This window comes from Saccostrea cucullata, unplaced genomic scaffold (assembly GCF_032062105.1).
Source record: "Saccostrea cucullata isolate Sc308-1 unplaced genomic scaffold, CSIRO_AGI_Scuc_v1 ctg1421, whole genome shotgun sequence".
NCBI lineage: Eukaryota > Metazoa > Mollusca > Bivalvia > Ostreida > Ostreidae > Saccostrea > Saccostrea cuccullata.
In genome coordinates, this window is record NW_026919436.1 from 1 (window position 1) to 51,539 (window position 51,539).

Sequence of the window (51,539 nt, forward strand, 5' to 3'; positions counted from 1 at the left end):
TAATAAATCCCCCGTTGTACTTTCTTAATGCCTTATCGGATTTTTTATGCATATTGTCAAGAAGGAAGTTAATCTGTCCAATTGAATTTTTTTTAAATATAACAGACAGTGATTGATTTAAAAAATATGTGAAAAAACATCAAAACTTATTGATCATTTTAAGATCAAAGAGACAAAATAAAGCCAAACACAAATTCTCAAATGGAAAATGTAAAGGCTTGGATCAAATTTTTGTATTTTGTATTAATAGCTGTTATATTTTCTTTTCAAAACTGTTCACCAAAACATGCTTACCACCATAAAAGTTTTCTCAATGAATGAATGGAAACAGCATTTGACTTTCACAATGTTTGTATAAGAAACAAACTGTAAATATCTATTCTAAGATGTGAAACAATCAATTCATACAGGATACAGTCTGTTCATAAGTTAAAGTATAAAGAATGCATAATTTATGTAGCAAATGTTATTACTTTTTGTCTCACGTTTCTTAAGAAAAGGATATGGATATAACGAACAATATACAATCTCAAAGTCCATAAAACAATACAAAATAAGAGCAGGGTAAACACTGACCCTTGAAACATCAGAGGTGGGATTAGGCGCCATGTAGGAGTGAGCATCCCCTGCCGACCGATCACACCCGCCGTGTGCTCCTTGTCATGATCAGGAAATAACGGAAAAAATCCGTCGTCAATTCAGTGTATAAATAATGGACTAACAATTGGTATGAAAAAGATCAGTCAGCATTTGACTCAATGAGAAATTGTATTTGGCTATTTGCTGATAAGGTCATTGTATCGACCATTGAACTTACGAAATGATGACTTTCAACGAGACTGCTGATATTCTTATTTCGTCAACGTGCTTGTCAATAATTTACCTCGCTTTAGACAATGTTCATACGTAGAGCATGCTCATGTGTATCGAAAACAACTGAGATATATACTCCGTATGCAAGTGATGTAGGTATATTAATTGCTGCATAAGTAAGGGAAGTTGACGATAGAAAAGTTAAAGTCATCACGTTTATCATATAGCTTGGTTACTAGATGTTAAACAATGAAACATTTGGAGATAACGAACAGTATTCTAGGACTCTCCATTACATTGTATCTAACTATTAACTGTTAAATGCAATGTAACCGAGAGAAAACCCGTGGTTCCGACGATGACTAAGAATAAGTATGAAAAAAGTCAGTCAGCATCTGACTCAAAGATAAATTGTATTTGCTGACAAGGTCATTGTACCGACCAAAGAACTTACGAAATAATGACTTCAGATAAATCGAGAATCAGGAGATAACGAACAATATTCAATATGAAAGTCCATTTAACAAAACAAAATATGAGCAGAGCAAAACAGGCCTCTAAAACATCAGAAGTGGGATCATGTGCCATGGAGGGGTGAGCATCCCCTGCTGACCGGTCACATCCACCTTGTTAATCCCTTAACTTCTTGCTACTGACGTGATCCTGCTATCTACTCCATATAATTAATTTAAAAAATTGATAGCCTTGCATTTTAACACGCCTCTGTCGACATTTTTGATACTATGTATGAGTTATAAGAAAAATTAATGAAGACATTTAGGAGTTATTTTAATTCTACGAGAGCAACATATGGTGCATGGAGCGATTACTTTTACTCTACTTTTATCATTGCGGTCAGTTTAACCACAGAAAATTGTGGAGATATCTTAATTAACCCAAACCCCGATGGCTCGCTGTCTTTACGGACGCCAAAGTCCGATGGTCCCGCTGAAGTCCAATGGCTCGTTTCCTATGAGACACGTTGTGCTAAAATGAAATGGTCTGACACGCCAAAGTCCGATGGTGCGGATGAACAATCAACGTATATGACGTAACTATAATCCGACTCGTTCTCGAATACAACTTTATTGATTTGCTTATTGCTTGAATTTTCCATGGATATTAGGGTTAGTCTAAGCAAAACACTCGATTGATTAAGTTTAGTCTTTGTATTGCACAACTGGAGAGATTTAGGGTTAGTCCTCGCACAATAGTTGAGTGATAAGGGTTAGTTTTGCACCCACCCAAGATGTCTTGGTTAGTGTTAATACACACTATTTGCGCGTTTAGGTTTAATCTCGCACCTATCTGCATTAGAGATATGGGCTAGTTTTTGCATTTATTTATTTATACTTATTTTTAAAACCTTGGCATGGCGCGGTATTCAGGTTTGGCACATCGGTGCTATGACGTCATGTTTTCCGCACCATCGGATTTTGGCGTGTCGAACCATCGGACTTTGGCGTGACCATCGGACTTCGGAGTCCCATCGCACTTTGGAGTCCTACATATCAGTGACCTTTATTACAGGTCTTTTGTAAAATATTGATTTGATTGATGATAATTCAACTTTGCATGTCTTTATGACATATTACATAATAATATGTCATGTATTGAATCTGCTCTAAATTTTTATTTAGTAAATGCTAATATGGGAAGCTTAAACAATAAAATGCTTCTAAAGGGTCCTCCACACCATGTGACTTGTGATATAGAGAAAAAATACTTTTACTTCCGGTTTTATCAAGTTTCTGCATGAACGATTTGGCATACCACCGTTTGTAAAAAAAAGTCTTACAAACGAAAAGTTTGCAGTACACCAAGCGCGATACCTAATCATAAACAATGAACACATGGCATGATCACGGAGTGACCGATGGAAAAATATGTGCGGATTTTTTTTTAAATAAAAGAACAACAGACATCTGGGAATATGTTACAAAATAATTCGTAAACAACAGGTACCGGTATGACGAGAAACGTTTAGGTTATTTCTATTTTCAGTTTCAGGCTAATCAACTGAGTCTGTTTTGATAGTTGAAATTTTGGCACACTAATTCGTGCGTTTCAATAATTTTACATTATCTCATTGTGCGTTTATAAATATTGATTTATAAAATAGTGTGCGTTTCTAGTTTTCCCCTTTTATATCTGTCCAGTTCAGTGGCCAGTAATTACTAAATATAGTATGGTGACGTATGCGGAGGCTTGCCAAAGTTTTTGAGTCCCGGGCAACAGGAAAGATAACTCCAAAAAGGAACTTTGATACCAAAGATTTCGAAAATATTTTTTCTACATCAGTGCATTTAATTTTAATTCAATTTTTTTGATGTAATCTGATTCATAAATGTTTCTTCTATACGAAAGGAGTCCTAGTTGATTTTCCTCGAGATGTTTTATAGAAAAAATGAGTTTTTTGTACTTTTTATAAATAAAATTAATTTCTGTAAAAAATATGCTGATTGATAAAATTAAGTTTTTATGGTTATTCTGTGAGCTTAAAAATATACGAAAGGATAAGACAAAATATGTTGTGCTAGATATGAAAACGCCTTGGGAAAAAAAATCTTGAAACTTGTGAAATAATTATTTAAAAAAATCAGTATAAAGTACATTTTAATCCCTGGCCAGATTTTAAAGGTTGATATGCTTGGTAAAAGTAATGCTCAATAAAATGAGAACATAAGCTGTAGGTGTGTGGACGACCCTTAAGGGTTGACATTTTGACATTTTTGATACTATGTATGAGTTATAATTAAAAATTAATGAAGACATTTAAGAGATATTTTAATTCTACGAGAGTAACATATGGTGCATGGAGCGATAACTTTTACTCTACTTTAAATTGAGAATACAAAAGGTCTATGCAGTATAGGTCAGTCATTGAGGTCAGTTCAACCACAGAAAATTGTGGAGAAATCTTCATTAATTTGCCTCAAATTCTAATTATTAAACTTCTACACAAATCCTTTATAATAACTCAGAAAGAAACAATTTGCAAGAAATTTCCGATATTTTTAATGAGCAGGTCACATGAATTCCAATCAAACTTTTACATAAGCAACAAAACTGCATACTTGACTCAGTCTGTTGAAGGGGATAGATGTAAATAAATCGGCAGGTATTAACATTATTCGACCGTGTCTCCTAAAACTTTTAGTTTCATTGATTAATCAGTTACTCATTCTTCTTTAATTCTAGTGTCAGTGACGGTATTTTCCCTTTGAAATCGAAAAGGCACTAGTCTTCCCGGTAGAGGATTACGAAGCAGATCCAGTCCTTACCGTCCCATTTCTATACTGCCAACATAATTCAAAGTAATTGAAAATCACATAGCAAACCAAATGTAAGGTTTTTCCTAAATACAAAGTCTCTATCTTGGCTTAGAGGATTTTTCTCTTGTCAAATGGCACTTATTAAACAAACAGATGCGTGACTGTGTGCTGTGAATCAAGATTATCACCTAGGAATAATAGTTTTGATTTTTTAAAAATTATTTTATGAGTCATGGCATTCCTGAGATAAATATAAGAATGGTATATTTGATTATTAAACAGTTTCATCTGTATTTCAAATAAAGGGACAACTTGAGAACAAATTGCACTTTTCTCTGATGCCATTCCTATTGAAGCAAATATACCAAAGTAATCAAGATAAAGCCAATTATTTTTTCCAGAGTGCGATGGTGACGCCAAAGTCCGATGGTCACGCCGAAGTCCGATGGCTCGTTTCCTATGAGACAACGAGCCAAATGAAGCGGAGGTAACTCAGAAATGAGATTTCAGGTAAAATATGGAACTATTAAAGGCAGTTAAAATTGATTGGAAATGGTATTCAAGGAATCTTTACATGCATACGGTAGTCATTTATGAACAGTACGTGCATATAAACAATTTAAAATAATACTTATTGAAGGAAGAGGGCTTCCACAACCACATGTATGAATTACACTGAACACGAATATTTTATCACAATTATTTGGTCTATTAATAATTCAATTACTTTATTGTCTTTGATTGATAAGTGTTCCCTTATTTATTTTTATACAGAAAACTAAACTTGAATTGATTACATTTTTTGACAGAATTAGCTTTATATATACTTGTCAAAAGTCAAAAAGTCAAAAAGTTTTAAACCTTAACATTAATTTACTGGTTGCATACACATCTGCCTTTAATTTTCAAAGCTAACATGTTAAGGCCCAAAAATTGTCATTAATTTTGTTATTTCTCAACCGTGACCGTTTTTTGTTAAAAAGCATGAAGTTTGAGTTTCATATATTTTTCGGTTGTAATTTTTATATTTTCTAACTTCCATGTGTTTTCCATGATAATTGATAGCGATAACGAAATACAGAAAAAGGCTTGATCAAAATGCCGTGTATGTCGACACAACAATGTGCAAGTGAAGCTGGTCGTAGTTAACGAGAGCTTTGTTTCCTTTCACTGTAAGTCTTTATTCTACTTTAAACTTTTATAATTACCAACAGAAAGACCTACGGAGCATACTTGAATTCCTTACTATCATTAGAAATCGATAGATTTTTAACAAACAACAAAAATCATCCTGAGTCTATCCGAAAAAAAAACACAATGGAACCGGAACCGGAAGTGCCCTCCCTTCAAAGTCAAACTGGAGGAGTGGAGAATACATGTAAGGAGACGTTATGTAACTATTGTTGGCAAGGCACAGACAATTTCGGTAAGCCCCTTTGTCATGCGCATCTCAACCCTTATTAGCATGTTTAGGAGAATCTAGCAGAACTAGAGGTCGACCTAGTCAATACAATCACAAGAATTACAAGAAAATCATCCAATAAATGAATTGTTCTTAAATAGTGTGAACTCTTTGAGGAGCGTCTGTCTTGCCGTGAATTCGTTTGAATAAAGGATAATGCAGTATTCAACGTCACGAAGTTTTAATTCTCGGGTGCCTAACTTTTCTGCACTTTGTGTTTAATCGCTTCAATAAATTAAATAAAGTAAAAAAAATGTTTTGCTACTTGTTTATCCTGTATACTTATTAAATTATACTGTCAAAATATTTCAATATGTAGCGGTTTAAAGCAAAAACTTGTCTGACTTAGCAATTCTGATTAGCATATATCATGACAGACCTTGGTCGATTTCAATTCAATCGGATACTCTAAAGACATTTTCTTAAGTAGTGGGGATTTGAGAAAAAAATGTTACTTTTGCCAAGTATTTTGTAGTCATGATTATTTTTACTGACATGTCAATTTAATAACTGTTAATTTCTCTAGCTTTATAACACTCAGTTTTAAGTGTTTCATTTGTAAATTTTCGTTTGTACATGTGTAAATCACCAGAATGAGGCCCTTAGATTACGTTCAAAATCTATTAATCCTTAAAGAAATTGATACACAAATTATATATCAAATATTTTTGCATTACATATATTGAAATTAGGATCATTCTTGACCAACATGTTCAATTATGTGTAACACATTTACGTGTACCAAATATCGGCCCAAAGGCGATTGAAACCGCGGGTGTTGATACCATTTAATACACATTAATCAGCCAGGTAAAAAAAACAAGCAAAACAAAAAAGAAAAAAATCACAATTCCCGGTATTCAATTTTATTCTTTTCTTTAATAAATATACTCTTTTAATACAATGTTTATAAATTAAAACTTAATTCATTAATAAATTCCCCCAAAATTGTTCACATTGCTTATGATACAAAAGAAATATTTCATTCATAGTCATTAAGTAAATTAATAGAGTTATTTTATCTATTGCAATGAATACTCTTTTTAGCCTGGAACATGTACATGTACTTGTAGAACATAGTTCGTCCTTGACCATGGCCATGTTGAAATTAACGACAACTCTCAAAGTTGCGGACCGATGTCGCCTTCGATTTGCACTCGTTTGTTCAAAGATTGAGGAACAATATAGAAAGTAAATATTAATTAAATGCGAATAAGGCAAAACTTTGAGGCAAATTTCTTTCCCCTGTCACAACGAGCTGATTTGCTTTGTATAATGAACGTCGAGAAGAATATGACATCAGCGATTTTAAAAATTCACAACCGTGATCTGACAGTGACATAAACATTTTCATAGCGTCTGTCAACCGGTCAGTTCTGTTTGTCTCCAGTTTTGTTTTATTTAATCAAATTAATTCATTTGAAGTTTCTTGTATCCATAATTTAGCTAAAACAAACCAGAAATACTGTAGACGTACTTTTTACACGGGGTCATAATTCCGCGGAATCTCAATTTCTGTTGAATCCGCGTGTAAAAAATTACGCGGGTTTTCTAAATTGTCATTATATGCCTAAACATTTATATAAATTAAGTACGTTTGAACATTTTTCCGAAAATTTGCGACCGCGTACATAGCGTAAATTAATACCACGCGGAAAAAAAGTACTTCTACAGTAGCTGCTTTCATTGTTTTAAGGATAGCTCAGAAGCTTGGTCAAGAAAGTAGCTCTGATTGAAAATTCTATCGATGTGTAAACTTTTTCTAAAACGTTCTCTCGTCCAATCAGAACACGGGGAATCAATAAATAAAATGAAAATTGGAATTATTAACTGAACTCTGTTTGAATTTCACAAAACATTGATTGATTTGAACATATTTTATTGTGATATAATTACAATGGGATTGAGCACAAGTACTGAATACTTATAACGCCCTCTCCCTAAACATATAAATTACATATTGATATTGTCACAGTTAAACATGCTAAATAAAACATTCAGAATTTGCAAAAGTAAACAAATTGATGTATTTTGCATATATGTATAAATATATAAAAGTAGAAAAAATTCATATATTAATATTGGTACAGTAATTAACAAGGAAATCTACCAGAATGCTTAATAAATGTTTGAACAAAAGAAAAGAGACGTTCATTCTCTGCAGCACTCAGTGATTCAACCCCCCATAATAAAACATATGTATCTAGTATGTGGATTTTATCAAATTGTAAAAAATTATTTAAAAATTCATTTCTGGTGTTCGCATACTTTGGACATACAAAAAAATAATGATATGTGTCCTCAACTTTACCGCACGTGAACAAGGGACTTGATATTAAATTGCATCTATAAAGGTCGTTATTTAATACACAATTATGTCGTAGTCTGTTTTGAAGAACATTTAGTCTTCTGTTACCGTAATCAAAATAAGAAGGTGGGGCAGATCTAGAATTTTTATTGCTAATTTTAGATTTAAATTACGACATTGACTGTAAATTTCGAGTTTCAAGTGGAATGGAGTTCCATTCTTTGACTACAGTAGGAATAAACGTAGACTTATAAGTTTTTAATCGACACTTTGGAATATCATAATTTTGAGAATTTCTTGTCGAGTAGATAGATGTGTTGCAGCGCATATTTGGAAGGATGTCCATTAAGTATTCTGGCACTAAATTATTATGAAGTTTGAACATTGTTTTTAATCTAGCTTCTTGTCTTCTACAACTAAGCGGTTCCCATCCCGTTTCAAAATAAAGTGAATCTTTGGAAGCTATAGTTGTTAAGCCTGTTACAATTCTAGCTGCATAAAGTTGAAGTTTTTCTAACTTATTACCATCACCCTGTTTACAGCACCCCCACACCACTGAAGCGTATTCAAGTTGCGGTCTTATGAATGATGTATACATGAGTGAGAGTGTTTTTCGATTTACTTTAAATTTTAATTTTTTCAAAAGAGACAATATTTTGTAAGCAATAGACAGTATATTATCAATATGTGGTGACCAGCTGGCATCATGTGAAAATAGTACTCCGAGGTGTTTGTGTTAGTAACGAAGTCTAATTCACATTGTTGAAAAAGAAGCTTAGGATGTTAAAACACAAAACACAAACACAAAACATTCACAACATATGCTTTTAAACTCCCTTTTACGTATCTTTGTACATGTAGATGCCGTCTTAGTCAATTTCTCTTTACACGACATGCTTAATTCCATAGTTACTTGATGTACACATATGTACACATCATTTTTGTTAATGTGAACACGTTTCTATTCATTTCCTAGAGTTGAATTACATCTCTAAATACCAATATTAAACAAAACTCGTGTTCTAGAATTGACATCATCTTGCCTACTATGATGTCATAACGTTAGCACTGATTTAGTCAAGGTAGAATATTTTGTATGCTTCCTTATTCCCCCTGCTAAGTGCCGATGCAAATTTAGTACATAATGTTGCATTAAATAATAATATAGACCTACTTGTAGATATTCTTTTCTCTCATAAGTCTAAAGTTTATTTTTAGGGATAAAAATCTGATCCTGAATTCCTCATTAAACAACTTTATCTTTTTTATTTATTCTAAACTACATTTATCTAAATATACAGTCCTGAAAATATTAATTAACTATAATGATCTCTACTTATTAAAAGATTGTAAGAAATCCTTGCATTTTTAGCTCACCTGAGCCGAAGGCTCAAGTGAGCTTTTCTGATCAAAATCTGTCCGTTGTCTGTCGTTGTTGTCGTAGTCGTAGTCGTCGTTGTAAACTTTTCACATTTTCCTCTTCTTCTCAAGAACCACTGGGCCAATTTCAACAAAACTTGCCAAAAAGTATCCTTGGGTAAAGGGGATTCAGGTTTGTTCAAATGAAGGGCCATGCCTTTTTCCAAGGGGAGATAGTTATGAATTGAGAAAAATTAATGGCATTTTAAAAAAAATCTTCTTCGGGAAAGATCAGGAAAGGCGTAGACGGATCAGTATCTTAATATTGGCCTTACAATTAGCACGAAAAAGTGAAGTAGAATTTGACTTAATTATAAATTGTTTAAGGTCCTTGTATCAACCATAGAACTGCTGATAGTTTTGGATCACCAACTTGTCAATAACTTACCTAGTTTCAGAAATTGTTCGTACGTAAAATACGGATTTCTCCCCATCAAATCATATGAGATATATAAAATTCGCATGCAGGTCACAAAGGTATATTGCTGCATAAGTGAGGAAAATTAAGATTGAAAAGTGAATTTCATCGTGTTTATCATAACGCTTTGTTGTTAATAATTATTTATTATTCATGTCTTTCTAGTAAAACATCGAAAAATGAAGCAGATGTGTCCGATTCTGTGGTATCTTTTATTTCAAAATCACCGTGATATATCGTATCGACATTAGATTGGATATCACTACCGTATAAGTCGAAATTTTAGCTAGACGCAAATTTAGCGATTTAACCTTAAAAATTGGTATTTTATTTTTAGCGAGATGTAATTTTAGCCATTTTAAAAACCTTACTAAAAAGCTATAACAAATAAAGCGCGACTAATATTTAACGATATTTAATTTAGCGATCTTGGCACTCTCGCTAATAATGCCAAAATTAAATCCTCGCTAAAAATTCTGCTTATACGGTATTTTGATTGACAAAATGTTGTCGATATAATTTGAACAGATTCTTTTGCATATGTAGACAAGTGCAAATTTGATATTTTTACATCATTTTCTTATTGTATCAGAACGCGATTTTTAGTATTTTCGGAGCCGAGGCTGACGTCATATCCAGCAGAGACATCACATGTGAATCACGGACTAGCTATACAGTGTCCAGGTGTGTATTATGTATTTTTGCTACTTGTCACAAAGTGTGTATTTATGTAAATCATTATAATTATGCATGTTTTAGAATTTCATGATTTGTACATGAGTTGTGTTGTCGGTGAACTTATTTCCCGCCAGACGTAACATGTGCGTTGGTTTAGGAGATCATGCAGATCGATAGAATTGATAGAATTATTAAGTAGGTAATAATGTCATATGATCTTGATCAAACTTGATCAAAATTAAACATAATAATGAAGTTGTTGCATCTTTATTTCTAGTTTCAGTGTAGTAAACACGCCCTTATAAAATTTATAAGTAGTATTTCGGAATTATTCCTGAGATCAGAACAAGGTCGAAGTTTTTATTTTAGTAGGCGATGTATGTTTACTGTTTGTTTGTTTACCAATAAGTTGTTATCATTGGTATGCATAAAATAGTGATTCAAGGTTAATTGAACAAGTAGAATAGATTGTTTGAATAAAATTTTATGATTTAGCAAATGTTCAATAATTTCTATACATTTTAATGTCATTTTTGTTCATAATGATAAGGGAATAACTTTTCTTTGTAAACTTTGACTTGTTACCCTGATATATGATATATCAGTTTGATGGTATAAATGTTGATGGATAAGACTGTTACTTTTTTGACTGAATACATGTAGAAGTCTGTTATTTGGTAGTGACTATGTATACTCAACAAAAAAAGAAACGCATATAAGTTTTCAGTTAAAATCTTATTTTTTAGAATGGAATTTAGAGTGTGTTGTGATAAAAATTAAATAAGTCCTATGTTCCAAATTGACAAGTTAAGTTGATGTCATTGTCGTCGCCTCTTAATTCTAGAGGCATACATCTTTACCAATCCATATGTCCTTTGCAACCTCTCAGCGCTAGTGGATTTCCAGTGTACAGACACCGTGCGCAAATACCAGCTCCTATCAGTCTTTTGTGAACAATTTGTGCATTTTATGCTGATTTCAGCAGTTTGTACAGCAGTTCCGAGTTGACTGCGCAGGTGCTGATGGAGGATCAGACGGTCCATCTGGGTGTGGTAACACGCGAACAGCGAGTTCTAGGTCTGTGTCTGTGTTCCTAGCTCGTGGGAACATGCATTTAACTGCCGCAAAGCCGATTGATGTACACCAAATGCAGTTGCAACTTGCAGTTGCGTATTTCCGGTTAGAATCATTGTTTGAACCTTATTGCGTTCATCTTTCTTTAGGCGTGGCATTGCAGCATCAACATTGCAATCAAGGCAAAAATATGGGTTTAATAGGAGTGATTTTTTCTTTGATTCCAAAATTTTATTGAAAATAGACCCCCGATTTACAAGAAATCATGCAAAACACAATTTTCATAAACATTATCAATCAAGGGAAATAATTCATTAATTGGGATTTAAAAGCCCATGGTGTACTTTAAATAGATCACAGGTATTCAATGATAAAAAAGATAATTGTTTTATGTACTTTTTAAAAATCTCTTGGATGAGTTAAAATTATGCGTTTCTTTTTTTTGTTGAGTATATATTATTCTTTAATATGAGTCAAGCTAGATATTCGGACAGTTGTATAAAAGTCAGTATCTGCGTCATGTTAAGTTGACCGGTTTAATCAAATTAGTGTTTACACTTTATCGTGAGTACATAATAGTGCCATGTGTTATTATTAGTGTAGGTCCCACTTGATATACTTGTATATGACTTTAGTGTTTTTAGAAGTTTTATCAAGAGTTGTGCACACGCAGGTTATGTAGATGAACTACTAGGATTATTTAGGATTAAAACATCATGAACCATCATTCAGTATATACACTTTTCACATACTAACTTTATAACTGCTGTTTATTATTTTGCTTTGTCCTTTGCAGATATCACTGCTGCCTTTTTGGTTTTATCAATAAAGTGGTGAACCTTCAAAAGTCTTGTCACTTGGCTACACATATAAATAGAAAAATAGTTCTGCTAAAACGGGACGTAATTGAATTCCAATAGATTGCTGGAAGACCTAGTTACCAAAAACCTCATAGATATTGTCAATCAGAAACTCAAACATTTTTAAATAAATTTTTTAGAGTATTTGTTTGTACAATTAAAATTTTATTTAAAGAACATAATTTTGCAAATGAACAATGACGAGGTAAGTCAATTAAGGTTTTCAATTTTTGTTAAAAAAGCAGACGTCATTGAAATAGAAAAGCTTGGTCTTAATTTATCTTTGGGGAATGGTTGCAAAAAAAATGAAAGGTCGTAAGTTTTAAGTTGTTATCAAAATTGAATTTTATTATGTTCTGTAAAGAAAAACTATTAAGAAGTGTTCATCAATAATAGTATTTGTCTGAAAACAATATTGTCTCGAATCACTCTTTCAATTTGGAAGAGGTAAGAACAGATGCTGGAAATGTTACAAACTTAGACAGTTGACAAATAAAGACAACCAAAACAGATATCATTCTCAGAGTACGTGTGTCTACAATCAGAATTTTTAGATGGGGATTATTTTTTCTTTTTACTTCTTCTGTTTTATAATTACTTAATATTTTAGCCTAGTACATTCATATAAATTATAGGAAGATGCAAAATATGGAACAAATTTTTTTTCACTTCAACTCATAAAATTTTGAGAAATGCTTCAATTCAGAAAACAAAAAAGTCCCTTAAAACAGAATGATTATGATCTTTTTATGGGCTATTTGTAGGGGGTAAGATCCTGACAATCAATTATTTGATAGCAAATATACTCAACATATAGATATAAATTTATCAAATTATGACAGAGACATCCATATCGACAGAATATATCAAAAGAACAAACACACTGATATCCTTAAAGTCACAACTGATGCCTTATTAGCTTTTCTTTGAACTTGCGTCAAGGAAACAAGCAAACGGAAGAAAAAAATAAAAAATGCAAATCATTTTATCCATATTGATTATCTAAAGTAGGGTATATATCGATCAACAATTTTTCGTTGAGAAACAGTTGTAAATCTTACGTGACAAATGATGCATTTCTTATCAAGGGTTGGGGATAGGGTTGCTTAGACTAAAAATAGTTGTTTTTATGTGACTTTGATATTGAATACTGTTCGTTGTATCCATATCTTTCACGGAACGTTTTAAGTACAAAAAATCCAAATAATCAGTTTTTTTAATCATATCGAACACTTTTTCATAAACCAATTTATAAAATTCTCCACAAAAGAATGGTTTAATTTTTATTAAGTCTTCATTTCGTAAGTTCTATGGTTGATACAATGACCTTGTCAGCAAATAGTATTTACAATTAAGTCATAAGCTGACTGACTTTTTTCATACTAATTGTTAGTCTATTATTTATATACTGAATTGACGACCGATTTTCCTGTTATTTACCGATTATGACATGGAACACACGGCGGGTGTGACCGGTTGGCAGGGGATACTCACTATTCCATGGCACCTGGTCAAAACTCTGATGTTTTGGAGTTCCATGTTGCTCTGTTGCTATTTTGTATTGTTTAATGTACTTTTAAACTTGAAAACTGATTGTTTTCTCCATATGATAAATTGTTTAAGAAACTTGAGGCACAAAGAAATAAAGTTTGCTATGTATGAGATCTTTATATTTTAACAAATAAGCAGTGTTTATCCTGTTTTAATTGATTGTTTTACATTTTAAAATAATAGATAGTTACAATTTTTTTAAACAATTAGTGTGAAAATCAAATGAATCCTCTTTCCATTCAATTATTTAATAATTATGGAATTTTTATAATAGTAAGCATTTTTCGCTTAATAGTTTTTAAAATTTATAATAGACCAACGTTCTACTTAAAGTCTTATATAATTGTATATCTTTAGACTGTATTATTAATGAAATGATGCATGTATTATTGTATGTTGTGTCATATACATGTATAACATTGTTGAATGTAATATTTATCATTGTGTATTATATATGTTTTTATAGAGGGCCTCAAGAAAGAATAGTGCTTGCACTAATTGAGTCACCCTCTTTAAATAAAGTATAATAATTGTTATTATTATTATTATTAAAAAGAAAAGATAACATCTATTAATGCAAAAATATTAAATTTGATCAAAGTCTTTTTCAATAAAAATAATCAGATTTCGATGAGCATTTGGTGTTTGGCTTTATTTTGTGACTTCATAATTTCTTAATTTTATAATAAAAGATAGCCTAAGCTATGATCTCAAATAATTGATGCATCAAAGACTTGCAAAAAGTTGTAAACCCCCCCCCCCCCTAAATTATCGTGTCTTTATCAAGATATAAGCGTACTTTATTTTTTTTTTGGATACACCGATCAGGAAGTTTTATGAAAAGACAACTAATATCTTTATCAGAAATTTTTTTCTCGATCAATCACTGTTTGTTATTTTTACATTTTTTTCAATTTGCACAGGTTGATTTACTTCCTGACTATATGCATAAAAAATCCGATAAGGCAATAAGAAAATACAACGGAGGATTTATTACTTGTTTGAAGAAACAATGATGACCTTAAATCAGTATTAATTATATTTTTACCATGAATGTTTCCACTTAAGTTCTGTGGCCCTTTTTTGAAACCTCTAATTTCAACTACTTAAATCAAATCTTCATTATTTTAAACCTAACCCACATCTTGTTTTTTTATAACACAATGAAAACGGTGCCTTAAGTCTCTAGTAAATGTTAATTCCTGGAATTTGCGCTTATCCGAGTTGGGTTTTAAGTATGTCTTTTCAATATTAGGAGTATGCATGGCATTTCATCAATCGATTGAAAACATGTTATTTAGCCACTGATAAAGGGCTCTGGGATATAATACAAAATATACAGAAAAGTAAAAAAAAAAAAAGAGCATTTCAAGGATTACGCTAGTGCGTTATGGAAATAGGGCTGCTGGGAAAAATCTTGGAGATAAGCATGTACTCACTACCTAAATCAATTTCCCCCTAATTTTGGGTAGTTTTTCGTAAGTTATCACTTAAATAAAGGAAGCATACTTGTATATGAAAACGGAAAAAATCTAATTAAAATAACCACTTCTTCTGTATTTTCGAGAATATAAGCGCCGTCACGATTTCCTAAAATATCACACACACACACACACACCCTCTCTCACCCTCACACACACACACACTCTCTCTCACAAATAAACACACCCTCACACACAAACACACACACTCTCTCTCTCTCCGAACTTTAAAAAAGTACAATAAAGACTTAGTACATAAAATAGTGTATTGAATAAACAAAAAAAAATTTGCGATGGTGCAAGTGGTGGTATTTTTTTTTTAACTAAAACAATTTTATAAATTGTATGTGTGATTGTTTTTTTGTCCCAATAAGCATTACAGTGTTAAACCATCTACGTACCTTTACTCTATGTGCCTATATTTTTTTTACAGCCAAGAACACTTTGAGTAATGATCGATGTCATCGCGAAAATTGAGACTCTTTGAAACTTTTCGAGCCCCACAACCTTTCCCCTATAAAGTGGCGTGAATCAGGTGTGGATACTCAAAATTTCCGAAGAAGTTTTGGACAATTTGAAATCACAAGAATTTACTAAAATCAACAGTTTTATAACTTATGACTTTTCAACTTAATTCACAACCTTACCCCACGATAAATTAAAGCTCATGCTTTTTGATATCATTGACAGCTGCTTTTTCAATAAAAGTGGAACTTGTAAATTTACTTACCTGGTCATTGGTCATTTGAAAAATTATTTTGTTAAAAGTACTCTAAAGTTGACATCAAAGGTGTGATTGAGATTTTGATTAACAATATCTATGTGGTTTTTGGAGACAAGGTATTCAAACAACCTGTAGGAATTCCAATGGGTACCAATTGTGCTCCCTTATTAGCAGACCTATTTTTATATTCATATGAAGCAGAATTGGTGGCACCTCATCCCACCTCTGATGTTTTTAGGTCCGTGTTTACTCTGCACCTATTTTGAATTGTGTTATGGACTTTGATACTGAATACTGTTCGTTATCTCCATATCTTTCCTAGAACTATAAATAATATATCATTACAATTTCTCCAATTTGAACTTCCATTACCCTATTTAAAAACTTCGCAGAAAAAAATTCGATGTTGATTAATTGAAAGTGTAACGGTTTAAGGTGGACGCTTTCGACGGAATGTTTATAGGAGCTACTACCTCTTGATTGATTGATTTTTTTCAATTCACAAAGTTACTTATCTGGAATATTAGATAGGACACAATGAGGTCAATAACATGTAAATACCCGTAAATAGTGAAGAAAACGGTCCGCGGTTTGTACTTTTTATGTTCCCGTAAACGAAGTTCGGGGGTATACAGTTTTTGTTGTGCCCATCAGTCTGTCTGCCTCTCTGTCTGACTGTCTGTTTGTCTGTTTGTCCGCAAAAACTTTAACCATGCCCATTACTTTTGATTTAGTAGACCCATGACTTTCAAATTTTACATGTGTGTTTTTTGTGATAAGAGCTTTTTTGGGTACCATCAAATTTGGCCTTTTGACCTTGACCTTGGAGTTTGATCAACTTTTACATTAAAATTTTAAACTTTTACTTTGGCCATATCCTTTGAACAGTAGATACCAGGACTTTTATACTTCAAATATGTATTTTTTTAAAGACGTTTCATTGGATACCAACAATCTTGACCCTTTGACCTTGTAGATTTCCGTACTTGTGAAAAACTTTAACCTTTGCCTTAACTTTTGAATGGTAAGGGATAGGGCTTTCATAATTCATATGTATTATACTTGTGAGAAGAGCCTTCATTGGATACCAAGCACTTTGACCCTTTAACTTGACCTTTGAATTTGACCTACTATGAAAACATTTTAACTTTGGCCATAACTTCTGAACGGTTAAGACTAGGACTATTACCTTGACCGTTTGATCTTGGAGATCTTTGAGTTTTTTGAAAAAACTTTAACATTGGTCTACTTTGAAATTTCACAATTGTTTTATCAGTGAGAGTACCCAAATTTTGGTACCATTAATTAAATTTGCATTTAAGAAAACTTTAATCTTTGCTATATTGCCATACGGGAGCATCCATGTTTCAGAAACACATCTTGTTTCTAAAGTTTTGCCCCAAGCGCAGGCTTGCCCACACTTTCCCTTAAATATGTTGAATTTCTAAAAGTTCTGACCTTTTGTCCTTTTGAAACATTTGGGCAAAAATGCACTCACCATGCATTCCAGTCATAAAAAGTCGAATAACTTTGAATATACTTTGGGGATTTGTGAATTGCAGTGACCTCTCTTACAAAACACAGCGTCGTTCTTTATTTTTTTTTTCAATAACTTTAAATTCCTGTAATTTTGCAAAGTTTGGATTTAGACTTAGAAGAATTGATTCATAAATCTTATGAGGCTATTTCTATACCTTATTTTTGTGCAATGTACAGAAGGCCGTGTTGTGTACATTAAGGTAATGGATTCTTTTTGAAAAAGAAAAGCTAAAATGTGCCTTATTTTTCATAGTTCAAATTTTATGCGAATTTTCTATGTTAGTATTCAATTTAATCTAGTAAATCAATACATGTATTATGTATTTCAATTCACTTTTGAATTGAACTTTTTTATCAGAGTTTGCTTTCCACTTAGTTAGATTAAAATTTATTAAAAGAAATATTAAGTAAGCGTAATTAATATGAACATGACATTATTTTTATATTTAATCAAAGAGGTTTGTTTATAAACCATAAAGTTTAACAGTTTTTCTTATCTCAATCAAAGAATTTCAATTTATGAAAAATACTTAAATTCTTTTTCCCCATTTGATAAGAGAAGTAAATATCTAATAATAAAGAACAGCTTTGCTGTATTTACCGTCATTGAGTGGTATTGCTGTGATGATTTATAAGTGATAAAACAGAGAATAACAGACTTTTAGAGGAGATAAACAAATAAAGTGTATTTATTCTAGACAGAATCGGTATTAGATACTAAAATTTTTTACCTGATTCAGAAATTTAAAAAACTCTAATCATACACAAGTTCTGAAATTGAAATGAAATGAAAATGAAATTTATATCTTATGGTTTGTTTCATGTCTCTATTACTCATGATTTAGATTTTTTAAATTATTAGTAAAATTTAAAAACTTAAAGACAAGTTAGGATGTCGACATAATCTGACCCCCTATTTGATGTAAAATACAAAACGCTGGTACGGTAGTGATATTTTATATTTAAAAACTTAAAATAGAATGATGCTTCCTTTAAAACCGGCAAAGCTTACATGGACGCCACATGAGGTTGCAGAAGTAGGACATTTTCCCCACATTTTCTCATTTCAGGTGAATTTAAATCATATTTGAATTGCGTCTGATACTTGTTTATTCAATATATGAATTTGGTAGATAGGCAAGCCCTATGTTTTCCACACCAAAATGTATTACATGTAAGAAATCGACAAAATTTGCATAAAAATGAGAAAATTTTAATTTTGACACATTTTCTAACCTATTTGAGACCTCCAATTATTCCAAAACTTAGAACTAATACCCTTTTTGTGGAAGAGTTGACAACATGTTTTTATTATTCTAAAAGACACCAAAATTGGGGCAATACAAGTCTTAACCTATGTTGTCCTTTCATGGGCAATTACTTACTGAAGATTCGATAAAAACTTTCACATTGAATAGACTGAAAAGTTCACTAAATTACTCGAAGACATTGGTAAAGGTTCTATATCGCTATGGTTTACGGTTTCATAGGAGAAGCGATAACAAGCTTTACTGCGAAAGGGGCAATACACCTTTGACCCCGCTAGCCCCCTTTTTAGAAAACAGTTTATTACTGTAAATATTATTTTAAAGGTATTCACAAATTTTGTACCATATTTATAACAAAATACTTACAGGTAAAAATATATGTATATTGTAGAAAAAAAACGTAGAAATTGGTAAGTTTTTCGGACCATAGAGAGCGACGACGTAAGTCAGTTCCAATATAAATGAAATGCATTTCGCCTATCTATAGAGGCAGGCCATAGTTTATAATTAAAGCTGTTTATGAGAAAATCTTTACACATTAGTACCTTTGAAAATCATTAAATAGACAATAAATACGGAGGTGGCGTCAATAAAATAAAAACCATAAATTTCATTTATATTGAACAAGTCCCTTATTTATGTTTTATGAAAATCAAACCAGCTGTTTTCAGTAGCATTACTGTAGATCACTAAATATTTGCGACACCTTATTTTCGCGAGATAGTCATTGACTCTTTTTAAGCGAGACATAATTTTCATGAATTGTTTATATTTCTCTATATAATCTTTAGGAATACTATTATACGCGAGAATGAAATTTTCGCGTGATCACTGTCTCGCATAATTACGCGAAAATAAGTGATTTACAGTATCTCACATTTGTAGGATTTCATAAAATATCAGTATTTATATTAAAAGTATAACTCAGAATATGAAATTTATCCTGGGTACTGATTGTCTCTTTCAAATTTCATGAATGTTTTTCTATATTTTTTATGTTTGTCAGCGTTCATAGATTTAGTGTACATCTGGTATTTAAAGCCAATTTGTTAAAAAAAAAAAAAAAACATAAGAGTGAATTTAAAACGAAAATATGTTTAGCGTCTTATTCCTCAAACGTCAATATGAGATCCTGAGAATAATAAAATATAAGCATTAGAAATTTACAAAACCAATCTTTCAGCTAGACAGGGCTCTTATTGTAAAATGCTGTGTACAAAAATATACATTTATGCCAAATTACCTGTATAAAAAAAGATAAACAGTCAAATAGTTTAAATAATGCCATTGATGGAGCATCAGGAGCACAATAAGTATTCGACTAGTTCTAAATGCCCGTTTTAGGAATAATGAATTAAATGTCCAGTGCACTACCCGAATTAGACAATAATTCACAGGAGACAGGTTAAAGGTATTTTCAAATGGTTGTTTGGTTTTCATAGTGAAAAAATTCTTCATTTCTCGCAAGGTAGTCAGAAAAACTTATATGTTAATAGTTTTGAACACTGTATCTGCAATGTTATTGGTTTGTCTATTTCATATCTGAGTAGTCTTTCCACCTCAACCCTTAAGCTTTCCTTGTTTTTGTATTAGGGGGTATGTTCTATAAGCATACATTTTTTATCAAAATTTATAAGCATTTTATTGTTTAAGCAAAATCAATAAAGTTGTATTCGAGAACGAGTCGGATTATTGTTACGTCATATACGTTGATTGTTCATCCGCACCATTGGACTTTGGCGTTTCAGACCATTGCATTTTAGCGCAACGTGTCTCATAGGAAACGAGCCATCGGACTTCGGCGTGACCATCGGACTTTGGCGTCACCATCGCACTCTGGAAAAAATAATTGGCTTTATCTTGATTACTTTGGTATATTTGCTTCAATAGGAATGGCATCAGAGAAAAGTGCAATTTGTTCTCAAGTTGTCCCTTTATTTGAAATACAGATGAAACTGTTTAATAATCAAATATACCATTCTTATATTTATCTCAGGAATGCCATGACTCATAAAATAATTTTTAAAAAATCAAAACTATTATTCCTAGGTGATAATCTTGATTCACAGCACACAGTCACGCATCTGTTTGTTTAATAAGTGCCATTTGACAAGAGAAAAATCCTCTAAGCCAAGATAGAGACTTTGTATTTAGGAAAAACCTTACATTTGGTTTGCTAATTTTACTTGAATTTTACTTGCTCTATAAAAACAGGATTTGTAGAATATATTTTAAAAATGCCGTTTATATATCATACATTTCCGAAAGAAAATTTCCAATTGATTAAATGACAATATATTATCAGACAGAATATTACGAGATTTTGATCCAACAGACAAGGATAAAGCGCGTTTCACAATATGCCAAGCCTTTTCCCGCCACAGCTCTCACCAAAGAGGAGAAATATAGTGATGGATCTAGAGGGAGTTGGGAGGGGGGTTAAGATCCTCTGAGAGCGAGCGAAGAGCCCCACATATTTGTTGCGTTTTTATGAAAGTAAAACTATATGTCTCTGTGATTAAGTTTAAACTTTAGTTTCAATCTTTAAATGTAAAAACTATTTTAAAAACATCAAACTTCCGATCTTCAAACATCAGATTTGCTTTGTATCAAACTGCACCGAGACGCAGAGGAGTAGGAGTTATACATGTATATTGTAGTAATGTACATGTATTATGTATTGAAGAAAATCCTGCAATGTCGCATGCAAATGTTCAATGTCACAGGATAAATGTAAGATAATTTATTTACAGATCAAGCATTCCAGTTTCTAATTGCTTCATTGAAAGGACCAGTTAGTTTGTTGCCGATATTTGACGCTTGCGTCAATATATGTATGTTTCTTGTTGTTTCTTCAAACAAGTAATAAATCCCCCGTTGTACTTTCTTAATGCCTTATCGGATTTTTTATGCATATTGTCAAGAAGGAAGTTAATCTGTCCAATTGAATTTTTTTTTTAAATATAACAGACAGTGATTGATTTAAAAAATATGTGAAAAAACATCAAAACTTATTGATCATTTTAAGATCAAAGAGACAAAATAAAGCCAAACACAAATTCTCAAATGGAAAATGTAAAGGCTTGGATCAAATTTTTGTATTTTGTATTAATAGCTGTTATATTTTCTTTTCAAAACTGTTCACCAAAACATGCTTACCACCATAAAAGTTTTCTCAATGAATGAATGGAAACAGCATTTGACTTTCACAATGTTTGTATAAGAAACAAACTGTAAATATCTATTCTAAGATGTGAAACAATCAATTCATACAGGATACAGTCTGTTCATAAGTTAAAGTATAAAGAATGCATAATTTATGTAGCAAATGTTATTACTTTTTGTCTCACGTTTCTTAAGAAAAGGATATGGATATAACGAACAATATACAATCTCAAAGTCCATAAAACAATACAAAATAAGAGCAGGGTAAACACTGACCCTTGAAACATCAGAGGTGGGATTAGGCGCCATGTAGGAGTGAGCATCCCCTGCCGACCGGTCACACCCGCCGTGTGCTCCTTGTCATGATCAGGAAATAACGGAAAAAATCCGTCGTCAATTCAGTGTATAAATAATGGACTAACAATTGGTATGAAAAAGATCAGTCAGCATTTGACTCAATGAGAAACTGTCTTTGCTGATAAGGTCATTGTATCGACCATGGAACTTACGAAATGATGACTTTCAACGAGACTGCTGATATTCTTATTTCGTCAACGTGCTTGTCAATAATTTACCTCGCTTTAGACAATGTTCATACGTAGAGCATGCTCATGTGTATCGAAAACAACTGAGATATATACTCCGTATGCAAGTGATGTAGGTATATTAATTGCTGCATAAGTAAGGGAAGTTGACGATAGAAAAGTTAAAGTCATCACGTTTATCATATAGCTTGGTTACTAGATGTTAAACAATGAAACATTTGGAGATAACGAACAGTATTCTAGGACTCTCCATTACATTGTATCTAACTATTAACTGTTAAATGCAGTGTCACGGAGAGAAAACCCGTGGATCCGACGATGACTAAGAATAAGTATGAAAAAAGTCAGTCAGCATCTGACTCAAAGATAAATTGTATTTGCTGACAAGGTCATTGTACCGACCAAAGAACTTACGAAATAATGACTTCAGATAAATCGAGAATCAGGAGATAACGAACAATATTCAATATGAAAGTCTATTTAACAAAACAAAATATGAGCAGAGCAAAACAGGCCTCTAAAACATCAGAAGTGGGATCATGTGCCATGGAGGGGTGAGCATCCCCTGCTGACCGGTCACATCCACCTTGTTAATCCCTTAACTTCTTGCTACTGACGTGATCCTGCTATCTACTCCATATAATTAATTTAAAAAATTGATAGCCTTGCATTTTAACACGCCTCTGTCGACATTTTTGATACTATGTATGAGTTATAAGAAAAATTAATGAAGACATTTAGGAGTTATTTTAATTCTACGAGAGCAACATATGGTGCATGGAGCGATTACTTTTACTCTACTTTTATCATTGCGGTCAGTTTAACCACAGAAAATTGTGGAGATATCTTAATTAACCCAAACCCCGATGGCTCGCTGTCTTTACGGACGCCAAAGTCCGATGGTCCCGCTGAAGTCCAATGGCTCGTTTCCTATGAGACACGTTGTGCTAAAATGCAATGGTCTGACACGCCAAAGTCCGATGGTGCGGATGAACAATCAACGTATATGACGTAACTATAATCCGACTCGTTCTCGAATACAACTTTATTGATTTGTTTATTGCTTGAATTTTCCATGGATATTAGGGTTAGTCTAAGCAAAACACTCGATTGATTAAGTTTAGTCTTTGTATTGCACAACTGGAGAGATTTAGGGTTAGTCCTCGCACAATAGTTGAGTGATAAGGGTTAGTTTTGCACCCACCCAAGATGTCTTGGTTAGTGTTAATACACACTATTTGCGCGTTTAGGTTTAATCTCGCACCTATCTGCATTAGAGATATGGGCTAGTTTTTGCATTTATTTATTTATACTTATTTTTAAAACCTTGGCATGGCGCGGTATTCAGGTTTGGCACATCGGTGCTATGACGTCATGTTTTCCGCACCATCGGATTTTGGCGTGTCGAACCATCGGACTTTGGCGTGACCATCGGACTTCGGAGTCCCATCGCACTTTGGAGTCCTACATATCAGTGACCTTTATTACAGGTCTTTTGTAAAATATTGATTTGATTGATGATAATTCAACTTTGCATGTCTTTATGACATATTACATAATAATATGTCATGTATTGAATCTGCTCTAAATTTTTATTTAGTAAATGCTAATATGGGAAGCTTAAACAATAAAATGCTTCTAAAGGGTCCTCCACACCATGTGACTTGTGATATAGAGAAAAAATACTTTTACTTCCGGTTTTATCAAGTTTCTGCATGAACGATTTGGCATACCACCGTTTGTAAAAAAAAGTCTTACAAACGAAAAGTTTGCAGTACACCGAGCGCGATACCTAATCATAAACAATGAACACATGGCATGATCACGGAGTGACCGATGGAAAAATATGTGCGGATTTTTTTTTAAATAAAAGAACAACAGACATCTGGGAATATGTTACAAAATAATTCGTAAACAACAGGTACCGGTATGACGAGAAACGTTTAGGTTATTTCTATTTTCAGTTTCAGGCTAATCAACTGAGTCTGTTTTGATAGTTGAAATTTTGGCACACTAATTCGTGCGTTTCAATAATTTTACATTATCTCATTGTGCGTTTATAAATATTGATTTATAAAATAGTGTGCGTTTCTAGTTTTCCTCTTTTATATCTGTCCAGTTCAGTGGCCAGTAATTACTAAATATAGTATGGTGACGTATGCGGAGGCTTGCCAAAGTTTTTGAGTCCCGGGCAACAGGAAAGATAACTCCAAAAAGGAACTTTGATACCAAAGATTTTGAAAATATTTTTTCTACATCAGTGCATTTAATTTTAATTCAATTTTTTTGATGTAATCTAATTCATAAATGTTTCTTCTATACAAAAGGAGTCCTAGTTGATTTTCCTCGAGATGTTTTATAGAAAAAATGAGTTTTTTGTACTTTTTATAAATAAAATTAATTTCTGTAAAAAATATGCTGATTGATAAAATTAAGTTTTTATGGTTATTCTGTGAGCTTAAAAATATACGAAAGGATAAGACAAAATTTGTTGTGCTAGATATGAAAACGCCTTGGGAAAAAAAAATCTTGAAACTTGTGAAATAATTATTTTAAAAAATCAGTATAAATTACATTTTAATCCCTGGCTAGATTTTAAAGGTTGATATGCTTGGTAAAAGTAATGCTCAATAAAATGAGAACATAAGCTGTAGGTGTGTGGAGGACCCTTAAGGGTTGACATTTTGACATTTTTGATACTATGTATGAGTTATAATTAAAAATTAATGAAGACATTTAAGAGATATTTTAATTCTACGAGAGTAACATATGGTGCATGGAGCGATAACTTTTACTCTACTTTAAATTGAGAATACAAAAGGTCTATGCAGTATAGGTCAGTCATTGAGGTCAGTTCAACCACAGAAAATTGTGGAGAAATCTTCATTAATTTGCCTCAAATTCTAATTATTAAACTTCTACACAAATCCTTTATAATAACTCAGAAAGAAACAATTTGCAAGAAATTTCCGATATTTTTAATGAGCAGGTCACATGAATTCCAATCAAACTTTTACATAAGCAACAAAACTGCATACTTGACTCAGTCTGTTGAAGGGGATAGATGTAAATAAATCGGCAGGTATTAACATTATTCGACCGTGTCTCCTAAAACTTTTAGTTTCATTGATTAATCAGTTACTCATTCTTCTTTAATTCTAGTGTCAGTGACGGTATTTTCCCTTTGAAATCGAAAAGGCACTAGTCTTCCCGGTAGAGGATTACGAAGCAGATCCAGTCCTTACCGTCCCATTTCTATACTGCCAACATAATTCAAAGTAATTGAAAATCACATAGCAAACCAAATGTAAGGTTTTTCCTAAATACAAAGTCTCTATCTTGGCTTAGAGGATTTTTCTCTTGTCAAATGGCACTTATTAAACAAAAGATGCGTGACTGTGTGCTGTGAATCAAGATTATCACCTAGGAATAATAGTTTTGATTTTTTAAAAATTATTTTATGAGTCATGGCATTCCTGAGATAAATATAAGAATGGTATATTTGATTATTAAACAGTTTCATCTGTATTTCAAATAAAGGGACAACTTGAGAACAAATTGCACTTTTCTCTGATGCCATTCCTATTGAAGCAAATATACCAAAGTAATCAAGATAAAGCCAATTATTTTTTCCAGAGTGCGATGGTGACGCCAAAGTCCGATGGTCACGCCGAAGTCCGATGGCTCGTTTCCTATGAGACACGTTGCGCTAAAATGCAATGGTCTGAAACGCCAAAGTCCAATGGTGCGGATGAACAATCAACGTATATGACGTAACAATAATCCGACTCGTTCTCGAATACAACTTTATTGATTTTGCTTAAACAATAAAATGCTTATAAATTTTGATAAAAAATGTATGCTTATAGAACATACCCCCTAATACAAAAACAAGGAAAGCTTAAGGGTTGAGGTGGAAAGACTACTCAGATATGAAATAGACAAACCAATAACATTGCAGATACAGTGTTCAAAACTATTAACATATAAGTTTTTCTGACTACCTTGCGAGAAATGAAGAATTTTTTCACTATGAAAACCAAACAACCATTTGAAAATACCTTTAACCTGTCTCCTGTGAATTATTGTCTAATTCGGGTAGTGCACTGGACATTTAATTCATTATTCCTAAAACGGGCATTTAGAACTAGTCGAATACTTATTGTGCTCCTGATGCTCCATCAATGGCATTATTTAAACTATTTGACTGTTTATCTTTTTTTATACAGGTAATTTGGCATAAATGTATATTTTTGTACACAGCATTTTACAATAAGAGCCCTGTCTAGCTGAAAGATTGGTTTTGTAAATTTCTAATGCTTATATTTTATTATTCTCAGGATCTCATATTGACGTTTGAGGAATAAGACGCTAAACATATTTTCGTTTTAAATTCACTCTTATGTTTTCTTTTTTTTTTAACAAATTGGCTTTAAATACCAGATGTACACTAAATCTATGAACGCTGACAAACATAAAAAATATAGAAAAACATTCATGAAATTTGAAAGAGACAATCAGTACCCAGGATAAATTTCATATTCTGAGTTATACTTTTAATATAAATACTGATATTTTATGAAATCCTACAAATGTGAGATACTGTAAATCACTTATTTTCGCGTAATTATGCGAGACAGTGATCACGCGAAAATTTCATTCTCGCGTATAATAGTATTCCTAAAGATTATATAGAGAAATATAAACAATTCATGAAAATTATGTCTCGCTTAAAAAGAGTCAATGACTATCTCGCGAAAATAAGGTGTCGCAAATATTTAGTGATCTACAGTAATGCTACTGAAAACAGCTGGTTTGATTTTCATAAAACATAAATAAGGGACTTGTTCAATATAAATGAAATTTATGGTTTTTATTTTATTGACGCCACCTCCGTATTTATTGTCTATTTAATGATTTTCAAAGGTACTGATGTGTAAAGATTTTCTCATAAACAGCTTTAATTATAAACTATGGCCTGCCTCTATAGATAGGCGAAATGCATTTCATTTATATTGGAACTGACTTACGTCGTCGCTCTCTATGGTCCGAAAAACTTACCAATTTCTACGTTTTTTTTCTACAATATACATATATTTTTACCTGTAAGTATTTTGTTATAAATATGGTACAAAATTTGTGAATACCTTTAAAATAATATTTACAGTAATAAACTGTTTTCTAAAAAGGGGGCTAGCGGGGTCAAAGGTGTATTGCCCCTTTCGCAGTAAAGCTTGTTATCGCTTCTCCTATGAAACCGTAAACCATAGCGATATAGAACCTTTACCAATGTCTTCGAGTAATTTAGTGAACTTTTCAGTCTATTCATTGTGAAAGTTTTTATCGAATCTTCAGTAAGTAATTGCCCATGAAAGGACAACATAGGTTAAGACTTGTATTGCCCCAATTTTGGTGTCTTTTAGAATAATAAAAACATGTTGTCAACTCTTCCACAAAAAGGGTATTAGTTCTAAGTTTTGGAATAATTGGAGGTCTCAAATAGGTTAGAAAATGTGTCAAAATTAAAATTTTCTCATTTTTATGCAAATTTTGTCGATTTCCTACATGTAATACATTTTGGTGTGGAAAACATAGGGCTTGCCTATCTACCAAATTCATATATTGAATAAACAAGTATCAGACGCAATTCAAATATGATTTAAATTCACCTGAAATGAGAAAATGTGGGGAAAATGTCCTACTTCTGCAACCTCATGTGGCGTCCATGTAAGCTTTGCCGGTTTTAAAGGAAGCATCATTCTATTTTAAGTTTTTAAATATAAAATATCACTACCGTACCAGCGTTTTGTATTTTACATCAAATAGGGGGTCAGATTATGTCGACATCCTAACTTGTCTTTAAGTTTTTAAATTTTACTAATAATTTAAAAAATCTAAATCATGAGTAATAGAGACATGAAACCAACCATAAGATATAAATTTCATGGTCAAAGGTAAAGGTCCCTCCAAATATGAGGAAAATAATTTCTTTCTATTGATCATATGTCCTTTTACTTGTACTATCTATTCAATATGCACTCTTAAAACTATTAAAACCTTTAATTTTTGTCCACTAAGATCGACCCTTTAAAAATGTATTGCCCCTTGTGCAAAAAAACTTGTTATCGCTACTTCTTGGAAATTGTAAACCATCAAGACACGGAACCTTTTCTAATGCGAAACAACTTCAGTCTATTCATTGCGAGAGGAAGCGATGACCCTAATATCTTCTATTGCCCTTTATATTCGTTGCACTTACTATTAAACCTTATAACTTGAAAAATGTAAATTGTTGGGGCATATTGCAATGTAATCCATGACCTTGTATATTTTTTCATGATAAATTGTCAAGGTCACTTCTATTTTTTTATTTTCAATATTTCATGTTTTAATCCATATCTAGTCTCTTTACCATGAAAGTCAATTTTAAAGAGATAAATCGCAAACAAAATTGCAATTCAAAGAAGATGGAAAGGCCTCTAATTTTTTGAGAACGATTAGTCTCCTATTTACATGTATTATTATTCTATTATTACAACAGTGGTGACAAGTAAGATCGCTAAAATTAAACATCGTGAAACAAATAAAGCATTTTATTTATAATAGCTTCTTTTGGTGAGCATTTTAAAATCGCTAAAAGTACACCTCATTTAAATTTAAAAACCTATTTTTAAGGACATATCGCTAAATTTGCCTCTCTCTAAAATTTTCACTTAAATAGTTATCTATCTCGATAAAGAGATTGTTCATACGTTGAGCGTGCTCTTCTCTATCAAATCAACTGATATATATAAACTTCGTATGCAGGTGACTAAGGTATATTGCAGCATAAGCAAGGGAAGTTGACAATCGAATAGTGAATGTCATCACGTTTATCATAACGCTTTATTGTTATTAATTATTCAAATCTTTCTAGTAAGACATCCAAATATAAAAAGGATGTGTCAGACTCTTTTGTATCTTTCATTTCAAAATCATCGTGATCTATCGTATAGACATAATAATGGAAATAAAATTACTATTTTTAATAGATAATATGTCATCAATTTGAACAAATTCTGCTTTGTATGAATAGAAACATAGTTCAGTTAAAACCGTGGTGCAATTGGTACCTTTGGGGATTCTAATAGATTGCCGCGAGACTTGGTTTCCAAAAACACGATCGATTCTGTAAACCAGAAATTCAAACATTTTTTGAATGTTAATTTTAGAGTATTTGTTTGTACAATTAAATTTTTTTAAAGAACATAATTTTGCAAATGACCCATAACGAGGTAAGTAAATCAAGGTTTTACATTTGGCTTTACATTTTTGTTGAAAAAGCATCTGCCACATCGTTGCAAACCACGGTCAAAATGTACGTTCCTCTCCCATCTGGCCGTGGTTGCACGAGGAAAGAATTCTTCGTAGCTCATTAAAATATTGACCAATGCGAGTAAAGCATAGTCGGGTGTTGAACTTTATCGCGACCTTTCAATATCCAATCGCAGTACAGAAAATATTTCTTGTATACTGTTGACGTCAGTTGTTGATTTCGATTGCGATGGAAACAAAACTTTCCTCTGACTGAATATGACGTCACAATAGAGAGGCGTAAATATTCAAGATTACGACACTTTTTGTGCTCAAGCAGCCACGGGTAGGAGAGAGCTATATGCGGACTCCGGACCGTTGCTTGAGACGATGCATCTGCCATTGAAATGTAAAAGCCTGGTCTTAATTAATCTTCGGGAATGGTTGAGTATTTAGATGAAAAATCGTAAGCTGATTATAGAAATTGATTTTTATGAAAAATAAGCAGAATTTTAGCCAGTATTTAATTTTGACAATATAAGCGATGATGCCACGATCAATTCCAAATTAATTGCGTTTTATTTATACAAGCTTCTTTAGTGAGCTTTTTAAAATAGCTTAAATTACATCTCGCTGAAAATAAAATAATAATTTTATAGGACCAATCGCTAAATTTGCGTCTCGCTAAAATTTCAACTTATACGGTATGCTTTTTTAAAAAAATCAAAAAATAATTCACAAGTGTTAATCGATAAAACCATTTGTCTGAAAACAATATTGTCTCGATTCACACTTTATAATAGTTAAAAATGTTCAAATGTACAGGTACGAGCATAAGCAGTTGACAAATGAATACAACAAAAAGAAATCAGATAATATACTCGGAGTATATGTGTGTACAATCAGAATTTTTAGATGGGTATTTTTTTAATATGTTTTCTTCCTACTTTTTTTTCATTTACTTAATTTTTTTTAGTCCACATTCATATAAAGCATAGGAAGAGGCAAACATCAAACAACTTTTTTTTTTACTTAACACAAGAATGAAATTGTCACGAATACTTTGATTCAGAAAACAAAAAAGTCCCTTAAAATCAGAAAGATTATGATCTATTTATTGGCTATTTGTAGGGAGTAAAATCCTGACAATCGAGTTTTTGATACTCGACACTTAGATTTAAATTGATCAAATTATGACAGAGACACCCATATCGACAGAATACATCTAAAGAACAAACACACTGATCCCCTCTAAGTCATAATTGATGCTTTATCAGTTTTTCTTTGAACTTGCGTCATGGAAACAAGCAAACGGAAGAAAAAATAAAATGAAAAATAATGCCATTCATTTTATCCATATTGATTATTTAAAGTGGAGTATGTATCGATCATCATGTCCCAGTGAGAAACAATTCTAAATCGTACGTGACCAATAATGCATTTCTTATCATATCAACCAGGGCAAGAGATATGGTTGCTAAAACTAAAAAGAATTGCTTATCCCTAATATGTTTCCATTCTTCAACTATTATTTTATTATACGTAGATAGAGCCAAAAAGAAACTTTTGATTCACTTTGAATATAATCACAATTTTTTTTTTCAAATTTACATGTATCTTATATTAAATTAATATGGATTCAATGAAGGTCCATATAAATTTATAATGACCAAGATAAATTACAGATATAGATCGAGGGTTCATTTAGTAAATCGACCAACGGGACTAACCCAGGGTCGATATTCTGCATGTATGTCAGGTCAATTTTTGTCATTTTGAGTCATTATAAATGCATATTTACAGAGCATTGAGTCCATATTTATTACATTATATAATTTCCCAAATTTATCAGTTCAATGTATATTTTCCTAATGTTTACATAGATATAGATATGCTGTTGTTGTAGTTAACCATATATAAGTTGAATGTAAATGTTTCAGAATTTACTGATTGTCACTCACAGGCACTTGTTTTGGTAATAAATTCTAACCCATAACATAATAATACAATTACAAGACATCTTACTCCGAATAACACAGAGTAACCCGTCTCCCAGATTTCCACCTATATACCCTTGCAGAGAAAATACATTAACAAAATATTTACACCTATATTTCCTACAGTAATTTATCAATACAATCATACATGGTATGCTTGTCTTTATTGTCTTTTGTCCCCGTAAACAGAATCAAAACTCTTTTCGCCGAATGGAAAAGTCGAATTCAACCATGAGATGGTATGTACCAAGTATTCCTTAAAAACTCTAACATATATCCTTGTTAATCGTTTTGTATTCTTATTCTTATCCTCAGTAATCTTCACTATTTCGTTTACGTCTGGATGCTGGAGTTCCTGTTGTTTTTGGACACCAAACTTTGAAAAAAAAACAGTTTGAATTCTTATATACAGTAATTACTCTCTTTCAAAAGATGATTTTAAGAAAAAATATTAATGAATCAGAATTTGTTTAAAAGATGCTACACAAGAATTGGAAAACACTTGCTATAAAATGTATGGAAATAACAATCATGAAAGAAGCTCAAAGGTCAAAAAATCAACACGAAGAATAGGGGCAGAGAAAACAGGGATCTCTAAAACATCATAGTTGTGATCGGGTGCCGTGGAGGGATGAGCATCCCTGCTGACGGTCACAATCGCCGTGGTAAGGGAAGGGAAATTGACGATTGAAACGTTTAAAACACACCACGTTCATCATAGATCTTGGTTGGTACATTAGCCTTAAAGTCCATTTAAAGCAAAAAATTTAAATATGAAACAGATCTGTCAAACTCTTTAGTTTCTTCTATCTCAAGCTCAAATGGATATATCGTATCGACTTAACAAGAAACCCATGGGCCTTAGAGGTCATCTGAGCATCATGCAACAAGTTTACAACGATTGACTTTGGTTCATGTTTAAAACTAGACGTCATTGCATTCACAATTTTGAAAGAGGCACCATTGCTTATTATAACTATACACTTAGCATGCTTACTTTGGTTACTTAATACCCATAGACAGAGTAGGGAACAAAAAAATGCATTTCGACTAATCAGGAATATTCAGCAATAATCAGTAGTGCCACTACTACACATGAACCCCTGACTCTTGGTCAACACATTTCACAATTTTGGAAAAGGCACCCTTGCTTATCAAAAATGTTCAATAGAAAGGAGAAGATTTCGATCAGTTAATTCATGTTCAGTATATAAGTAAAGCCCCCCCCCCTATGGTACCCCTGACCCAGGGGTGTTGAAATAAATAATTCAGGAAGAATGGCCCTTGCTTATCAAAGCTATATAAGTAGTCACTGCTTAATACTCAGGAGTAAAGAAGAAGATTTTTGAACAATTTCTGCATTTTTTCTCTTAAACAAATAAAGCCTGCCCTAACAACAGAACCCCTGACCCTGGGGTCATAAAAGTCACAAAGGCATTCTTCCTCATCATAACTTTATACTTAATTAATTCGTTGAATACCCAGGAGGAGAGAAAATTTTCAAACAAATTCTGCATTTTCTCTATCTAATCAATAGAGCCCCGCCCTAACACATGAACCCCTGACCCTAGGTCAATGAAATTCACAATTTCAAAATAGGCACTCTTGCTCATCATAAATATGTACTTGGTTAGATTATTTAATACACAGGAGCAGGGAAGAAGATTTTCAAAGAATTAATGCATTTTCATGATATAATCAATAGAGCCCCGCCTTAGCACTAGAACCCCTGACCCTGGGACCAAGACGCACGATGCACTACGACGGACAAAAACGGATAGCAATAGGTCACCTGAGTTTACTCAGGTGACCTAAAAATGGAATTAACCATTATTAATTGTCAATATGTCGTTAATTTATTTAAATGCCGAGCTGAAGACCACAGTAAGTGTTTCTTTCTTTTTACATACAAGATTTTGGGCGAATTCTTTTTCGTATGACTCCAAAGTTCGACAGGACTCCAAAGTCCGATGGTCTGCGCCAAACCCCAATGGTTTGAAACGCCAAAGTCCAATGGTGCAGAAAGCAGTTGACGTTTGTGATGTCATAATACTACTGCGCCAAACCTCAACGCCGCGCCATGCAAAGGTTTGAAAAATATGATTAAATAAATAAATGCAAAAACTAACCCTGATCTCTGAGATAGGTGCAACCCTTAGCGCTCGAAAAGTGCGTATCAACTTTAAGCTAGATATCTTGGGTGGGTGCAAGACTAACCCTTATCACTAGACTAGTGTGCGAGGACTTACCCTAAATCTCTCGAGTTGTACAACGCAAAGACTAACCCTAATCAATCAAGTGCTGTGCGAGGACTATTCCTAATATCTCTGGAAGGTGCAAGCAATAAGCAAAATCAATAAATTGTATTCGAGGACGAATTCAGAAATGGTGGATTTTGAGTGCAGGACAACGGCGTCAAGGATTGGCATCGGATAATTGTGACGTCATAAACGGTAATTTTTCTCCGCACCATTGGGCTTTGGCTAATCAAACCATCGCAATTTAGCGCAATGTGTCTCATAGGAAACAAACTATCGGATATTGGCGTGACACACGGACTTTGGCATCCGTAAATACAACGAGCCATCGGGGTTTGGCGAGACCATCGGACTTGGGCGTCACCATCGCACTTTCGAATCTTAAAAACTTAAAGTCCATTTAAAGCAAAAAATCCAAATATGAAACAGATCTGTCAGACTCATTAGTATCTTTTATCTCAAGCTCATAGGGATATATCGTATCCACTTAAGAATGGAATAAACCATTATTAATTGTCAATATGTCGTTAATATATCTAAATGCCGAGCTGAAGATTACAGTAAGTGTTTCTTTCTTTTTACGTAGAAGATTTTGGGCGAATTCTGCTTCATATGAATACAAAAAAACGAGCGCAATTTGTACCCATAGGAATTCCAATATATTGTTGGAAAACATGGTCTCCAAAAACATAGTTATTGTCCGTCAGAAACTCAAACATCTTCTTGATGTCAACTTTAGAGTACTTGTGTGTACAATCAGATTTTTTTAAACAAAATAATTTTGTAAATGATCAATGATAAGGTAGGTATATTTAAGATTTTTTTTTATTGAAAGCAGCTGTCAATAAGATAAAAAAAATCCTTGTCTTTTATTTATTATGTAAAAAAATTGTGTATAAAGTTGAAAAGCCGTACGTTTTTAAGCTGTTGTTTTTAGTAAACTTTTGTAATTTCAAATTGTCTAAATATTCCTTGGATTATTTAAGTTTCTACATCTGGTTTACACCAATACGTTATATCGCGACTACCAATGAGTACCTCGCAGTTATCTAACTTACTACCGCTCTTTTGCGGGGGAGTCGGGAAAACTTTAAATCTAGCAAGATTTCTGGGGCACATGACATTGTTTACAGTAGTGACAATCGAATGATTCGAATAATTTTATGCCGAAAGTATCACGATGTTTTGCCAGATATTGAACTCCAAATAGTAGATTGTCAAATAAGGAAAGTTTAGAATATTTTATCTGCTTAAAAATGAGACGATTATCAATGGAAATTTAACGAGAAGAGTCCGCTTAATTAAAAATATCGTTAAAAATGTGACAATCTAGGATTGGCTCCTCTCAAAAATATATTAGGCTGGTTCAGCGATTGTTTAGCGAGGTATTCCACCAGGATTTTTTACTTATCTATCCTTATAAATGCTACAATGATCGATCTTGCATTGTATTGAATAGCACATTGCCCCCACCCAATAGACGATTCCTACCTCCTTCGCGAAAGAGTTCCGCTAAGTTAAGTAATCGCGATATCAAGTATTCTTGAGTATATTGTTACACAGATCTAGAACTCTTGAAGTTTCCAGTTCACTACTGTAAAATCATAGAGAAAAGTAAAAAAAAAGGCTTGGTTGAACATTTACTGGAATCGCTTTGTATCTTTAATTTTAAGGAGTTTTATGTTTTTCAAAATCCAATATAGATATGTTAATTAAAATTCAGTTTGGGTGTTTGGTATATCAAAATATTCAAAACTGACATATGAATTTGAAGGATTTCTTCTTTAGAAAGGGAACTATGAGTATAATTTTGATTACCACTTGTATACTTAAAGGAAGTTCTTCGAAAAACAATTTATATAACGAGCCATACAAACAAAGACAATGTTTTTATTACCTGCTTTGTTAGCAGGGATCAGTACATACTGATTATATAATCTACATGTATCCATTTATTTCACTTCTTGATTATTGAAAACAGAAGAATAGATGTGATTAATGTGCTATACAGAATACTGATGTACAGATTTGTGAAAGGGTTTGAAGTTAAAAGCACCATAAATGACACATGACTTAATTCTGGCATTAGAAGACCAAGAAAATTCCGATCCAAAGAGATCATCTCAAAACCATTGATAGAGTTATTACTGAAACTTTACAAAAATCCCTTAGACAGTCCTGTATGATCATGGTAGCACCTTTGGTAAAACTAGTGTTCATAAAATCCCAAAATTTGATTTTAAAATCGATTCCTTACAAGTGTAATGCAGCATTTGAAAAAGACAGAAATAAAAAACCGTTTGAGTTTGCCCACTGGGTTCTAATTAATCCAAACTCTTAAAATTTAACATATGCATATGATTTTCCGAAGAAGGCCAGTTCCATTTTAATAATGTTGTTAAAAAGAATATTAAATTCTATTGTTTGTTGAAACCCTATTTTAATGTGGTAAAACGTCTGAACTGTAAGAATGTTACTTTTTTTAAAGCTTGGTAAATTAAAACTACAGAAATCATGTTTAATCAATGATAATTCCAAGATACGTCATTTGGAAAATGTTGTAAAAGGACAAATTATTCTTAAGAAAAAATGTGGATGTTTTATAAGGATACTGTAACAAATGAATGCTTCACTAAAAGGTTCATTCTCTATATGGCCATCTTCCGGCCTACGATAAAATCACCTTAAAATATGATTTTATATAACTATAATCATTCTAGTTCGTAATTTTGTTGTTTGTTTTTCAACATTGATCATCTAAATCACGAGATTTAGAAATAAAAAATGGTTGTCAGTTTAAGAAAAATTGAGGGAACGTTATTTAAATCAAGTTTTTATGCATGTTTTTTAATGTAAATGATCAAAAATTGTTTATTTATTTCGAAAATACATCAGACCCAAGTAAAAAAAAATTCAAAGATTTTTTAGATTTAAAGTTCAAAATACTTTTTATGACAAGAATTCCGATGCATCCACATTTTGCATATTTTGAACGAAAATCTTGACGAAAATCACACTGAATGGTGCTGAAAAAAGTTTGATTTGCAACTTATTAAAAAGTATTATATCATATATAATTATATTATAATTGTATATCATATTTATAGATGTTGTACTTATTTTACGCATAAAATAACCATGTTAGAAATGAGGTTTTTAAATTTCTATTGAAATCTAAAAGTTATGTATCAAATGTTGAAAGCACTGAATGGATTTTAATTGTGATTAAATAAAACTAAAGTTGTAATTAAGAAAAGAAATTCAACAATTGCAAAAAATTTAAAGTATTAACAGCATAAGAATATCAATGCAAATACATGTTGACTATTTATATACATGTAAATAGTCAAAACATATACCTCAGAGCGGTTGCATTAAAATATACATCTCTAATTAAAATGAAATAATGTTGTAAAATGGATTTGCTTTTATTTAATCACTCATGTTGCACGATATATTCAATTAAAAATGCCGTCTAAACTTTATGTATTTACATGTCTAAAAGTTGAGAATCCCCCCCCCCCCGTGTCTAACGGCACAACATGAAATGGAGCAGAATTTTAACAGTTCCTTCAACTATGCATATCAGATTCTGAAGTTTTCGTATATATATATCAGGTACAAAATGGACCCTTACGCTTTGATGCTCCTTTCTCACTCTTGAAACTTGTAGGTTAAATTCAATCCCTTTCCCAGTACAGCGTCAAAAACTTGTTTAGCACTGATAGTGACAGTTCCATACCTTTAGCCTTTATCATTTACAGTAAATGTCATCGGTCTTTTGGATATTATTTTTTTTTAAAGAAGGGGCCCCGTCCCGCATTGGGCGTTGGTTATTAATGCAACTATGCATTTACAAACACTTGACCTTAAGTGGATGACTTCTTTATTTGGTTAAAAATCCTTAAAGTTGGGTAAAACAAGATTCAATTATATCGATTACATACTAGTATGACATTTAGGAATCCCTCTCCTCTTTACCAGTTATTTTTCTTAGACAGGGCTAATGATATCGGAACTTATATCAATGATATCAAAGAAGAGTGATAAATAGATTGAGTCCTCTTAATTTTTAGACCCAGTTAACAAAATATGGATCACATGATACTCGTACGGAGGTGTCCATATAAACATCATGTGTGTACCCATAGGAAAAAAAGTCTATAACACAAATAATAAATGCATGTTACCGCTTCAACAAAGATTACTTTCATCATTTCTAAAACATATACAGTACTTATAAGGAAAAACAATCTTAAGAATATATGGTGTACCCATAACGGAATTCAAAGAAGTAGCCTGAATAGATATACTAAAGTATCATTATAAATATAGAAGATAACTCATATTCACACCTTAAAGCTCATATAAAGTTTATTTCTTAATTTTTATCAGACATTTCAAAGAAACGTCTCCACTTGTAATTTCATGACATCCAGTCTTCTCAGTCCTTTGATTTTTAGATTTTTAAGTAAAAAGTTCAAATTTTTTTTTTAGTAAATATGTATGGCTGATATAAATCTGAGTAAATCAACAGAAAATTGTACTTTCACCAAAAGTTTATAAAAAGAAATAATCTACATCAGCTGATATCCTTCATTGTGAGTAGTTAGGTTTTTCGGCAAATATCGTAAAATTGAAGTGAAAAGTTTTTGTTTAGATGTCATAACCACCTTTAACCAAATTCATAATTTGGTAGTCACTTTTTATGTTTATAAGAAATGTAAATGCAAATTTTGGAGTTGGTTAAAGGTGGTTATGATATGCGTAGGAGTTATCTAACACAGCCACCCTCTTGAGTTTTCCCATTACTCTAATGCTAATACGGACCGATGGTACCTTACTTTGTGGCCCTATATCATAAAAAATACTATTGTATCATTAACCAACCAATATTTATCATTAACTTGGAACATAAGCCTAGTGATTCGTGTAATTTTTAAGGGAAAAAATACTATCTGAAAATTTAAAGTCATTGTAGGCCGCAAAACGGCCTTAAGGAGAATGATCCTTTATAACAAATTCATGATATATATTAAATTACATTACTGTAACTTAAGACATAACATTTTCATAATGGTTTTAAATTGTAACACATGTTTTGGGACACCTGTATACAGTGAATTGTCGACGGATTTTCTTAAGAAACATGAAAAGGAGCACACGGCAGATGTGATTAGTCGGCATGATATGCTCCATTGAGCCTGATCTAACCGCTGCTTTGAGGTTAGTTTTCCTCCTCTCCTGTTTTGTAATGTTAAGTAGAGTTTAAAGCTTAAATACTGTTCGTTTTCTCAACAATTGTCACGTACAAATAGTCGAAAAGTCGTATATTTCAATGTTATTAATCAAATATAATTTGATTGAATTTGTTGGTAATTTTTCGAAAAGTTCCCTTGAATTCTTCTAAGTATCCGGATCTGATTATTAATTTTTCTTGAATACACTGTTCATCACTCCTGAAGTTTTGTCTTTTCTGATGTAATAATTTGATAAAGAGTAAAGAAAAACTTAAGACAGCAGTTGGTTGTTTCTGCTATGTATTTTTGTTTGTAGGGATTTTAATGAAGTTTATGAAACCATTTAAGTCATTTATACACATGTCGGTTGTTGGATTATGAAAAAAAAATATTAATTGACATAAAATTTTGAAGAATATCATACATAAAGAAGGAGATATTGGAGTGTGTATACGTTGAATCATCTTTTGCATGTCAAATGCCAGCTCCTTAAGTACGATTGAAAAAACAAGATTCACAAAGACTACTGAATTGTTGCAAAAAGAAAATGTTTAAAATTATGCTATTTAAATGATTTTCAATGATAAAAAATATTCAAAACTGAATTAAATTTATTTTAATGAATCTACGACAGATTTAAAAGCAATTAAATAAGGAAATGAAATCAAGCTGAAAATATCTGAACAACACAAAAGATATACTAATAGCAAATATTGGTCTCCTATTTCACAATTAATTTTGTTTTATTATTTCATATTTCATATATTTATAAAAGAAATAAGTATTTATCTCAAAATAGAGGGATATTCTCTCAAGAATTTCATTTGACGTATGTGAACCTAAAAAAAAGAAACAAGAGGTACTGTGAATAAAGATTTATTTCCTAGACAATGACAAGGAGCACACGGCGGGTGTGACCGGTCGGCAAGGGATGCTCACTCTTCGATAATACCTGATCCCTCTTCTGATGTTTTGGATGTCTGTTTTTTGTTCTGCTCCTGTTTCGTATTATTTTATGGACTTTTGATCTTGAATACTGTTTGTTATCTCCATATGTTTCATTTTGAAAGTATCATTCATTTTTATTCAGGGGTATAGAAGGAGTTGCAGAAAAGAGCTGGAAACCCTTCAATGTATAAGTAAAAATGATTGTGTCCATGGTTTGATCTGGGTGAACCAAAATATGTGTCTGATCAAAATAAATAGAAGGTAACAATGGCACTATGAAAAATATTCTGTGAAAATTTTTTTTTTAAATTTCATTCAGTGCTTAAGGATGAGTTGCGGATTAGAGATAAATATCCGAAAGGGTAACAGACAGAAGTACAATCACTTTAGATTCTCCCGCTTTTCCAACGGAGGTTTTAAAAAGAGATATTAAGCAAAAATATTTTTTCTTGATCTATTTTACAAACTCTTGCAAACTAAAAATCTTACGTGTCTAAAACTGACATTCAATTTGAATCTACATTCACAAATGTTCGATTTAATGCTGCTGAAACCTATTTGACCAAACGTGCTTTTAGCCTACTTTTTCCTGTTCTTCAGTTTATTGTGCATATACAATATTCAACATGTACCGGGTATATTCTATTCACATTTAGTTGAAATTATAATAAGTCAACAATTGTAATTATACATGAAGTAAAGATATATATGATAATTCATAAATCCTTTACCATGAAAATCACTGTAATTTCAAACATCAAAAACAGTTTATTGCAAGAATGAAAATGCAGAGTCAGAAAATCATGAAATAACTATTCACTCTCGAATTTTTACAAGTTGTTAATAGATTATTCTTCATCAAAAGAATTGATTTTTGGATCATGAATCCTGAGATGACATCTTAGTTGTCCAATCATTTTGAAGAGACTTATTTCCTACATCTTTCCTTTATTTTCATGAACTGGCTTTATTTGCTTTCCTAATCTGGAGTCCTTTGTTTCATCCGCAACCTTCAAATGACTGCTATTTAAGAAAAAGTAAAAAAAAAAGCATTGTATCTAGCATTTGAATTTCAAACATTTATATATTTCATAACAATCCATTTGAATTCCCATGGGTATCAATTGTACCTAGCAGTCCTATTTTTGAATTCTTTTGAAGCAGAATTTATCCATTTAACCTTATACGTAAAAAGAAGAAATAACTTGCTGTGACCTCGACAATTAGATGAATTATATGGAGAAAACGAACAATATTTTCATTTCTATTTTTGTGCATGAATATCTCGTGCGCATCTGTCTTTTTGTCTGACGCTAAAGAGGCCAAAAAATGTAAATCTCGCATAGGACGAAAGACCACCTTAAAGCAATCACTTACTGGTAGCTTATATAAGTTAATTCCATAAGGCCACCATTAAGCCACCAATAAGCTGCATTTTATAGATGCCTAATATCCAAACTTCATTAAGACTACGCTTAATGGTGGCGTAATGACCAAACCTCATTAAACAATCTTTACGCATCCTGTATCAAAGAATTAAACTAACTTTTTAAGTTTAAAGTTTTTTTCAATATTAAATGTACGCAAAATCTAATTCAATTTATAATTTTTCCTCGATCGGTCTTGCTATTTAAAACATTTTTGTTAACATGCATAAATTTGCGCACTGAAAATAAAGTTAGCAAACAGCTTATTTTTTTCACTGCATGTACCAAAAAACAGTTTATTTTTAAATTATCTTTATCCATAAACAAAAAATATATAGTACAATGTACTTTTTACTAAGGAAAAGTAGGTATATTTCTTTCATATGTGGAAAGCGACGTTTCGCTGCTGAATTCATAGGAATATAGAGTTGTTTTCACATGAAAACATAATCTCCAAGTCCCTTTTCATGCTTTTGGAGGGAGGGGGTAGCAATATAAAAATGTTTAATTTTCAACTAACAAGAAACTATATAAACACAACATATAATGACAGATTTTGATAATGAATAATTTTTACAAATCTTAAATTTAGTGCAAGCATATAACATATTAAAAATTATGATTCTTTGTAAAAGGAAAATTATTTTGACTGTGATGTTAAAAGAATTTTAACTGAAAATGATATTCTGAAAAAAAGATTTTAAAAATGTAACTGTTATGCAAAGATTGTCACTAAATTTTAGACACAAAAACCTTTAATATCCGCAGCATATTAAAAAGAACAATATGTTTCATCATATTTCTTTTTCGATGATAGTTTTTTGTGTTTTATCTATGATTACTTGAATTTCAATCATGATTTTATGCTTGTAAAGCTTTGAGCAAAAAATCGAGGAGGCAGCTTCATACAGAACTCAATACGCTCAACGCCTTACAAATTCTTGCATTATATAAAAGCATTTTTTTAAAAGACACATAAATAAAATTATTTAATTTATTGATTAATCAATAAATAAAGAGTTTGGAAAAGTGTTTCTATTTTATTTTTTTTAAAAATTAAGAATTGTGTATACTCGACATGATTTGCGTTAATGAAACATTATTAAAAAAATAATCCAAAAAACAGCTTTATCGACTGCGTAATGGTAGGTAAATGGTAGCTAAATGGTAACTTAATAGAGTTTTGACATTAAGCACTTATAAGATTTGCTTAATGGTAGCTTAATGGTGACTTAATGGTGGTCTGAAATGCTACCATTAAGCATATTTATGCCACAAATAAGCTACTATTAAGCTACATTAAGGCACCAATGAAGGACTTTGAGAAGGCTTAATGGTAACTTAGTGGTGGTATAAATATTACTTAAAGGTACTTAATAGTGACTTAACCATAAACCACAATTAGGAACCTATTAGCCACGATTTAGCCAAGCTTAAAGGAAGTGTTTCATTTTATGTCGTGCGACTGTCTTTGTGTTTGACTTCAGGACAATTGAAATTAAAATGAGAGGCCTCGTGTAATTTAAATCTACTATTGAATACAGTGGAAACTGTCTAATCCGACACCTGTATAATCTGTCACAATGTAAATTCCGACGTTTAATTTCGTTCCCATTTTACAGTTTTCTATGTTTCTTTACACTGTGTAATCCAACACACTGTCTATTCCGACACAAAATTTGTCTCCAAGTGCATGTCGGATGAGACAGGTTTCACTGTATTTTTGAAATCAAAATCTACAATTTTATTTTACAATGAAATGTAAATATAATGAATCACTGTCTAGTTAATATAGTATCCCAGGAACACCAACGATAGTGGCAAATACCGGATAATTTAAACTTCGCACGTATGCATATTATACCATGTTTCCCACTATTGTTGATGCCCTGGCATTATATACTAACTAGACAGTGATTCAAGTTCAAAATCCCGTAAAACATTCAAACAAGGAGCAGAGCAAACACAGACCACAAGAACATCAGAGGTTGAATCAGGTGCCATGAAGGAGTGAGCATCCCCTGCCGATAGACCACACATATAACGACGACACAATTTTAATTAACAAAGGCTTCTTCCATTCTTATGTCGATGCGATATACATGTATCCCGGTGATCTTGAGACAAAAGATACCACAGAGTCTGACACATTGTTTCATAATTGCATATCTAGTTTGAGAAACTTAAATGTAATCTTTGGTCGATACAATGACTTTGTTGGAAAAAACAATTTATCATTGAGTCAAATGCTGACTGAAGTTTTTATTACGTACTATTAGTATATTTTTTACACACTGAACTGATGACGGATTTGTCCCTAATTAAATTGATCATAACAAGTAGGATATTGCGGATGTGACAGACCGACCAACAGGGTGCTTACTCCTCCACCTGTTCTTATCTCAGAATTTGGAAGTCTTTGCTTGCTCGTCTCCTATTTTATGTTGTTTTATGGACTTTTGAGTTCTTATACTGTTCGTATTTTCCATACATTGTATATTTTACGTAAAATTTATAATATATACTTTGTTGTGGTATTTTTAAAATTAAAAATTTTTATTGGAGATTTCAAATATAGTTCACAAGTTATATCTGGGTTTGATTTTTTAAAAAAGATACTTAAGAAATGCCATAACATATGCTCCAGAACACTAATTTATTTTAATTGAGATATAGATCTTTTATAACGACTAGCAACAAGGACACACACATATGCCTTTAAGATGACAGAAGAATTTTCTTTTATCAATATTGTTTTATTTTACAAGTATACAACTTTTTACTATTCCCTTGAAATATTTTCTACTGAATATCTGAGATGTAGAAGGAATTATTTGTGTGCAAATTGGCAAATAAAGCCCACACACAGAAACCAGCAATCTACTTTTTAATGTAATAAGTCTTACCTTTGTATTTTTCGGTAGAGAAAATACATAATACCACCAAGAACCATTGTCAAGCAAACAGCTGCGACACTTCCATAAACGTATTTCCAAAAATCAGTTGAAGACGACTGAGAATCTAGAGATTGTTCATTATTAAAACATGATTAAAACAAAAACTATTTTAAACAAGAGTCCCATGGTACACATTGCTCACCTGAGCACTGTGGCTAGGAAAGACGCAGAATTCAGTTTACTTCTAAAATTTTTAAACCAAAAAGCAGTCCCAACTAATCCTTAGAGTGATTTGGAAAGAAGGTATAATTTGAACTAACTTGAATTTTACACTTACTAAGGATTGTTGCATTTTTTTTAACTGCCTGCGCGGCATTATTATGTTCCCCAAACGAAGTTGGGGAACATATTGTTTTTACTCTGTTTCTTATTATTATTATTAAGGTCTTCCGTTTCCAACGGAAGACCTTCTTGTTATTCTTCGGTTTCTTTTTCCCTATTATTAAGGTCTTCCGTCTTCAACGGAAGACCTTCTTGTTTTCGTTCGGTTTCTTTTTCCCTATTATTAAGGTCTTTCGTCTTAACGGAAGACCTTATAGCAATTCTATTGTTTCTTCTTATTATAATTATTATTATTTTTCTGACGCGATTTCTCAAAGACTACTAGATGGAATTACATGAAATTTTCAGGACAGATGTTTTGTTAAATGAATTTGATACATCTGAGAGATTTTTTGGAAATTCGCTTCCGGTGCCAAGTTACAGACCTTTTTCTGATTTCTTTTGTCCACAGATTTTCTCAAGAACGGTAAAAGATATCAATGTGAAACTTTCAGATATTATAAATGATAAAAAATACTATCCAGGACGCGACTTTTCGTTTGTCGTCTTTACTTCCGCTTGCTACCGGAAGCTAATTTAAAAAGTCTAATTTTTAAAAAAAATTTGTTTTTCAATATTTTTCGTTTATTTTTTTGTATGTTAATAGAAACCTTTCTTATAATGCTTGCTATATAATTTGTTTGAATATTGATAAATCTAAACTCTAGATATTAGCATTTAAAAATTTGAAGCGTTTCAAAATGGCCGCTCTCTCTGTCAACTCCGACATTTCGCAATAGGGGTTTACTGAGGCAGTCGAGCATTTGCTTGAAAGAAAGTAAGAAGGACAAATGAAATATAAAGGAATACTTGGATTTTCACGTTGTAGTTACGTTACAATTCTTTGTCAAACTAAATTCTTCTTAAACGTCTTCTATAATTGGTTTTGGTTGATTCTCAAAGTAAAAAAAGAAAAGACTAAATGTGCAAATGAAATTCGATACCAAATATCTTCTGATTGCACCACGGAAAAGCAGCTCATTAATCATTGTTATAAGTAATAGTTATTCAAGAAGGATATCAATGAATACAGTAAGTATAAAACTTACCCACGGTTTTTACCATGCACATTTGTGCCATATTATACTAATAAAAAAGACAAAATAAGATAACCATATTTTTTTTAAAGATCGCTTAATAGAGTTTATATTAACATTATTGTCTCAAAGATCTTATTCAAGTTATTGAGCACAAACGATATCCAATTCCTTGACTGTCGTAAGGCGAGCCATTTTTTTTTTTGCGAAACATTTCAATCTTTTCATGAATGTTTTTAACTAATCGGGATAGTTCACTTTAGCATCTGTTTGCAACGAATCAAAATTGAAGCAACGATACATTAGTGATAGTTCCGGAATCTGACATGTATCCAGAGTGGGTTTACGTCTCGTAATTAATATTAATAGGAAGAGGGGCTATCGATCGCCGGCATTGTTGACATCTCTATAAATTCTATCCCCCTCCCTCTCTCTTTCAAAAATTTGAATACGTGTTTGGCATATTACAGCGATACCAATATGAATTCTAAAAATAGAAATTAAAAACAAATGTTGATTAAATTTTGTGTGTCCTCAAATTATTTGAGGACACGCAAAATTAAATCAACTACAATGTTTACTGTTTTCACGAGTAGACTCGCAGATGAACATAGAATCTGATAAGTGTAATATGAAAAAGGTTAGTCGCAGTTTGTTTTGAACATGGTTTTGTTGATTTAAGTATGAGCGCACATTTTTCGACTCTTTTCCTATAAAATGACATTAAATTGTTCAATATGCAACTACAGTTTTCTTAAGAACAGCCGACAAACATGCGCTATGTATTCAGACGATGCAAAAAGCGTGATCCTGATTACATTTTGATATTCAAGAAAGTTTCAGGTACTATGCCTTCAATACTCATGTAGTTTACCTTGAAAAGAGCGTTTTAAATTTGCATCTGTACCATGAATACAAGATAAATATATCAAGGGTTTGTATGATGTAAAACACATTTAAGAAAAGTTTAATTTACAGCATTTTTTTCTGGGCAGTTAAGTCCACACTTTTTAAAAAAAGAAAATTCTGCTTCATCTTTGATCGGCCATTGTGGCCCCGTCCTACCCCCAGGGTCATGATTTGAACAAATATGAATCTACACTACCAGAGCATGCTTTCGTGAAAATATAATCAATCATGGCTTTGCTGTTCTTGAAAAGATTTTCTAAGAATTATCCTATATATTTCTGTCTTTGATCGACCATTGTGGCACCATCCTTCCCCGATGACCATGATTTGAACAAACATGAATCTACAAAACCTGAGGATGTTCCAAAAAATTAGTTTCAACTTCTTTAGAACAATTGGTTCTTCAGAAGAAAATTTTTAAAATATGCCACAAAGATTTCTAAATTATATCAGAGGACGTGGGCCTCCACTTGAACAAACTTTACTCAAGTATGCTTTGTGGAATGTTTCGTAAACATTGGCCTAGTGATTTTTGAGAAGAAGTCAAAAATGTTACAAGTTTACTGACAGACAGACGAACTGACAGCTAGCCAGACTGACTATAGACAAAATGTGATCAAAAACGCTCACTTGAGCTTTCAGTTCAGGTGAACTAAAACTAAAACTTAAGAAACAAAACTTACCTTTTTTTACTTTGCATTCTCCGGATGAACCTAGAAATGTCATAAAAAGGCGAATAGAAATTTAAAGTAATACATGTATTTCAAAGTTTTTAAATATTTATAAATTTTTTAACAATATACGTACCAAAGCAATACCTCTCCGGACAGCCTTGAGTGCTGCTTAGATTATACACCAAATACGTTGTGCAGTTCTTCACCTGAATATTGTATTCCTTTGAACAAGTGCAATTATGTCCCTTCCCGGTACTAACACACGCTTTTAAATCGGCAACCTTATCCTCTATGGAGGGTTCCCTGCCTATAGAATTGTTTATAAATTATCATTATCATTCTTATAAATAATTCGCTGAGGAAAAATTGCAAGCTATACATCTATGTTACCATGAAGCCAAATAGGGAATGTTGTGCCGCAGCTATGTTGGTCTACACATGCGTTTGGCATTTTTACATCCCTTCCTTTGTATTGTATCCGGTACCAACTGCTTTTCAGAAACGAATCACACAATTTAAGGCTACTTGATTTGCACGTTTTTGATCTATCTTCACCCACTGTGAGAGTTACACGGTTTTCTGGATTACATGGATCTAAAATTATCAATTTATAGACTGTAGAAGTTTTAGATATTGCATGCCATCAACCAGATAAATTTAAAGTCAAATTCAATATGAATTTCCAATGTGAATATAAAATCATATTTTACATTAAACGGCTCTTTAAATGTTTTATTATGTAGGATAAAATTGACTAGAAGATGTAGGCATGCAAAAAAGAAAAAAAAATCTTAAAACAGATGGATTCAATTTTTTACTTTAAATTTTTTCCATTTAAAACTACGTATGTCTATCAAAATGTTAAGATAATCATCCTTCCATAAGTTTTAAAAAATGTGTTCTGCTTGGTTTGCACAGCAAAATTAAGAAATACAGTCTTTGTTGAAAAAGTTCTTAGAAATTGTGAACTTTATATTTCAGTGAAAAAAACATTGTGTCAATAAAATCATTACATATTTGTATAAATTCGATTCATATACACATTTCTATAAGTTAGAGATTGACAATTAGATAATATGACATGTTTTGAATGACGATTTCCCTTAAAATTTAGTATTTCATAATTGTTCAGAATATCATAAATAAAAAAATTTAAAATAAATTTACCAGGCTTTGGACACTCCAAACCAATTCCTGTAACAAAAAAAAATAATCACCATTTTTGAAAGATATTGATTTTCGACATAATCCAATGCAGCAAGGTAAAAGAGAAATACCAAAGCAATATGCCGAAGAGCATGATGAAGTGTTTTTCAACTTGTAGACATAAAATCCACCACAATTCTTTATCTGTATCGTAATATTTTTCTCACAAAAAGACTCTGATCCCGATAAACAAGCTGTGCGATTTACAATTCCATCGGAGATGGTTGGATGGGTACCTTTTGTAACATAAAAACATAGTTAAGGTATTAAAATGCATTTAAAGTCAGCAAAATATATATTTGTAATATCATTTTTGAATTAGAGAACAACCTTGATGTTTTAGGGAAATAGGGTTGATTGCACCACAGTAAAACATGTCAACGGGACCTTCTACCATTTTTCTATATGATTTGTCATCATTTCCTTTAACGGAATACCATCGAGAATCAATCCTTTTGTCGCACACGCCTGGGGCCTGATACCCACATGATGATCCTCTCCATCCCGCATGATGAAGATTGTGGTGGTTTGACGTAAGACATGGGTCACTTTCACCTATAATGTAAAAGCACATAAATGAATTGCAAATTTTCGTCATTTTTTTTTTTCAAAATAAACAATTCTATTTTTACTTACACATTGTCTTAGATGCGAAAAAAATCAAACCCCAAATTGCATAGATGTGCAATTTTGTTTTCTTCATTGTTTTTTCTTCATGCACCAAATACCTTGAGAAGAACCATTCTGCCGAGTTTTGCTATCACTGTACACGCCCATTTTCCCCAATATGTTATTTGCTAATATTGATTTGTTTCTGCCAATGGCTTAAATCTTAGTTTTATCTGCTTGACAGCGAAAGAATGTTATCATCGAAAAGAAATATTTACTTCCGTGTTAAGAATACATGAAACGATTGATTATTTTTTTTTAATGATGAATGTGAAATGTATTTTTCTTTAATCTCTTGAAGGGCGCTAGCTGAGTGTCAACTTATTGGAAAACGTCATTTTATGTCTAGGTTTATTTTCAATTCTCTAAATGTAAGATAATACTGTTTATTCATTTATTGTCAATCATTTAAAACACCAAACGCTTGGCCAATCATTTTATTTCTCGAGATAATATCTACTCTTAGGAGGATTTTTCACCAATTGATTGACCCTTCTAGTATATATAAATATAAATCCCAAGTAGATCATATATTGTCTACATAAAGAACGATGGTTTTCATCTTATACTTTGTTGTGCTTTTTATCGGTAAGATATCTGTTCTAATGTATTCGAGTAATAATTTCAAAACATTATTTTTTTTAATCTCAGACTTCTGAGCTATTTTTATAAATTCCCCATTACCATTTCCTAATTCCCTTTTATCTAAATATTATTTTGTTTTTAAAAGACTTTGTTTAATTTTTCTAAAGGTAAAACTAGCTAAATAAATTTGTATTCTTGTTTATTTCTATTCATTTTTTTTTTCGGGGGGGGGGGGTGTATTTTCATAAAGACTAATACGACAGCACTGTGTGCCATAATTGATATAAAGATATTTTATAGAACTTAAGCCAATTTTCATTAATATTTTTAATGGCTTAGGTTTATTTCCGACTCGTGTTTGCAACTTTTCTAAGCAATTATATGAATAAAAATCATTTTTAGATGTATACCAATAGTATAAGTTCATAAGGCAGGTGAAATATGGTATTTATATCCGCACTTTCTAAAGAAAGTTGGATATATTGTTGCTACTCATGTTCGTTCATTTGTCTGCCACGCTTTCCTTCCTGAAACACCTCCTACGTTTTACACAGTAGCATAATCATCTTTAGGGTAATGGTTTGTGATGTCACATCGATGTGCTGAATTTTCAATTTTATCTTTTGGGGCAAATGTCAAAAAATTACAATTTCTTGACAAAAAAACCTTAGTTCACTTAACTCCTCAGTCATTTCACACGGTAGCCTAATAATCTTTTTTGGAGACTTTGGTGGTGCGATGTAGATATGCAGTAAGGTTTAATAAATTTTCATCCTGAGGGTCTCATAAGGGTTGAAAAAAATGAGGTTTTCTTAAAAAAAGCCTTTGATTCCCTTAACTCCTATATTTTACAAAGTAGCTGAACTACACTTTGGGATATGGTTGGTTTTGTCATGTTCATTTTCATCCTGGGGTTCAAATGGGGGTAATTTTGTTTCGAAATATTTATCATGTTTAAGTTCCCTAAACTTCTTCTACAGGCCCGGATCCGGAGGGGGTCCACCCCAGTCAAGAAAGAACATCCAGAAAATTTCTTGACGGGCAAAAAAAAAAACAAGCAAAAAAACTCGCCCAAATGTCAAAAACCTATTTCGGGGAGGGGGGGGGGTCAATGACTTCTAATACTTCAAACCTTTTACTTTTAATACCAATTTAACACAAGTTCGCGTTTACCAGGTGGGTCCAAGTTAACTTTCTCCTGCATTTGTATATACATTTTATAACAAATTCCAAATTCCAGGGGGTGTGTGGCCATGAACCCCCCCCCCCCCGCCCTCTAGATCTGCGCATGTCCTACATTTAACACAGTAGCCTAATCATCTTTTGGGAGATGGTTGGTGGGGTCCTCACTGTCCTGTATATGTGATTAAGGTTTTGGAATTTTTATTTTCACCATGGGGGTCAAATGGGAGACTTTTTAAAAATATTTAACACGTTA

The 51,539-nt window shown here is 32.1% G+C and overlaps 1 protein-coding gene and 1 long non-coding RNA gene across 2 annotated transcripts; one reads left to right on the plus strand and one right to left on the minus strand.

Moving 5' to 3' along the window:
- The first annotated feature begins 24,388 nt into the window (after positions 1–24,388).
- LOC134231553 (uncharacterized) lies at positions 24,389–24,888 on the plus strand. The gene is made up of 2 exons (XR_009984577.1): positions 24,389–24,507; positions 24,705–24,888. It is a non-coding gene; the product is annotated as an uncharacterized LOC134231553 (long non-coding RNA).
- Positions 24,889–41,147: 16,259 nt separating this feature from the next.
- LOC134231560 (uncharacterized) lies at positions 41,148–49,595 on the minus strand. The gene is made up of 9 exons (XM_062713525.1): positions 49,484–49,595; positions 49,178–49,402; positions 48,919–49,083; positions 48,809–48,835; positions 48,032–48,235; positions 47,775–47,948; positions 47,651–47,680; positions 44,650–44,764; positions 41,148–41,339 (listed from the first exon to the last, which is right to left on the minus strand). The coding sequence occupies exons 1-9, from the start codon at positions 49,548–49,550 to the stop codon at positions 41,252–41,254; spliced, it is 1,095 nt and encodes a 364-aa protein (XP_062569509.1). The 5' UTR covers positions 49,551–49,595; the 3' UTR covers positions 41,148–41,251.
- Between the last annotated feature and the right edge of the window lie 1,944 nt (positions 49,596–51,539).

What these genes read in the sequence shown, in the direction of transcription:
- LOC134231560 (XM_062713525.1), bottom strand. Translation starts at nt 49,550, where the DNA reads ATGAAGAAAACAAAATTGCACATCTATGCAATTTGGGGTTTGATTTTT. An exon ending in TCCGGAGAGGTATTGCTTTG is followed by an intron (nt 47,681 to 47,774) that starts GTACGTATATTG and finishes TGACATTTCTAG; the next exon opens with GTTCATCCGGAGAATGCAAA. An exon ending in CTCTACCGAAAAATACAAAG is followed by an intron (nt 41,340 to 44,649) that starts GTAAGACTTATT and finishes TTTCTTAAATAG; the next exon opens with CAGTCATTTGAAGGTTGCGG.